The sequence below is a fragment of the Durio zibethinus genome, chromosome 16 (assembly GCF_047325235.1).
Source record: "Durio zibethinus cultivar Kanyao isolate XHJ-2024 chromosome 16, ASM4732523v1, whole genome shotgun sequence".
Classification (NCBI taxonomy): domain Eukaryota; kingdom Viridiplantae; phylum Streptophyta; class Magnoliopsida; order Malvales; family Malvaceae; genus Durio; species Durio zibethinus.
Window position 1 is genome coordinate 5134293 of NC_143177.1, and position 58098 is coordinate 5192390.

General features: G+C 31.8%; 1 protein-coding gene and 1 long non-coding RNA gene across 2 annotated transcripts; one reads left to right on the forward strand and one right to left on the reverse strand.

The window, feature by feature from the left end:
* Positions 1-14305: 14305 nt before the first annotated feature.
* LOC111291200 (ACT domain-containing protein ACR4-like) lies at positions 14306-17591 on the reverse strand. The gene is made up of 7 exons (XM_022882834.2): positions 17190-17591; positions 16947-16992; positions 16740-16854; positions 16581-16648; positions 15273-15872; positions 14966-15070; positions 14306-14873 (listed from the first exon to the last, which is right to left on the reverse strand). The coding sequence occupies exons 1-7, from the start codon at positions 17261-17263 to the stop codon at positions 14529-14531; spliced, it is 1353 nt and encodes a 450-aa protein (XP_022738569.2). The 5' UTR covers positions 17264-17591; the 3' UTR covers positions 14306-14528.
* A 13908-nt stretch (positions 17592-31499) lies between these two features.
* On the forward strand, positions 31500-35143 carry LOC149514237 (uncharacterized). The gene is made up of 2 exons (XR_016328594.1): positions 31500-32201; positions 34181-35143. It is a non-coding gene; the product is annotated as an uncharacterized LOC149514237 (long non-coding RNA).
* Positions 35144-58098: the final 22955 nt, after the last annotated feature.

Here is a 58098-nt window from a genome sequence, read left to right on the forward strand (position 1 = left end):
GATATTGATGGTCTCTACTTATTGATTTGCACCACCTTTCAGTGTTGAGCCTTTAATTGATTCTGACACTATCCCTAAAATGATTAAACCTTCAGTGTTAGATTCACCAGTTTATGAGAAATTTTAATTTGATCAAGTTTATCACAGTGCTTCAATGAATGAGGGTGCTGGTTTAATTATTAGTGCTAGGATATCCTTGTTGATTATTCATCGAATTTTTATAAATATCAATTTAATTATGCTTGCTTATCATAGTCCTTCTAGAAAAGAGGGTATGGATTTGATGCATGAAGGATATGATATCGTAAATGTTAATGATATGTCGATTGACTGGATGATGAAACCAAAACCCATTTATTTGAAGGTGTGAGGTTAAAGGTTTGGTTGAGAATTTCATTGTCACTCCTACTTGCCCACATGATCCACCATTAGACTCTATTTTGGATGAGATGGTTAAGAGAAGTCTTTAAATTGTTGGATTCGGGAATTAAGTGTGGAGTGATTAGTATGACCATATAGTTGTGAGCTTGTTTTGCATAGTTTAGCTTTTGATTTTAAACAAGTGTGTTTTGGGAGGCAACTCAAGCTTTACATTCATGTTTTGTTCATTTGCTTATTTTGTTGTTTTCATGTTTTGCTTTTTTTTTTTTCTTTGTTCATATTGATGTAGTTTGTTGGTGTAGTTGCTTTCTTTGTTTGTAGGTTGAATAAAAGCCTGAAGAAAAGTTGCACTAGTTTCAACCAAAGCTAGATAGGAGATTCGTTCATCATGCCTCCATGTTCATAAGGGATTTTTTTATTCCTCTCTTTTGTGCTTTATTTCTTTATGCTTGCACGTTAAAGATAATGTATTGTTTAAGTTTTTGGTATGGAAACTTGTTCAAAATTTTTGTAGAATTTTTCAAAATCTCTTCAAGTTTTACCTTAGAATTAAGCTAGACTTGTGGTAACTTGAACCATTAGCATGCTTTTTTTTATTAGTTCTTCATGAAGCCAATGATAGATAGAGATTGAGAATGAATATAGCTTTAAGAAAAGCTTGAATATATGTGAAATATGAGATGATGCTTAGGTTTGGTGACTTTTTGAGTATGAGTTATCATTTGTGAGTTAATAATTTGATCATTGAATTGTATTTTTTATCTAGTGCATGATTACGTGAGTATGAAATTTTTTTTCATTGGTCTTTGAAGTTGTGTTTCATATTCTAGAATTTGTTTTGATCATCTCTTGAGATGAAATATTAAAAGACACATGATTGGGGAAATGATATATGCTATATTTGGATCATTTGAGCCTTTCAAGCTAACTTTGATATAATGTTTCAATAGTCACTCCATTTGAGCCTAATGATACATTTTCTTTGTTAAGTAACCACATTACAAGCCCAAGCCTTTGTACTTATATTTTCTATCTTTTTGGTCCTTACCTTATGTACATTGGGATATTCATGCATCATTTTTTAGCTATGCATTATTAAGGAGGAAGGATGAAGCTTGGAAAAAATGAGAAAATAAAAATAAAATAAAATAAAAAAATAAACTAGCTTGTAAAAGAAAAAAAAGAAAAACTATGAAAAAGTAAAAGATAAAAAAACATTAAAGTGGTGAGCAAAGAAAGGAAGAAAAGAAAGAAAAAGTTGGCAAAAACAAAGTTTAACAAAGTTTTATGGGTGATTCTTTAAGAAAGCTAACCTTTCTTTACCTTGAAAGCTCAACTATGAATGATCCTAGAAAAAGTAATGCATTGTTAGGGTATTTGAGCCTAAAATGTCTTTGGTCATACCTTGACCCTAGCCTTACATTACGAGTGTATAAAATGCTAAATGATCTTTTAGTCATATGTTTATCTACATTAGTAGAGAAAGATGTGATAAGCAAACAAATAAAACTTGATCACACTTTATTGATCTTTGTTTTAGAATCTTCATGTCTTACACAACATTACTAGATTACATGCAAGGATGTGTGAGATGTATTGCTTGCATTTAGAACCAGAGTTAGGAATGAGCTTAACCTAGGTTGATTCTTGTATATTAGCATATGTTCATGATTTTATTTTGGTTATATTCATTAATCAATCCATGAGGCATTCATGTAGAATGAAGCATTGAAAGTATATCATGATTTTGGCTCAATATTATTTTACTTGAGGACAAGCAAAATTTTAAGTTTGGAGGTTTGATTGCACTAAAATGTTAGTCTCTTTTTACTCATTTTTAGTGCAATTTCCCTTGCATTTTGGTTTTTTCCTTAAGAATCTTGGCAAAAATACTCTTAGTTGCATAACTATCCCATATGTGTGTGAAAATATAGAAAATGAGGAATTTTGGACTATTTGGACTCAATTTGGAGGATTTATGGTTTTAAAAGCTAGCAAATGCCATAATTAGTGTAATTATGCTGCATTACCTTTTAAGGGAGTTCTTCGTACCCTTTTCTTTTATGATTTTTTTAGCTCAAAAGAACTTCATAAAACCTTATTTTAAGTCTCATAATTTTCATTTGGAATTTTTTTCCTTAGCTCAATTATGCATTAGTACCTTTTTAGTATCTTTATACATACTTGTAAGGTAATGAGTGCATCAGCAACTTGGAAGTTAAGTTTGAGTTAGTAAATTTCCAAAAATTTTCCAAGCATTACAATGCATAATTTATCCCTTTTATAGCTTGAATTTTGGCAAAAAAATTAAAGAATAAATTGTTGCATTTAATGCTAAAAAGAGGAGGAAAACATGCAAGTTTGTCGTTTAAACAAGTTTCACATGAGCAATGCATCTTGATGCCATTTTTTGAGGCTTAAAAAAGAGCACTAGAAGTTGCTGAGTTGGCTGTTTAAAAGACTCATATTAGTCATAATCTTGACTTCTTTGAGGGTAAAATGAATCATGAGAAGAGGGTTTGAAAGCAAATAGAGCTTAAAAAACCAAACAGTAAGCAAAGGCCATGAAGAAAGGGAGGAAAAAGGATATAAAAGATTGGCAATACTTAGATATTTTACTTATATATTTGCTAAAATTTTAAAGGTTGAGGCACCTCCTATTTGCCTATAAATAGAGGGGAGGGGTCGGCCAAATGGAGAGTTCTAACTAGAATTTTAGAATTTTTTCTTCAAGTTGCTGCATTTACTTTCCTTTGCACTTTTATTTTCTTATTGTCCATATAGCCTTCTTTGACACTTGTTTTGCTTGACTTTCAATGCAATTTTAACTTTCTCATTGAAATTTCATGATTTATTCGTTTATGCCTTTAAATTCCATTGATTCCATGTGATCTTCAAATTTGGTTTGTAATTCATAATTTTGACCTCTCTACAATTTTGTAATCAATTCTTGATGAAATTTAGCTTATTTTGAGCCAAATTTTTTTTCTTAGATTTGTAACTCATAGATCTTAAAACTTGAAAAAAAAGCTTTAAATTCAATCTGCACAATTCCAAAAATGTCTTCAAAATTTTGGCTAAACATTAATGACAAAGTTGAACTTTGCATAAGTGATAGCATAGCAAGGATCTTCTCTCTATCTTGGCATTTGGTTTGAATCTGTTGCATTTTACATTTTTAGATTGATGTGTTTACTTGTTATTTCTCTTTTGATTGCATTTAATTTCATGATTTTACTTGTTTTTTGGATGAATTTCTCTAAAGCTACTTTGTTTTCACAAATTTGTATGTAGTTTGAGTTTATAGTTCAATGAGTTAGAAATTTCATTATTTGATGCATTTTCATTGTTGAATCATGTAGTAAACTTTTGATTTAGCTTAACCATTTCATTTTTCCTTGAAATTTCTAGATTTGAATTTTTTTTCCTTCATTCAGTAAAATCTTACTTCAACTTAGTTTATATTTTAGATTTTTCTTGCTAGTTCTTGAATTTTCTTCTCACTTTTTATTCTTCAAGTTAGTTTCTATTTGAGTTCCACTGATGCTGTCTTAAAATTCCAACTCATGTTCAAGTGATTTTGCATAATTTACATCCAAATCATAGTTTGAAGTTTAGTTTTCACATTCTAGTTTCCATTTCTTTTCATTAAATCTTGTATATTCTTCTGAGTTTTTGCTCTCCAGTTTAAGTTCTCATATAGTTCTCTAATTGTTTTTGCAAATTCCAATTTATTTTCATTCAAGTTCATGCAAGTTAGATCTATATTTCTTGAGAGATAATTTAGTTTCTAGCTTACAACTCACAATCAGTTTTTAAAAGTTTTTCTTAGATTTTGCAATTTCAACTCATTAAGTGCATAGCAATGTTGTTTCTCCATTAGTTCACTCACTGTATTACATTTTAAATTTTAGTTTTGTATAAGTTAAAGCACTTTAGATCTTCCATTTTGGTTGAGTCTCGATTTTTTTTTGAATTTGCAAGTATCTTTGGTTTTTGCATGAACATGTGAATTTTGAGTTTTTGCTTCTTAATTTTCAATTTAGATGTTTTTACTTTAGTTAAGTGATTGTTGTTTTTCATATAGAGCCTGTAAGTGCACAGATCAAGTAATAAAGTGAAGTATTCCAGTAGCATTTCCTTAGGGATTATAGAGGAGGGGTTTGCCAAGTCCCTAAAATTTTAAGACTTGCATGAGACATTCTCTATGCAGCTGAATTTATTATTGTAAAGGCATTGGCCATTACTTTATTCCTCCATTTTGGTTAATGAACCAAACAAATTAAGTCCAACTTAATTTATCTCTATTTTAATCTTTCACAACATGTCGTAACGTGTGTAACCAATTAGGTTCCTTAACTTTTTGACAATAAATACAAGTGTTGTAATCTTTTGTTTGAATTAGATGAATTAAACCTTTTGATTTCACCACTAATTCTTTAATTAGCCAACCTTATATTTATAGATCATGATCATTGCCAACTACATTGCCATGACCTTCAATTGCTAATGAATTTCAATCTAGTTTGACAATCTATTACTGTATGGTCTTGTAGTATAATTAATATCTTTTTATCACTTAGCATCTCGATTTAACATTGAGTATGGGTTAGTATGTACTCAATCATGTTTAACCATATTAAGTCTTGTTCTTAACATTAAATCATAAATAAGCTTTAGAACCATTATAAACTCTTAGTTCACTATGGCTAAAGATTTTTTTAGTTAATTTAATCAAAACAAAGTAAGATACTCACTTGATCACATAAGGTGATGAATCCTATCTTGATTACTTTATGCATGTTTATACGCTTCATGTTATACCCAACAATACTCGACTAGAGCATTTATGATTAAAACTATAAATTAAGCAAAGTCAAAGTATAATATTTATATCATTAGAATCTCAAGTCAAAGTATAAGATCATAAGTAATCTTAAGTCAAAAGATCACTTATGCAACCATCACATGAAAATGTTGCTATATACACTATGTGAACTACCATATAGCATTCTCATCTCAAGTCATATTTAGTGAACTTACTCATATAACTAGCACTCATTTGTTAGCTAAAGTTTATTCAAACTTCAGCCTATGAGATTGGTTTCTTGCTTCATAGTAAGAGCATAACCATGTGCCGATCTCAATAGCTTTTATTAATGTCTTTTCGTATTGACAAAGCTTTGACTAGGAACATTTAGGAATTTAACTTTTATTCAATAATGATCTTATAATTACAATCTCATTGTAATTTTCTTACAAAGTTTTTTATATTCCAAGGACTTTTATAAGCTTAATGATAAAACATATAAGCTTAATGATAAACTATATAAGCTTAATGATAAAACAATACATTTTATAATATATCAAATATCACAATACAACAATGTATTTTTTCCAAAATCAAAATAGTTTGTAAGGCATATCCAAATAGTTCAGCACTTAGCCTAACCTTATTACTGAGCCCATATTGTTTTGATGGTACTAAAACTCTCTTATGTTATGAACTAATAACTATGCTAAGTGATGCTGAGTTTGAAGTTGAGTTCTTGGTTAAAATAGAATGTTCCAAATCAAAGAGAAGAAGTATTCAAGTTAGAAAAAGTCGAACAATGAAACTTTGACCTTGATAGGAGAAGCATTCAAGTTAGAAGAAGTTGGACAAGGAAAGTTTGACTTTAATAGGTCATCTGACTATCCTAGAATGGGCATCCAACTGTTGAAAGTATTTCTCAAAGTAGTGGATGAAAATGGTATGTTATTCAACTACTTGAAAATAACATCTGACTTTAAAAGCTTACTAAAATACAAATGAGTCGACTACCCATATTCAACATTTGATTGCCCAAGTGATTTTTCATTTCAAAAAGCTCATTTGGATCATGGTAGTTGACTGCCCGAGAAAGGCATCCAACTGCCCGGAAATCATTCTCCCAACAACTTGATTTTCCCTTTTGGTAAGAAATCTTCTATTTTCAATGCATCAAACAACTCTTCAACAACTAGAATGTCTTCCCCTCCTATCAATCCAACCAAGAAGTTTGAAGACAAGGAGAAAAGTAACTTGATATCATTTTGAGTAACCAAGAACAAAAGATCAATTCTTTTCTTCAAGTTATTTGAGCATTCATTCTTATTTTTTAGTAAAATTTTGTAGTGAGCTCTCTTGGTGTAATTTGATCATTAGAGTGATCTTCTACACTTCATTCTCTATTTTTTTCTATTATAGTGTATGAAACACCTTGGTGATTGGTTGTTTGAGCTTGGATAGCTCAATTTGTAGAGTGTTTGTAATGGTTGCAATTTCATTTAATAGAGGATTTACATATCATTGGTTGGGCTTTTCATGGTATTGCATGTGTCAAAAGGGGTCGAACCACTCTAAATCATGGTGCATCAAGCTTTTCATCTTTCAAACTCATTAGGTGATTTTCTATTCTCTGCTCTTAATTTAAATTCTTTGCATTTTCAATTTATTCATAATATTTTCTATAAAAAATGCTATTCACCCCCTTGACCACATTCTATTTATGACCAACAAGTGGTATTAAAACTAGGCTCTTGATTTTACAAGATTAACGTCCTCAGGAAAGATCTATGGCATCATCGAGTGCACATGTTACCTATGCTAAAGAACAATTCACAATCAGACCTTTTTTTGTTTAATGGAGCAAATTACCAATTTTTTAAGCACAAGGATGCCAATATATATCAAAACATGTCATTATATGATGCGGGATGTGATCTTGGATAGCTCATTCATTCCAACGAAGGTCTCAAAAGCCATTGATGAGAAAGAACCAAAATTGAGAAGTGAATGGACTTTGGTGATCAATACACTTCATTGTGCACTCAATCCAATTGAATTTAATTCAGTGTCCACCTGCCAATTGACAAAACAAATTTAGGTTAAATTGAAAATTACTTATGAAGGAACATCTCAGGCAAATGAATCTAAATTGCTCTTTTATCTAACCAAGATGAAGTGTTCAAAATGCAGCCAAATGAAACTATAACTTTATGGTTTGATGGATACACTACTATCACAAACCAATTGACACCATTGGGAAAGAGGATTTCTAAAGATGAATTAGGAAATTATAGTTTTTACTTAGTTCTTAGTTCTTAGTTGGTTTTTTCTTACATTTAATTTAATAATTAAGTCAAATTTTAAAAAAGACATATATGTATATATTATTGACATTCATGTGGGTTTTTTAACCCTATCTTTTGAAATTACATCAATAATATTTAATATTTTCATTGCTCAAGTAATTTTTCATAATTAATTTTTTGAATTTAAACATAATAGCAACTTTTTTTACCCAAATTTCCTAAATAGCATGATAATCTTAAATATTTGACAAAAATAGAAATTTGACTTTCCAACATCTTATAGACAATTAATGCTAATAATTCAAGTATTGATAGAACATTTTCGCCTATGATCATATTTGTCTAGAAAACTTAAAGTTTGGTATGTAATAAAGAATTAATTTCATGTAATTCATTATCATATTTAGACAAAATTTAATTTCTTTCATTTTTTTTCTTAAACAAGTTATTTGTTTTTGGCAAATCTCAAACAAGCTAATTACCATTATAATTTTTGCTATCAAATTAACGAAATAGAAACTAGGTTTTGTTTAACTAACTATTGTTATGGAGGAATATCCTTATTATGCGTTTCTTGATACAATTTTATTAAAGACTTTAATAATAATGTTTAATTTCAATAAATATTCTATTTTTCAATGTTTGACCATAAAAATATGATTTTTATTTAAGGTTTATAATAGGAAAAATGTTGCAATTGCATATGTTTTTACAACAATTCAGCATCAAATCTAAAAACTCTTCATTTGCCTACATTGCACTTAAACTAAAAACTCTTTATTTACCTTCAATACATTTAACTTATTACCATATATATATATATATATAATGTATGTATATGTGTATATGTATATGTACATATACATATACATCTATGGATATACATGTGTATATAGTCTTTCGGTATATCTTTTTCTTGTCAAAAGTTAGATAGTTTGCATCAACTAATATTAGCTCTTTCCTTTTTCTATAAATTATTGTTTTGTTATATTATTTAGTTTACATAATATACTTTAAACTCATTGATTTTTTAAAAAATTGTTTTACTTTATAAACTAATTGATGTTTATTAAAAGTTAATCTTAAACTTGAGTCACAAATAGGTTTAAATTAGTTTAGGTTAATATATGTTTTAAAAAATTTTATTAACTAAAGTTTAAATGAAACAATTTTAATTACAACCTATTTGTTCATTTAAAATAAACAAAATCAATATTTGGCTTTATTATTTATATTTGCCTTATTTATCATTCATTTGCACATTTGGAATTTATGAAATCATCAAGAAAAACAAAAACTTGCTTGAGAGAAATCATAAATACTCTAAGATCAATTACATCATTTTTCATCTCTCCAAGTTATAAATAATATCTGATGAAAAAATTTTGTATCCGAAATTGATTTTAAGTAGATTAAATTTTAATTGTTTGCAATCAAATATTATTAATTTTAATTAAATATCACATTTGGATGAAATATGAATATGATAAGAAAGTATCTTTCTTTAAACTTTATTGTAGCTCCATATTGATTTCAAATATTTATTTTTTTCTTACTTGTTTTACATCAAAAGTTGTATTCTTATATAAAGCTTATTAATTATATTACAATTAAATTGTTTTATATATAATTGCATATCGATCTCCTAAAACTAGTTACTATAATGGAAAAACCAACCATGCCTAGGACTTTCACCAATAACATATCCATCAATGGAATCTTTGGGATAAGTTTACCTTAAGAGACTATTTAGTATGGGATAATTTTGTTGGGAATAATGACTCAAATCCTATAAGAGATTTGTTTAAGATTAGCTAAATATTGCTTGATGAACAAGAATACTTGTAGAAGAAGAATTCTAAGAGGACATTGATTTTTAATAGGCAAGTTTGACTTGCAGAAGAAGAATTCTAAGAGAAAAAGAATTTTTAATAGGCAAGTTTGTATGCTTATAAATAGGTGAAGTCTTTACAAGGTTAGGTATGAGAAAAAGATGTAAGAGAGTTATAGGATTTTATTGGATAGACACCCCATAAGATTATTGAGGATTTACGACTTATGAATACATATGTTTGAATGTTTATGAGTAGACTAGAGAAGACTGAGATGGTCCACATAGGTATCAGTACATGAATATATATGGGTATGTGTTTATTTTGAGTTGAGAATACTCTATAGTACTAGAAAAAATTAAGAGGGTCTTATGAGTATTGATTATTAAGTGAGGCTAATGATTTAATTGTGTGTTTGTAATTCTTTATAACTAATAGATTTTTTTTCTCATCCGTAGATATAGGTTAGTTGGATTAAATCATGTTAAATTGTTGTCTCTTGTGTGATGGATTAATTCTTTGATTTACTTTCGCTGGTGTGATTAGATTGGGGCCATTTGCCCTAACAAGTGGTATCAGAGCTATGGTGATCCTTAACAAGTGGTATTAGAGCTAAAGGTTTAAGACGTGAAAAAACCTGTAGGTTTGAGATGTGGTTTTAGAGCATGGTTCGAGCCATGAAAAGAGGTAAGTTCAAAAGAGCTCGATTCAAGGAAGAAGTTCGAGTTTATATTTTGAAGATCAGTTTTAATAAAGCGTGAAAACACACAAAAAAAGATTAAAAGGGTATGAGTGAATGAGTGTATATGGGTATGTGTCTATTTGGGTTAAAAATACTCTATAAGACTAGAAAAGATTAAAAGGGTTTTATGAGTATTGATTGTTAAGTGAGGTTGATGATTTGATTATATGTTTGTAATTTTCTATAACTAGTGGATCTTTTTTCTCATCTGTAGACGTAAGTTAGTTAGATTGAATCACGTTAAATTATTATCTCTTATACGATATATTAATTGTTTGATTTTATTTTTGCTGGTGTAATTAGACTGGGGCCATTTGGCCTAACAAGTGATATCAAAGCTGTGATGATCCCTAATAAATGATATCAGAGTTGAAGGTTCAAAACATGAGAAGAGCTGAAGGTTCGAGACATGGTTTTAAAGTATGGTTCAAGCCATAAAAACATATAAGTCCAAAGAAGCTTAACTCAAGCAAAAAGTTTGAATTAGTATTTTGAAGATCAGTTTGCGTGAAACATGAAGACACACAAAAAAAGATGATTGTGAAACTTTCATTATAGGTAGAGCCAAGTACGTCTAGCATAAAGATAGATGATTTGATGGAATTTAAGTTAAGATAGAGATTATTGGGAATAATGACTAAAATTTTGTAAGAGATTTATTTGAAATTAGTTAAATATTGCTTGATAGATAAGAAGACTCGTAAAAGAAGAATTCTAAGAGGAAAGAGATTCTTAATAAGCAAGTTTGTATGCTTATAAATAGGTGAAGTCTCTATAAGGTTAGGTATGAGAAAAAGATATAAGAGAGTTATAGAGTTTTATGAGATAGACACCCCATAGGACTATTAAAAATTTACGTTTTATGGGTATGTATGTTTAAATATTTGAGTAGACTATAGGAGACTGAGATGGTCCACATAGGTATGAGTGCATAATGTATATGGGTATGTGTTTATTTGAGTTGAGAATACTTTATAAGAATAGAAGAGATTTAGAGGGTCTTATGAGTATTGATTATTAAGTGAGGCTGATGATTTAATTGTATGTTTGTAATCCTCTATAACTAGTAGATCTTTTTTCTTATCTATGGACGTAGGTTAGTTGGATCAAATCACGTTAAATTGTTATCTCTTGTGTAATAGATTAATTGTTTGATTTCATTTTCGTTGGTGTAATTAGATTGGGATCATTTGGCCTAACAAATGGAATCAAAGCTGTGGTGATCTCTAACAAGTGGTATCAGAGTTGAAGAATCAAGACATAAAAAAAGCTAAAGGTTCAAGACATGGTTTTAAAGTATGGTTTAAGCCATGAGAAGAGGTAAGTCTAGAGGAGCTCGACTTAAGGAAGAAGTTCAAGTTCGTATTTTGAAGATTAATTTGCATGAAGCATGAAAACACACAAGAAACTATTATTGTGAAACTTCCATTGCAGGTGGAGCCAAGTATGTCTAGTATGAAAATAGATGATTTGATGAAATTTGAGTCAAGGTGGAGATTGTTAGGAATAATAACTTAAATCATATAAGAAATTTGTTTAAGATTAGCTAATTATTGCTTAATGGACAAGAATACTTGTAGAAGAAGAATTCTAAGATGACATGCATTTTTAATAGACAAGTTTGACTTATAGAAGAAGAATTCTAAGAGGAAAATGATTCTTAATAGGCAAGTTTATATACTTATAAATTGGAAAAATCTTTATAAGGTTAGGTATGAAAAAAGATGTAAGAGAGTTATAGAGTTTTATGGGATAGACACCCTACAGGACTATTGGGGATTTACGTCTTATAAGTGTGTATGTTTGAATATTTATGAGTGGACTAGAGGAGACTAAGATGGTCCATATAGGTATGAGTACATGAGTGTATATGGGTATATGTTTATTTGGATTGAAAAACCTCCATAGGACTAAAGGAGATTAAGAGGGTCTTATGAATATTGATTTGTTAAGTGAGGTTGATGATTTGATTGTATGTTTGTAATTCTCTATAACTAGTGGATCTTTTTTCTCATCCATGGATGAAGGTTAGTTGGACCGAACCACATTAAATTTTTATCTCTTATGTGATGGATTAATTGTTTGATTTTATTTTCGCTAGTGTGATTAGATTAGGGCCATTTGACCTAACAAGTAGTATTAGAGCTATGGTAGTCCCTAACAAGTGGTATCAAAGCTGAAAGTTCAAGATATGAATAGAGCTAAAGGTTTGAGATGTGGTTTTAAAGCATGGTTTGAGCCATAAGAAAATGTAAGTCCAGAGGAGCTCGACTCAATGAAGAAATTCGAGTTCATATTTTAAAGATTAGTTTGCGTGAAGTATGAAAACACAAAAAAAAATAATTGTGAGACTTCCATTGTAGGTGGAGCCAAGTACGTCTAGCATGAAAATAGATGATTTGATGAAATTTGAGTCGAGGTGGGGATTGTTAAGAATAATGACTCAAATCCTATAAGAAATTTGTTTAGGATTAGTTAGATATTGCTTGATGGACAAGAAGACTTGTAAAAGAAAAATTCTAAGATGAATTTTTAAAAGGCAAGTTTAACTTACAGAAAAAGAATTCTAAAAGGAAATGGATTCTTAATAGGCAAGTTTGTATGCTTATAAATAGATGAAGTCTCTACAAGATTAGGTATGAGAAAAAAACATAAAAGAGCTGTAAGATTTTATGGGATAGACACCCTATAAGACTACTGGGGATTTACATCTTATGGGTGTGTATGTTTGAATGTTTATAAGTAGACTAGAGGAGATTAAGATGATCTACATAGGTATGGGTGTATGAGTGTATATAGGATATAGGTATGTATTTGTTTGGGTTGAGAATACTCCATAGGACTAGAGGAGATTAAGAGTTTTATGAGTATTGATTGTTAAGTTAGGTTGATGATTTAATTGTATGTTTGTAATTTTCTATAACTACTGAATTTTTTTTTTAGCTGTAAATGTAGGTTAGTTGGACCAAATTACGTTAAATTGTTGTCTCTTGTATGATGAATTAATTATTTGATTTTGTTTCTGCTAGTGTGATTAGATTAGGACCATTTGGCCTAACAAATTTATCTAAAAGTCATTGTAATTTGTGTTAAGTAATTATATCACCTTATTTGGTAGTAAATTAAAAATCTTATGTGATAATGATTTTAAATCACTAGGATAATTAATCACTATCTTGAAAAGTGATATAATTCTTAATTTAAAGGATGAAAAAGTTTTATCATCATGAGAAAGTAATTTTTAATATCATTTTTGACTAAGTTACTGGAATGAAAAATGTATTTAACTTTTTTTTAGAAAGCTAAGTAGTAAAAATTTTCAAAAATCTATTTTTTAATAATTTATTTAAAAAAAGTTTTTTATTACAATTGAATAAATATTTATTGATTATAAAAATAATAAAATTATTTCATAATTTTTTTAGAAATTATTTTTCATCAAAATTGAATTATATTTTATAGTTTTTCTTTTATAATATAACATTTAACTATTTTATAAATCATCAATTCAATAAGTATTAAAAATTTTCTTTATTTTTGTGAGACTATTTTGGATATTTTATATTTTATATTTTATAATTTATTTTTTATATAATATAAAATACAATAATTTAAAATCATTAATGATTTATAATATTATACCAACTATGATAATATGAAATCATCAATAATCAAATTATCTTAATAATTTTATTATCATAATAATTAAATCAATATGATAACCTTAAAAATAATATCAAACCCTACCAAAATTAATTAATCATGTCATGGCATGCAACATCCCGATGAAACAAGTCAGCCACTGAAAATGCTCCAGCTGACTCTACATACGCAGGAAAAGCCCAATAATGAGGGTAGCATATTTTGCCGTACGAAAATTTGCACACGGCACAACTTTTTGTAGAAATAAAAAAAAAAAAATTTGTCCATAACTCAATTTATAGTTGTGACAAAGGGCCATATGTGTACAAAATTTTGGTTGCAATTGAAGCCATGAAGCCGAAGTGCCTTGAGCAATCTCATTTCACATTCATCCATTCAATCATTGCCTTTGTGTCCCTTGGGAACCCATCACGCTACCTTATAAGTGCCCGAGGAGGACCTCCATCCCAGCCCAGCTTACCTCAAAAACATTCAAATGATAAGCTACTGTTATTTTGTAGAATTTTTTTGTCTGTCAAAGAAAATACTATATTATCGGAAAATGATAATCAATATTTTGAAGATTTTAAAGTAAAAAAAAGTGAGATATGTGTATTTACAGTACTCTTCAAGACCATGGTAGGGAAATATATTTACATGAGCTTTACAAGCTGAAATGGCTAGTCTAATACCTGAATCCAAGATCTACACAGGGTTGGACTAAAACTTTGAAATGTATTTCTGAGACATAGCCTACTGTTAAGACAAACTATATCAACATTTACATACACTAAGAAGAATAACCTGGTGAACGCTCAAGAACATGACTTTATCAAGCCCAGGTTGTAGAGAAACTTCTCCGATCTAGATTTGAACAGAGTACCCAAAGAGAATCTTCCACTCTCATGAGGTGGAGATTTTGAGTAAGCATCATCCTTGACGTGAAGTATAGTAAGGCCAATCTCTTTCCGAACTGCTTCAATTATTTCACTTTTCACTGGATTTCCTGATGTATCAGTCACATAAAAAGCATTGACAGCTTGGGAACCCCTGGTCGTAACCTCTGCTCGAGTGACTGAAAGACCATTTTCTCTAAATATACGAGTAACATCAGACAAAAGGCCTACCCTGTCTTCACTACAAAGTTCCAGTCTTATGCCCTACATCACAAACAACATACTAACATCAAAACAAAGTACTAGCAAAAAGAATCACAAACGAGAATGTAATCTAGATTTCCCCATCTCCATACCTCGGAAGCTCTCCTCTTAATAGCAGCCTCCAAACAATGAATTACCCTCTGTCTCTCTGCTTCTGAACTAATAGGGCAACCATCTATGTGCCTGATATAGTATTCCTATCAATCCAGAAAGTTAAACAAACAATAAATCAGATGCAAGATATCAATATCAATGAAATCAATTATAACCCTTGACAGCAAAGGAATTAATAAGCTATTGAAATTTAATAACATGGGGTTGACTTTGACTTGTAATTAACATAGAACATAATGAATCTGAAATAATTTGTAATTGTAACTTGAAGGAATTTGGGGCAACCTGATAAGCCTCTGGTCCTTCTGCTATGACAGTCGCATGGTATACCACATACTGCATATCTGTCAATGTGCAAACTGTATCAAAGAGTAACTTAGGCCGATCGGGGCACCTCAAGTTCACAACAGTGTACCCCTTATCTGCACAATTTTCCACAGTTACCAGAGGTTTGCACCTATCACTTGTTGATCTACTCTTAGCATCAATCATATCATAGTCACGATCAGCATACATCATCTGATGCAGCCTCCTTTCCTTATGTGTAGAGCCGACAGAAACAGCGGTATTAGCAGTCCTCTTATCTCTATCCCCTTTCAGAACATAGAGGAGAAGCTGCTTGATCTTTGTTAGTCTTTCAGGATTGTCAATTGATGATCCAGTAGCCTCATCAGTAATGTAAACAACAGATGCCATTCTTGAATTATGGGTCCACACTTCAGCAGCCACCACATTACATTTTAGGTCAGTCAAAACAGCAAAAACCTCTGAGAGCAAGCCTGGTCGGTCTCTCCCAGTCAATTCAATAGTTGTGTGTTCTAAGGCAGCTTGAACACCAACAGATCTTGTCAAGGACCGGAAGCTGTATTCTCTTGGTCCCAGTTGCTGCAATATGTCAATTTAATCATCAATACAATATGGAATTCAGATGACTACTCATAGCATGTAGCTAAACCATCATAGTACAGACATAAGGCAAACGCTACTGCTATTTTGTCTGACAATTTTGTATCTTTTTGTTGATGCAAATATATGGGATGGTGATTATGCTAGAAGGCTAGATATCAAGTGATTGAAGCATGCAACCAGATAAGTACATAGCATGCATATTAATTCTGTATATTACAATTTTCAATTTGACTGACACTATTCCTTCCCTGACATTTGAACATTGTTAAAAGACATAAAAATATTCTTCTTTCCTGCTTGAACCTCACCCTTTTGGTTTCTTGATGATTTAGGAGGATATATATACATATCCAATGTAAATGCAGACAAATTAAGGCTAATTCTGTGAGTAAAAATTAACGCAGGAGTGGAGCATAAAAAGGCTGAACTCAGACTGAACTCAGACTAGAATACATAAAGTGGTACCAGCATGGTGTTACAAGTCTAGCAACTAGCACAACACTTGATTCCCCGCTCTAGTAAGAATGGGTGGAATGAACTCTTAAGTTTCTGTTAAAGTTAAATCTACCTGACCCTCAGTCTCAAACACCAATTTAAATTGAATATTCAGCCAAATATCCATATTTTCATGAGTTTTTTAAGATAAATCAATTAAAAAGATCAATGCTAGTTTTGGAGAAGTACCTGCTGAATTCTTTCAGCCACATCAACTTCAGATAGCTTATCGCCACGCTGATCTGTCACATGAAACACTGCAAGAACCATTTGAAGAAAAACCCCAATCAGAATCCATACAATTAAAACAGTTCATAATAAAAAGCCCAACACAACCAAGGGGCTAACCATCCATGAACCACTCCCCATCTGAAGCAATGTAAGCTCGTCGAATTATAAGATCCAAATCCGTCAAAACCTGAACCACCTCTAGCAGACTTCCTCTCTTATTAGCACTATCAACCTGTAACGTTTCCAAGAAACCAAACTTTATCTGACAATCCTCAACAATTGCTCGTGAAAATAAATACAAATCTTTAAAATTCAATCTGTTACCGTAATTAAAGTTGCTTTTCTGCTTGTGGCATTATCAACTGTAACCCTGCAGAGCCAACAACAAAAACAACGAAAATTCTTGAAACACCTCCATTCCAAGTCAATTAAAAATGGTACTTTTTCAAGAAAATAAACAAAAAGAAACCACTTTAATTACAAAAATCTAAGACTAGAAAATACCATGAAGGAGAATCCAACCCCCCAACCCAAATAGTCATGAACAGAGAATGAAAAACGAAGTACCTTGGAGGGTTCATTCGAATCACAAGCTTCTCAAACTCTTCATCCACCGTTAAAGAAGGAGACCAACAATCCATTGCGACGAAAAACAAGACAAAGAGATGCAAAAGAAGAAAAAAAAAAAAGAAAGAAAAAAAACAGAGGAAAGAATTATAAATACGTGTCAAAGAGGCATAGAAATGGGGAGGGGGGGTTAGCCGTATTAATAATACTGTATTATCTTGTTCAAAATTCAAAATCAAAATCAAAATCGAGTGAGTTTGTTAAGAGGAGCCTTTGGATTCTGAATCTGGTTATGGTTTGTGTGTGTTGTGCGGCGTGTCGAGAGTTTGTTGGGTAGTGGTGGCTCTTGAGTTGGACGAAGAGTTTTGTTGGGACATAACGTAACATACAATAACATTAACTAATACCAAAACCATTCCACTCCGGTATATATAATCATAAATAAAGCCAATTTGACCACTGACCTCTCCTAGTATAATAATTACTTTATTATTATGAATAAATATATAAAAGAGAAAGACAAAAAGGCAGCGCATTCCTCTAATACGGGCAGTCGCCGGCGAAAATGGCCCCCCGTTGCTCTCATCCAAACATTCGGTCGCGGCCCTCGCCCGTTTTTAGGTTTTGAATACTGTAGCTCGATTCTTGTGATATTATCTCATTCTAACATGATGAAAGCCTAACATCACACCCGCCCGCATCATACGCAACTTCTCGTACTTAAATCTTAAAGGCACAACTCATATGTCGATCAACAGCCAGCTTAGAGCCACATTAAACTCATCTCATCCCACGAAACTCATGTTTCAAGGCTTCAACCCTTAGCTTCATTTTAAGCTACCCGCATGCATGATAGACATTTAACATCATATTTATCCTGCCTTAAGGAACTCAAGTGTGCTACCTGTTTATACCACACATCTACCGATTGACCACAAGGGTCTAGCAGTGTATTTGCCTACTAGCTCATTTATCATTTAGGCTCGATGGTGTCCTTTCTACGTAAATACCATCTTTTGATCATTCTGGCTCGAGGAAGGGAAATCGAGGGGCATAGCAAATGCTAGCGTCTAACCCCAAAGTTCAATGCAAAAGAGCGATACAAAGCCCATCGGCCTCAACCGTTCTTGGGTTTACCCTGACTCGGGGAGATATAGTGCCATACTCATGACCCAATGGTGCTCGCCTACTTAGACACTACATATGCCTGAAAATAACCACTTTAGACTAGCTAAGCCTTCACTACCTGTTAACCAAGAAGGTGGTGGAGAGTTGACTTCAATTGTCCCCCTATAAAAGGCGTAATAGCTTTTCTAGCTCTTTTACCAAGAACCGTAAGAATGTCTGAAATAGGACTATCTCAAGACTTTTCTTCGCCCAATTTAGGGCCCCGTGACCTTTCTCTTGGTCACTATAATTTTAGCATTTTATTCATTGTTCCATCAGCCCACTCAAGGGTGCCTGCACACAGCTTTGACCGATAGCACCCGTCTACTAGCTCGCACTAACTTGCATATCTTGGGGCCTAGGGCTTACATTGCCTACACATAATATTAGCAACATGTTCTCGTGCTTAAAATGCTGGCACACAGCTCCAAGACCATTGTCTTAATAATAAGGCCTCATCTACTACTCAACTTAGAGCCAATCATGACAGGATTAAGGCACACTAGGGCATGATCATGACACTCTCCCTATTTATTATGTCGATGTCCTCATCGATGCTAAGATTGCACCCAACTCTCTGGTTGCACACAGTTAGCATTTTCTCATATGTTTCTCACTTATGCCTCAAGGATTGGGTCGAGATCCTATAACATAAAGTATCACCCAAAGTAATAGTTCATTGCCGATGTAGATAGGTTTTATCCTAGCTCCAATGCACATCTGTGCTATCTCCACATATGACTACTAGACTCAAACTGTTTTGCTTGATAAGTGCCATTGCACTGTTTCACCCATGATCACATCATGTTGGGACCTCGAGACACCCTCGTTGATCATGACCCTCAATCGAATAAATGACCATTTACTTTGACACACATTGTTATGCCCTGCTGGATGTGACCCATCACACCAACTGCACGCTTGCAGCATTAAATTTTTGATGCACCATTCTGGACGTAGTGCTTAGGTCAATCGCACTCATACAGCACCATCTACAATAGACCTTAGTATAATGGCATTCAAGCACTTTGGTCACCTCACAACTTGGGTGCTTTCGACCCTTCCAAGGTAAATTTTCTAGGTGTGGCCCTTTGGCCAACCGCCCTTATGGAAGCACTTTAACGCATGCTACTTGGTCTCTATCTCAGACTCAAACACAATGCTCAATAAACTCAGGCTCTACTACCTTAGCTCAATTCCATAGGGAAATCACAAGTCTCACCCACTTTGACTCGAACTTAACTCAATTCTGTACTCAACCATATATACATGATGGTTCCACAACTCGTTTACCTTGTTTCTTACATATCTTAAAGGGCAACTCAAAACCCACACAAAGCTTAAGGATCTATCGATCCAAACAATCACATTGTCCATTGACTTGCTTGACTCAAGGGTTCATCAACCCACTCAATTCTCAAGGTCCATTGACCTACTCGAACTTAAGGCCATCCCATAGACCGGCATTTACTCAAACTATCCCTTGTATGGCTTAATCACCATCGACTTATCCTTTGTCTTGCTCAAACTCGTTTAATCCGTTGACTAGATGCAACTTGAATGCCAATATCATCAGTTTACTTAAGTCAATAGGTCCTTTGATCAACACCACTCATAATGCCTTCTCTCTTAACCAACACAAAAACATGGTCCACTAGCTGGCATACTCTCGTGATCCTTTGACTATGAGAATTCTTAGTCTATTAACCGTCACAACTCACGGCTTCAATCCTTAGCCAACTCAAACTCTTCTACCTCTACAGAATGGCTTCATGCTTAGACCTAAATATTCAGCTCGTATCTTTGTTAGGGCATTTACACCACATAAGAAGTGTATGCGTTAGTAATTAATCTCAATAAGCTCAACTTATGTCCTTTAAGACAAAACTTATTCAGCCTATATGGCTTCTTACAACACCATTCCATGGTGTATGCCCCTTTTGCATTACAGTTTCAATTACTGTCCACCACTTAAAGGGCATCACATGCCCGCATGAACCAACATCTTTTGCTAGGTGAGGCTATATTCTTATACCTTTTCGCTTGGCATCCAAAAGTCTACTTGAGTGCCCTTCACCTAGGTTAATTTTTCTTACAGCACATATTGATGGCTCCTTATCGAGCCTACATAGCATATTATCATAATTATGCCTTGAAAGCTTTTTTTGATCTTAGCATGTCTCTATTTTACGTTATCATGCCCACATATGGGGCTATGTTAATCCCACTACTGAGCTGAACTAGGCTCTATACCAACGTGTCACTGGCTGTATGTTTCTTAGACTAAAACCACACGTCTGTGTAGTACTAAGATTATTTATAGTCAAGGTCAGCTTTTTATGAGTCTATTTTTCCATGAACAACTCGATATGGATCCTTCAAGCCACTTATTCGTGAGCCATTCCTGGCTTGACCCTATAAGGTTGCACATTCCTAAACTCAATAAAGAGAAACCCAAACCTCTTTAACTCTTGAGCACATGATTCTCAAGGTGGCCTCAATCACTCATCTTTGTCGTAGGCATTAAGATCCCGAGCGTCGACTCACCTAACTCATAAGGGCACACAATCACGATTCTTGTGATATTATCTCATTCTGGCATAGTGAGAACCCAACATCACACCCACCTGTATCATATGTAAGCTATCATGCCTAGATCTCAATGGCATAACTCAGATGTTGGTCAGCAGGCCACCCAAAGCCATACTAAGCTTATCTCATCCCACGAAACTCATATCTCAAGGCCTCAATGCTTAGCTTTATTCCAAGCTACCCACACGCATGACAGACACTTAACATCATGCCTATCCTTTAGAAAACTCGAGTGTGCTACCCGCTCGCACCACACCATTACCAATTGGCCACAAAAGTCTAACAGTGTGTCTGACTGCTAGCCTGCTCATCCTTTAGGTTCGATGGTGTCTCTTTTACACAAACACCATCTCATGATCCTTCTGGCTCAAAGAGAGAAAATCGAGAGGAATAACAAATGCTAGCATCTAACCCTATGGTTCAACGTAAAGGCGCGATACAAAGTTTACTGACCCTAACCATCCCTGGGTTTACCCTAACCCAAAAAGACACCATGCCTCACTCGTGACCTAATGATGCTTGCCTACCTAGACACCATATGTGCCTAAAAGTAACTTACTTCAAACTAATCAGGCCTCAACTACCCACTAACCAACAGGGTGGTGGAGAGCTAACACCAATCGTCCCTTTATAAAAAGCATAAAAGCTTTTTTAGCCCTCATACCAAGAATCATAAAAATATATGAAATTGGGACATTTTTCTTTTTAGCCATCATAAGGCCTTTCTTCACCAAACTCAAGGCCTAATGACCTTCCTCTTGGTCACCATAATTCCAACATTCAATTCGTTGCTCCACTAACTCACTCGAGGGTGCTTACACATGATTTCAACCAATAACATTTGATTGGCTAACCAGCTCTAGGGCGCCCACCCTTTAGCTAGCACTTGTCCTCGTATTTTGGGGCCTAGGGCTCACACTGTCCACACATAATATTGGCAACATGTTTTCATGCTTAAAATACCCATAAATAGCTCTAAGACCATTTCCTGACAACGAGACCTTGTTCGTTGCTCAACTCAAGATCAATCATGATAGGATTGAGACACATCAAGGCCTGACCATGATATTGTGGCTATGTTATTTTGCAAGGACTTGGCAACTCAGTGTTGCTCTCTCAATCTCTCTTTTTCGTTTTAAGGCTATTTTTATTAATCTCATTTTTGTTTTAGGATTCTGGGGGTTTTTAAGTAGGGTTGCTGGGCTTGGGACAAGACCCTTGTTTACTTTCTTTTTGCTCAAATATCATCCAAAATTCTAGCAGGATTTTGCTGTGCTTTTAGGGTTATTAAAGTTAAAGTCAACAGAATTGATACGCCACTCATATGTCTCATGTATCACTAGTATAAAAGCAATCTGCTCCGATTTGAATTTTAAGGTAACCCACTTAAAAAAGATATTTGATATAGAAAAAAGTAAAAATTTTTTGTTAAAATTTTTTTTTTAATTTAAGTTTTTGAATTTGGTATACAAAATATAATTTTTGAGTTTTTTTAGAAATTTCGTATGATGTCAAAAAAGGGTAAGAGAACTAAAAACCCTTGTATATCTTAGGTTTTTTTAGATTTTGAAAGAAAAGTAAAATTTTTTTTTGTTTGACTTCACCTAATTATATTTTTGAATAATATAGATAAAGTTATTTATTTTAGAAATTTAATAAGTTTCATAAAATATTATGAAAATAATTTTTTTTTAATATATTTTAAACAGAGATTAAGTTTTTGAAATTAAAAACGTGTTTTTGGTTAAATTTTCAAAAAGATCATGTTTTTAAAATTAAAAATGTGATTTTGGTTGAAAATATATTATGAAAAAAATATATATTTTGCTTGTTGATATATTATGAGAAAATTTATTTTTCAAAATTTCATAATTTTAACAAAAAATTATTCTTTTAAATAAAAATGTAATTTTTGTTAACAAATACTATGTTTTTATGTAAATAATATAATTTTTGTTAGCAAACATTCCGTTTTTATATAAAAAAAATAGTATTTTAATATTTTAAACAAAGATGTAATGTTACTGAAATCTTTGACAAAAACTATGAATAAAAATGTGACTTTTGTTAAAAATATGAAAAGAAAATTATTTTTCATATTTACATAAATATAATGTTTCTATGATAAAAAAAAAAATAATTTTTGTTAAAAATATGAAAAGAATTCAAAATTTAATAAAAACTATACTTTTAAGATAAAAAATGCAGTATTTGTTAAAATTATTAAAATATATATATGTTTTAGAATTTGTTTAGTTTAAACGAAAATAACATGTTATTAATATATCATGTATTATGAATGTCATGTGTTTTGAATGTTACAAGTTATTCACATATTATTAGGAACAATATATTAATGTCATATTTGATACACAAGATATAATAAGATGATATTATAAATATAATTAGATTAAATAAAGTCATCCTATTTTGTATTTGATGTGTGTAAAGATTAAGATAGAATAGTTTATTTATCGGTCAAAATTATCTTTATTTAAAGTTATATATTTTAAATTATTACTATAATTTTTAAGAGTATAATATGATATGTAAGTTCAATCTCATTAATTAAAAATTATACTTTTTATGTTAAGAGAATTGAATTATCCTATACTAAGAGAATAATTATTTTTTTTATAATTCTATCATTTTTTCTTTAAATACAAATAAAATATAATATAAAATAATTATAATATTATCTTGTCAATTATTTTATACACTAAATATGATTTAAAAAATTTTATTAAATAATTTTACATTCCTCTATTCTAAATACAAAAATTTAATATTTTTTGTCAACAAAATGAAAGAATCACATATTCTCTTTCACATTAATTTATTTTAAAATTTGTTTTTAAATAAAAAAAAAATCTATGAATCAAATACCCTTTACAGAGTTAGGGATTGGGGTGGGTGAGGAAGCCTCGCGGCCTCACTTATTACCTTTAATGGAGTAGGAATCTAATAAGCTAGCAAGTGAATCCTTTTGCCTCTCTATTTCAACGCTTTACAAAACATCCGCTATCCTCGCATTGGATTTTGTTTGGCTACTTCCATAAACAGAATCGACAACCATTTATTACTCATCATCACATACCTTTTTTTTTTCACATCTTTTTGGGTGGGAGTGAATGGGGAATGACCAATGGAATGTCTTGCAAATCATGAAATTCACCACTACTTTCAATTAACTTTACCTACTCTAGTCGTTTCCTCCATTTAAAACTTGTTTTTGTGGCCAGGTTTTTAATTTTATTGCAGGAATGTGGATATCCCTATCATCCCCATTCTTTGGAGCAACAAACTTTTTCAACTTTTATAAGAAATTGTGGAGATCGTTGGTTTATAGTAATATGGAACGCAAGAGATAAGTCCAAGCAACCATTTGATTTGCTTGAGCCCTTATCCTCTTTCATTTTTTCCCTGATAAATTGATGAACATGATAATGGTTGCTTTTTATTGTTTTAAATCAGTTTAGACCTATACACTCCGTTACATTTTTTTTATTCTTTGCTTTTCTTTTTTTTTTTTTTTTTGAATGAATAAAAAATTTATTTACTACACCTACTAAGGCTCACCCTACCAAAAAGGAGACGAAGGGACCGATTAGACGTTAATGGCAATGGTAGGTCCTCAAGATTTTCCTTTTTATGGTTCTCAATAAACGAAATGGATACCCAACAATCTATAGAGTCAAAATTTGGCTTGATTGGATGATGCTAACAACCCACCAGATCTCTGCAGTGTCCATTAGGAAATTGCAAATGGCATTGTTTGGTCAAACAACTAATATTAGTACGGTAAGAGCAACAAACATGAACACAGAACACATGGGGGAATGAAGTGAGGACTGAAGAGCAGGATGGATCATTGACGGCAGGTAATGAATAAATGATGCGTTGCAATTAATATCACTTTCTTTAACCACTTCTCCGGCACATGATAGGCACATGGAGTGACGGAGGGGCCAAAACTTTGCTGTTAGTTTCATTGTCTGGGCATTTTGGACGATCACATGCAACTCTGCCACATAAATGCAGCAGGTTTCTGAGCTGTCCCCCCAATAAAAAATGAAAGAAACGAAAAATTTGCAGAAGAAATGAACGGTGATTGTGATTTTACACGTTGGGCTTAGAATATGATGGGTAATTTGAGCAAATCTTTGACCCTTTTGTAAGCCATGTGCAATCACAAGATAAGCACTGTGATTTTCATGTACTGATCTGTTTGTGGCTATACAAAATTTTTCTGTGTAATGGAGCATCAGAATCAGACCACATTTCAGAAAGGAAAGGGAGACAACATCTCTGTACCAAGAAGTAAAGTTTTGTAAGACCCACTTGTCTGAAAAAACTAGCGTAATGTGATGTGGATCTTTTCCACACATGATATAAATCGTAAAAGAATGAGATTAGCATTTTCTTTTTGGATTATGATTTTTCGATAAAATAAAATAGCACTTTTTTTAAGTTAATAATACATGTAGTTCTTAAATTTTAAATCAAAATTTATTTTGATTTCTAATTTTAAAGGAAATTTATATTAGATCTCCAATTACAAAAAATTATCTTATTTTTATCGTTTTGTTTATAAAACTACTTAAATTGACGTAAATTTCAATTAATACTATATTAATGATGTCAGTTGGCATCTTGCATGATGTAAAAACATCAAAATAGAATTTTACTCAAAATTTAAGGATTAAAATGCTTTTATCTTGAAACTTTTTATAATTTAGATACATTTTATAAAATATTAATTCTAAACTAATATTTTTATATTTTTATTGTAAAATAATTTATTAATTAAATATTTTTAATAACGCTTGGTGCTAAGTTATCCTCTATGCACTTATGCCACCTTGCATATGCTCAATTGCTTTTCCAATCATTTTTTGCCAAAAAGTGCCTTATATCCTTGTCATGCTTTGCATTATCCAGTAGCCTCTCCAAGCCATGTAAATCAGTTGCATAAAATGGACCAAAAAATATCATTTTCATAATGGTCCTAATTTTGGCTTGTAGTGCAAATGGTCACTCATCGATTGTGATCTTCTTTGGCGATTCCTTTGCTCCAAAATTTGGCTTTTTCCCTGGCTTGGTGGCTGGTTTTTCTCTTCATTAGGCTCCCCAAAGTTAGCTTGAAGCTTCCCAACTTAGTTTCTCAACTTGCAAGCTAGCCTATGTAAGAAAGGAAGCTCACACATGCAATAGTGGCTAGCTCACAGCTTGGGCACTTCTTGTACATGGCTTGGCAACTTTTCCTCATGGAATGCAACTCATTTTCCTCATAAAAATTAGCTTATTTTAGCTCATAAGCAGTACTTGACATGCCTTGGCAAAATTACCACTAGGTTCGGTCATTACTTCAATTTACATACACATGAAACAATTAAAAATTTTTGGTGAGTAATCAAGAAAAAATGATCAAGTGAGTCATAAAATTAATCAATTAAGTACATGATAATTCTATAAAAAAAATTATCATACCCTTAGTCTTGACTTTTTACTTGTCCTAAAAAGATTTAACTTACGCTAAGGGTCAATTTTATTATCAATTAGAAATTGTTTCCTCAAAAATTGCATGATAATTATAACTTAAGGTAAATCCTAAACAAGGGCTAGACATGAGGGTTATCCTAAAATGTGCATCTACTTAATTCAACTTCCACTATGTGCCACATTCATCACATATCATTACATGCAATTTAGCCAAAATGTAAAACCATAGAATTAACACAATACAATCAAAGTGAAAATACACTCCATATGTTTGCCTTTCACACCTCTTTCCACTAATTTTAGACTAAACATTAAACTAAAGATCCTTAAGTCTTTGTTAGTTTGTAATGTTAGACTAGGGTAAAGGTAGGATAGAAAGAATTTTTAGGATTAAGTACCCTAATGATGCACTACAAGCTTAGGATCAATTAGAGAGCTTTCAAAACTTTATCATCCCCTAAACATGAAATTTGCCCTTTTTATTATTATGATTTATTTATTTATCTTTTTGTTATTTTTTCTTTTTTTTATTTCCCCTATTTTCCAAATGTGACATAGTTCTTTAATCATATCATGAATGATCCTTATGCACATAGGGTACAGACAAGAAAAATGAAAATGCAAAATAAGGTCTAAGTTTATTAAAGTAGGTGCTTAACAAAGAAAGGCTAATATAAAGCTTAAAAGGGTTGACTATGGATATATGCATTAAGTATGGTTTGAAAGGCTCAATCAATCTAAGGATGGCCTAAGTCATTTCTCTAATTCAGTGTAGCTTAGAATTTCACCTCAAAAAATGATCAAATAAATTCTAGAACATAGGCACAACTTCATAAATGAAATGCAATTCCTATGATCACATACATAATCACTAAATGACATGTAATTTAATGATCAAAACATGTACATACAAGTGAGCTTGCAATCAAATATCAACAAATTCCAAGATTCATCTCATGCTTCACACATGTTTGTTCTTTTCCTATTTCACTCAAGTTTATTCTTTTTTTAAATGTATAATCAAAGTTAATCATGGTTTCTATCATTATTGACAATCAACCAGGGGAAACATACTAATAGCTTATAGAAAAAATCTATTAAGCCTAAGTCTTGAAAATATTTTAAAATTTGGCTCAAATTTTATCACCCCTAAACTTAAAATGCACATTGTCCTCAATGTGTAGGCAAATATGAATTTAAGCACAAGAGGTGAAGAATACTCCTTTGACTAGCTAAAGCTTTTCTTCAAGTGCTTTATGATTGGCTTTAATTTTTCTTACAAACAAAACAAAATAAAAGAAATAAACATGCATGAGAAAAATATAATTTAGAAAAAACAAATAAAAAAGAAAACTTTGGTTGTATCCCAAAAAACACTGAATTATGGTCTATAGCTTAAGCATTTCATTAAACTCAAATGTAATTAGAATTGGCCATAGTGATTACACCAAACTTGATTCTAGCATCCAACCATTTGATCGTTTCTCTCTTCATAACCTCATTCATGAGAGGCTTAGTAGTAGGCTAGAGCATGTCAGTGGGTAGGGTAGTGGTAGTGGAAAGCAGGCAATAAAAAATCTTAAGTCTCTTATTTGAGGGACTATGATATATGGGTCGAGGTTTTAGCACTAGGGTCTATGGTGTCTCCATGACCATCTTGAGATTGGAAAGTATCAAGAAAGGAATGAAAACCTTATGGTGGGACTTGAAACAAATAGAGGTATCTAGAAAAAGCTAGGTGACCTCTAATCTCCCCATGTTACCACTGTCCTTATTTAGCACTTTTTTTATGCCTACATCAAGCAAAAATGCATTAATTTCTCCTCTTGTCACTTGAGTTACTGGTATCTTTTGTAAATCATCCTTATTATCTAACTACCATCATAGAAACTCATCAATCAAATTGTCACCAAGTGTGAGCAATTGCATTTAAATTTTAGTGATTTGTCCTATCTTTTTAAGGCATTTTCTAGTGAATATTTGCTTAATCCTTGAGAAAATATGGTAAAAATACTCCTAATTGCTTAAATATTCAATGTGTATGTAAAAATATGGAAAAAAATGAAAATATGCAATTTTTGAGTCATTTTGGATGCATTTTGGTGCAAAAACTCACCATTTGGCCAAACTTGTGTGAGACATGCTTAATTGCTAATTTTGAGAGAAACTTCCTAACTTTTATTCATTACTTCCTTATGCATGATTGAGCTTATGGAACTTCATTTCAAGTTTAAATTCTTATATTGGTCATGATTTTTAATCCCTTTTAGTTTATGAAAGTAATGGTCACATTTATAGTAAGCTTACATAAGCTAAAAGAGGAAAAAAAGCTATTAGTGTTTGTAATGGATTTATAGCTAATTTTAGGAGCTAAATTTTTTTGGAATTTTCCATTGCTTATTTTGATTTAAGTGGCCATTTATTGCCTAGAATTTGAAGAATAAATGGAGCAACAAGTGGCATTGTTTGTAATTTGATCATTTGGAACACATTATCCTTAGCCTATAAATAAGAGTAGTGGCTTACGAAGAGGGGAAAGTTAGATTAGAGTTAGTTTTAGACTTTTCATTTCTTGCAATTTACATTTTTTGTTCATTTTCTCTCAAGCAATTTCTTCCTCATTCTTTTAGAGGGCTATTTGGGAGAAAATCCTTTAAGTTTTCTTGCACAATTTACTTTTCTAGCATTTAAATTTCATGCACTTTAAGTGGCTTGCAATGCAGTTTAATTTTTTTTAAGTTTTCTTGCATATTTACATGTTTTTCTTTTACTTTCTCAAAGCTATTTGGGAGTTTTTTTAACTGAGTACTGTTTGATTTTCATAACTTTTCTCCTTCAATTCTTGCTTGTTTACTCAATTTTTTTTTCAAACTCTCAATTCATAGAACTTTAGATTTGAAAAACTTTGTTGTCAAAATCTCAATTTCGGCCATGCATTCATGGGAGATTCAGTCACCATGCCTCCATAATGATAAGGGAGTTTTCGTTTTCCTTTATTTTGTGCTTGATTTCTTGATGCTTACACATTAAGGATAATGTGTTATTTAAGTTTGGGGATATAGGAAAATTGCTCAAAACTTTTGTAAAATTTTTTGAAATTTCCTTAAGTTTTGCCTTGAAATTGAACTTGACTTATGGTAGCTTGAATCATTGGTATTCTTTCTTTGATTAGTTCTTCAAGTATCTAGTGATACGTAGAGATTAAGAATGAATATAGCTTTAGGAAAAGATTGAATATTGTGTGAATACAAGATGATACTTAGGTTTAGTAAATTCTTGAGTATGTGTTTTCATTTGTTAGTTAATACTTTGATTATTGAATTGCATTTTTTATCTAGTGATTGATTATGTGAGCATGAGATTTTTTTTCATTGGTCTTTGAAGTTGTGTTTCATGATTCTAGAATTTGTTTTGATCATCTCTCGAGGCAAATCCTAGAGGACACATGATTATGGAGATGATATAGGCCATCTTCGGATCGTTTGAGCCTTTCAAGCCAACCTTGATACAATTTCTCCATAATCACCCCATTTGAGCCTTATAATACCTTTTCTTTGTTTTGAAAGCACATTATAAGCCAATAGCCTTGATTTGCTTATTTTCTATCTTTTTAGTCCCTTACCCTATATGCATTAGGACATTCATGCACCATTTGTAAGCTATGCATTATTAGAGAAAAAGGGTAGAGCTTGGAAAAAAATGAAAAAAGAAAACCCAAAAAAGAAAGAATAAAAGAACAAGAAAAATTCAAGTTAGCTTGCAAAAGAAAAAAAAAGGGAAAACCAAAAGGAAAAGAAAAGAAAAAGAAAGAAAAACAATAAAGTGGTGAAAAAGCAAAGAAATGAAAGAAAGAAAAATAGGCGAAAACAAAGTTTGTAGGGTGATTATTTAATCAAGCTTTACCTTTCTTTACCTTGAGAGCTCAACTACGAATGATCCTATATATATTAATGCATTGCTAGGGTGCTTGAGCCTAAATTGACTTTTATCATACCTTGACTCTAGCCTTACATTACAAGCTTGTTAAAGTCCTAAATGATCCTTAGTCATGTGTTTATCTACATTAGTGAAGAGAGATGTGATATGTAGGCTTATGGAACTTGAGCACACTTTATTGATCTTTGTTCTTGAATCTTCATGTTTTGCATAACATTACTAGATTTCATGCAAGGATGTGTCAAAGGTATTGTTTGGTTGTGGAACCATAGTTAGGAATAATCTTAGCCTAGGTTGATACTTGTATCTTAGCATATGTTCATGATTTTACTTTAGTTATATCCATTGATCAATCCATTAGGCATTCATCTTGAATGAAGCTTTGAAAGTATATGATGATTCTTGCTCAAACTTGTTTTGTTTAAGGACAAGCAAAAGCTTAAGTTTGGGGTTTAATTGCAATATAATTTTGGTCTTTTCATATTCATTTTTAGTGCAATTTCTCTTGATTTTAGCTTGTTCCTTGAGATTCTTGGCAAAAATACTCCTAAATGAACATTTATCTCATTTGTAGGTGAAATAGAGAAAATGAGGAATTTTGGACAGTTTTTATTTAATTTAGAGGATTTATGGTTGTAAAAGTTAGCAAAGGCCATAACTAGCGTAATTGTGCTTCATTGCCTTTTTAAGGGAGTTCTTCTTACCTTTTTCTTCTATGATTTGTTAAGCTCAAATGAATTTCATGGAACCTTATTTTTCCCAATTCTCATAATTTTTAGTTAGAATTAGCTCCCTTAGTTCAATTATGCGTTAGTACCTTTCTAGTATCTTTATAAATGCTTGAGAGGTAATGTATGCATATTGGAGTTGGAAGTGGATTTTTAGGTGATTAATTCCAGATTTTTCTAAGAATTATCATGTCAAATTTGTTTATTTAATGGACTGATTTTTGGTAGCAAAATGAAGAGAAAACAGTTGCATTTAGCACCAAAAGGAGGAGCAAAGGAGCAAGCTTGCACATTGGTTGCATGGCATTGTGATCTTGTGCATTTATGATCCATTGCTTGGAGATTCAAAGAAGGTTAAATGGAGTTGCTGCGTTTGCATTTTGGAGGACTCCCATTGGCCATAATTTTGACTTTTTGGAGTGCAATGAATCATGAGAAGAGGGCTTGAAAATAAGAAGAAGCTTAAGAAGCCAAACAAACATGAACAAGCCATGAAGAAAGGAAGGAAGAAGGATCCAGAAGGCTATAATTTAGATATTTTTGGAAGATACTTTCAGGCTTGAGGCATCTCCCATTTGCCCATAAATAAGGGGAGAAGGCCAGCCATTTGTAGAACTGTAGGCTAGGATTTTCGTTTTTTGTTCCTCTAAATTTCGGCATTTTTACTTTCTTGCTATCCGAACAGTGTTTTATTGCACTTTCATTGATTGATTTTCTCTGCAAATTTACTTTTCTTGAATCAAATTTCAATGTGCTTTCTGAATTTTGCAATGAAATTTCCAGATTTACACGTTTCCCTCTTCAATTTCTAGTGATTTCACGTTGATATCAAATCTGATTTCAAATTCACTGTTCTGACCTACATGCAGTCATTTGATTGAAACTTGATGAAATCAAGCTTGTTTTGAGCCAAAAGTTTTTTCCTAGAATCCTAACTCATAGCCTTATAATCCTGTAAAAAATTAGCTTCAAATTCAGCCACAAAAGTACAGTTAATTCTTCAAAATCATGCCTAAATCCAGTTGGCAGAATTGAACTTTGCTTGAGTGACAAAATATCAAGGATCTCCTCTCCATCTTGGCATTTGGTTTGACTCTCTTGCACTTTACACTCTTAGATTCATGTGTTGTTAATTTTCATTTTTTTTGTTTTGCATTTAATTTCATGTTGTTACCTGCTGTTTGGCTAATTTTCTTTGAACTTGCTCTGTTTTTTATGTTTCTGCACAGTTTTGAATCTTATTTCATCGAGCTTGAAATTCTTGTTTTTGATGTGATTTCTTTATTGAATCATGTAGTAAACTTGTTGATTTAGCTTGTCTTTGCTCAGTTTCAGTTCATTCTTTCTAGAAAATTCCAGATATAATTTTCTTTCCAATGACTCGGTAGTTTACATCTTCAAATTAGTTTTGGTTCTTCAATTTTCTGTGTTAAATCTTGCACTGTTTTTTTTTTTTTTTTTTTTTTTCAATTTCTGTCCTTCTATTCAGTTCTTCTCTTAATTCCTTTAATGTCCTTGCAAATTTCAGTTGATGATCATTCACGTTTATGCAAGTTAGATCTAGATTTCTTAAGTGCTCATTTAATGTCCATTTTTGCAACTTACATGCAGAGTTCTTGTCTTTAGCTTGAATTTTGTAATTTTCCTTTCATTAATTGCACCAAATTTTTGTTTTTCTTTTAGATAATTCATTGTTAATGCAACTTACAATTTGGTTTTATATAAAAAGAAGCACGACAGATTTGCAATTTTTGCTAAACTTTCAATTTCAGCTTTAGTCCTTAGTTAGAGTTTGTTTGGATTTTTAAGTTTGCAGTTTTGTTGTTTAAATTTCATTTTAATTCTGTTTGAATTTTTCATTCATATTTTGTTGTTGCAATTTTCAGTTTGTTTAGATCAATTTTAAAGAATTTTTTAGATGTTTCATTAGTTGGAATTTAGAAGTTAGTTAAAGTTAGTTAATTTGTTTCATTTTCTACTTGTAATTTTCAATTTAGCCTAAATTTTCATTTTAAATCATGTTTAGTTCATTGCATTTTTTTTGTACCTACTATTTTTGGATACTCCTTTATTTTACTTAGTTTACATGTTGGAATTTTCACCTTACTATACTTGTTCTTAATGCTTTTTTTGATTTTATTTTTCTAGTTAGTTTAATTTTCATATCTAGTTTGTGATTGAACCAACTTTAGAAGGGTGTGAGGATAAAAGGTATTTAGTCTAGGAATTACTTTACCTAATCCTCGTAGGAATGATATCTTGATCAAAATGTCACTATTATTACTTGTATGGCCTGTGTGCTTGTAGAATATCCTAATCAATCTTTTTTTTTTAAATCATCAAAGTTTCAGCTAGAAATCTAGCAACAGAGGAGGCAACAGGTGTTGACAGCCCTTATGGTGGCTTTTCTCCATGCTAGGTTGCTGGTTGATTCTTGATCTCTTCTACACTTGTTGTTTTACTTGTTTACTTTTAGTTTTATGATTCCTTGCCTTTAATTTGATGTGTTTACATGCTGTTTGGCTGATTTACTTTCAATTGCTCTATTTTTACATTTTGTGGAAGTTGATTTGGATCGTTATCGCATTGTTTTACTTGATCTCTTTGTACTTGAATTTGTTGTTTACTTGTTGATATAAGTTTCCTTAGCTTAATTTAAGTTTAATTGCTTTCTAGGATTATAGATCTAGATTTTAATTGCAGCACTTCTACATTTTCAGCAATAGATCTAGGTTGCAGTTTACATGTTCTTTACATTTTTAATGCATTTCTTTCGAGTTCCTTTAATTTCTTAACATTGTAATCTTGTTACATTACTGTTTGTACATTTAAAGTTCTGTTTAAGATTGAATTCATTTAGAATTCAGTTGCATTTACATTTTGAGTTTACTTGCTCGTATGTTTTGGTTTTTGCATTTTAAATTTTTGTTCATGCTTTTTTTTCAAGTTAGATTAGTGATAATTCTATTTTTTTTTAGAATTATCATGCATTCAATTGGTTAAATTTTATCTTAATTGATAATTTTCCTTGATTATCCACCTAAATTCTCCAAATTTCATATGTAGGAAAAACTGAAACACCATGCCCACACCTAGTGTCATCATGCGAGCAATGGCCGAATCTATTGTAAAATTGGCCAAAGTAATTCAAGGGCCCTTAGGAGATGAGGAGAGCTGATTTCCATGAGAAAATGGAGCCATGAAGAAGAAAAAAAACTGCCAAGCCATGAGAATGAAGCCCTAATCTGTGAGCCACCAACATGGCATGTGGAGCTTTCCTTTCTTGCATAAGATGGCTTGCTTGAGAGGAGCCACTGTACAAGTTGATTTGCAGGAGTTTAGAGATGAAAAGAGGATAAAAAGTGGATTTTAGAGGGACGAAAGGGAGAATCAAACCTATGATTACTTGTAGGAATTTTCTTCTTGCATTTTTCTGTTTCACGTCACTGGTAAGGCAGCAGACTTACTGACCTTCACCTTGACTTTTATGGTTCTATTTTACCTATTTTCTTTCACATTTTGAGAGAGACCAAGTTGCCAACATGCGGCCTAGGTGGAGGCATCAAGAACCCTCGTGCACCAACTAAGCAAGCATTACATGGGATGAAGCTGAGCTGGATATTTCAGTTCATGTAGTCATGCTTGGCAGCCTTCAAAACAACCCGAAAATTACCTTGGCTGTGATTATTGAATGGAGGGCTAGGATGACTTATTTTTGGATGGTGGATATGTTGTCAAATGTTCTAGCTTTTGGCTATAAAAAGGGAGCGAGGGCTAGCCTTAGAAGTTGTTTCCTTTTCATTTTTTCTCCCTTTGCTTAGTTTAGGACGTCTTTGGGGTCTGATGGCAGCAACATTGCTGACCGACCAGCCCCTCCTTTAAGACTTCATTTTCTTTCCTTTTTAGTTCACTTTCAAACTCCTTTAATTGTTGTTTTTAGTTAACTTTTAGATTGTTTAATTTTCCTTCAAGTTGCAAACACATTCCAAGCTCACTTTTATTTTGCTTAAGCAAGTTCTCATTTTTAGTTTCTGCCAGTTTCCAGATTTAATTTCCTTCATGTTTGCAGCAAGTTTGGCATGATATTTGGGCTCTTTGGAGCTTGGAAAGGATGGCTTTGGATGCTAATTTGATGGAAACATCATAGGGCTCCACAAGCTTGATCTTTGTGTGTTTATTTACTTGTATTTTATATTTCTCGCTCTTTAATTTTTCTGCCCAGCTTTTATGTTCTGCCTTTTAATTTTTGTTGTTGTTTACATATTATTTTTATGCTCATATTATGTTATTAAATCATGTTTAAATGGTTATTGCATGGTTGATTAAATGCCTTAGACATGGACTTTTATTTCATGTATTTTTCCTTCCATTCTTCATGCATTTTTTCAAATAGCTTTTCTTCACTTTGTGTTTGGTTTTTGGTTGGAGTGTGCTGCATATTTTTTGTTCATTTTTAAGTCTATTTTGATTTTGTGTCATTGATTTCTTTTTATCATGTAGTTATTTTTAGATTTGATTGCATTTTGCTCATTAGATCTATAGTTTAGGCTTTGTTTTATGTTCCAACTTGTGTAATTTTTTTTGAAACATTTCTAGTCAGTTTTAGGCAAAGCTTTCCCATAACTTTTTGGCTTGTTTTCATGTCTATTTTAAGCTAGTAAAACAGTTTTTACAAATTCCTTAGGTAGGGTTGCATTTTCCTAGCATCTTAGTTCATAGGTCTTATTTTTCATGCATTCTAGTATTTCGGTTTGCATAAATTTTATATTCATTTGTGTTCAGTTTTTGCATATAGTGTCATATAGGTTTTTGGTTCCATTTTAGGTCTATATTGACCATGTAAAACAGTTTTTATGTTTATTTACATTTCATACATGTTTAGGTGGTAATTAATAACATAGGTCATGTAGGAATTTCATCTAGTTTACTTGCAAGTTTAATTTTCTGTTTTATTTTAATTTTTTGCATTTAAATTATTATGCTTTCATATTTAATTTCCTATTTAAGTGAATTTAAATTATTTTTCATGCCTTAGTTAATTTTTTTTAATTGTTTAATTTTCTATTTTTAGCAACTTTCTATTTTTAGTAATTTCTATATTTAGTAAGCTTTAATGCTTAAGTAGTTACGTTTTTCCTAATTTGTAGTAATTAGATTTTAAATATTTAGTAAGGTTTAATTTTCATGTAATTTAATTAATAAAAAAAAAGATTTTTAGTTTGACCAGATATACCCGAAGTGTCAAAATTGGTACTTACCTTTAGGTTTAGAATTCCCAATCACCATCCCACTTTTAACCTCATAAATGAATATGCAATCACTAGTGCTCTTGGGATAGTTACTAGGCTTTTAAACTTTAAATTTTCCTCCTTATCATCTACCCTTATAGTCAACTAGTAGTATTTGCCCTTCAAGTCGAATCATTTTTTGGCTAAGACATTGTCATATTTGTAGTACTTTGATATTTTATATCTTATAAAGGTCTTGTTTATTTATCATTGAGGTTTTTACATGTATTTCATTATTGATGCTTACATAATCAAGTCCTCTAAATATAAATAAAGCTTTGCAAGGGAATTATAATAAGATTGTAATTATGAGATTATTATTGCACAAAAGCTGCATGTTCCAAAATAGTTCCTACTTGATGCATTATTAATAAGAGCACATTGACAAAAGTTATTGAGAGTAACACATGGTTATGCTCTTACTTATAAAACAAACAACTAATCTCATAGGTTGAAGTTTGAGCTAACATATGGGTGCTTGTTACAAGAACAAGTTCATTGAACATGACCTAAGATTAGAATGCTATATGGTAGTTCACATAGTGTCAATAGCTATATTCTCATGTGATGGTTGTATAAGTGATCCTTTGACTTGAGACTATTTATGATCTTATATGATAATGTTATACTTCGACTTTATTTTAATTATAGTTCTAACCAAAAATGTTCAAATTGAGTATTGTTGGGTATAACATAAGGCATAAAAAGATGCATGAAGTAATTAATATAAGATTTATCACCTTGTGTGATCAAGAGAGTATCTTAACTTGTCTTGATTGAATTAGCTTGAGAAATCTTTGGCCAAAATGAAATAAGAGTTTAGAATTATTTTAAAGTTTATTTGTGAGTTAATGTCAAGGATAAGACTTAACATGATTGAACATGATTGAGTAAACACTAAACCATACTCAATGTTCAAACCGAGATGCTTTGTGATAAAAGGATATTAATTATGCATTAAGATCATTCACAGATAAGTTGTCAAGCCATATTGACTTTTCTTGAGCAATTAGGGGTTATGGCAATAAAGTTAGCATGGATCATGATCTATAAACATAAGATTGGTCAATTGAAGAATTAGTGATGAAGTCAAAAAGTTTGTTTCATCTATAACCAAATATTGAGACTCATAATACTTGTGTTTATTGCTAACATGCTAAAGAACCTAATAGGTCACACAAAATAGGATAATTGTGAAAGATTAAAATTAGGACAAACTAAGTTGGACTTAATTTGTTTTTTGTAAGACCAAAAGATAGAAGAAATAAAACAAGAGAAAGGGACTTTCCTTGTTTAGTGCATTTGGCCAAGCATGGGATATTTATGAAAATATGCAGGTCTTGCATTAAATATATTGTGGCTTATTGTCCCTTTATAAAAAGAACATTAAGCCATTGCCCTTTTTGTAAGTAGGTATACTTAAGAAAAAAAAAAAGATACTTGATACAAAAATAAGTTAAGAGAAAGTCTAAGCAAAAACTTGAGAGAAAACAAAAGGCTTTGTAAGCACTCCTCCCTTTACTTTTGTTTTCTTTCTATATACTAATGCATCTAATATCTTATGGTAGTGTTTCAAGCTCTAGTTAGAGAATGAATTTGGATGATCTTTTTGAACAAAAGGGTGAGGTTGCTAAAGTAGGTCTTGAGGAACTTGAGAAGTTAATACAATCCATTAGTTTTCTCCTATTTGCTTTAATTATCTATGTCAAGACATATAAGAGACAAATTTAGGTTTAGAAATTGGTTGAGCTGGTAAACCAAAGAAGATACATTGATTTGTCTGTCTTGTACTTATTTTTTTCAATTTGATGTGTAAAAAAATAGATAGTTAATGAAATACTGTACTTACTTTGCTTTATAATAGGAATGATGGATTTAGTTTGTTTTGTGGTCTTATTCTTTGACCTGTATTTTCCTAAAACATGAATGCATAAAGAGGGGGAGCAAAATATGAGATTTTGAATGTTGCATGATAAATTATGACTATTTTATATCTAATTGCACTAGAGTGGTTATGTTTCCATCTGAATTAGTTTTTTTTTTTAACCTTTTGCCCCTTTATCTACTTCCTCTGTCTCTTGTATGAGACTTTTTCATTTTATATAGAATCTGGAATCATTTATTAGGAGATGGGAAAGTTTGGATATAGCATTGAGTACATACTAGTGGTTGACATTATACTTGATATTGTTGTGCACAAGGCAATGAATGAGATAAATGCAGATAATTACATTCTATTGATCCAAAATTTTCTTACTTAATCAAGTCATCTTTTATGGTTTTTTTTGTCAATATAGTCATATATCAAATTTTGTTAAAGATGGAAAATTACTACCTCAAGTTCAATTTTTATGATAATCATGTCCATCTTTTTACCTCTACATGCATAAATTAAGCCATGTATGTAAATGGTGCAAACTAGAGCATGATGCCAAGTATTTCAATAATCACGTAAACTTGAGTCAGCATACTCTTGAGAACCATTCATTGGAAGTTGAAGAAAGACTAAACTTTGCAATTATTTGTGTTATAACTCAAAGACTTCAGCTTGCCAATGTGTACAAAAGGGAAGACAGGTTATTTAAGTTCAAATTTTGAGTTATTTAAATTTGATGACCTTAATCACCATTGAGTTATTTAAATTCAAAATTTGAGTTATTTATGCAATATGATTCAGATTTGTGAAGATAGCAAACACAAAGGGAAACTAACTCGATTACAATTTACAACAAGTCTGAAACATGAGCATACATTAATTGAACTGCAAAAATAATGTCTCAATTTTACCATTTTATAGTAATTGTTCTTTCATTAAAATCACAACCTTTAAGACTGTTTGCAGTGTAGCATTTTAAATTTGAATGAGTTTTTATACTGCTCGCTATTGATGTTGCTAGTCATGGTTTAGACATTCCTACTATTGATCTTGTCATAAATTATGATCTTTTAAGGTCTTATTCATTAAGGATTTTGATTATTAGTTTCTCGAAAGTTTGTTGTGCACTAAAATTTAGCTACCACCTTTCAGGTATCCTAGAAATCATGTTCACCACGTGGGGAGAATTGCTAGAGCTGGCAAACGAGGATTGGTTGTGAGCTTTATTACTATGTTTAGTATAAAGTGGTGCTTGATATTGAAATTGGCTTTTCTCATGCTTTTAGAGTGCAATTAGACCTTGAAGACTAATTTAGAAAGGTTCTTTTGTAAATCTTAAAGAATACAAAATTTAAAAATGAGATTCCTCTAGTGACAACTAATCCACTCCTTGCTTGCTAGGAATTCACCTATTTGCCTTTAAAATTGTAAAGACCTTAAATTAGTGATTTTTTTTACATATACAATGCATTGAAGGAATATTATACTTTTTTGTATATGTTTATGCCGTATAGAGGATTGTCACATCTATACCCTAATCAATAGTTAATATCCATACATGTATTCCAACATCTACTCTATATGTGGTCATTGCAAAATTTCTATTTAAGATAGGTTTTGTGGTTTAGAACGAAAGTTGATTCAAAATTAGAACCTTGCCTATAAATAAAGCTTTTTTTTTTCTCCCTCTCTCTTTCTCTCTCAGTCTCAAGTTGAAAACTTACTAAAAAAAAGGTGTATATCCCCTATTTTCCTCTCTATCACCCTCTTCCACACCATTTCAGTTCTATGTGTATAAAGTTTGTAACATGGTTTATGGATTGTCTTCTATTTTTTTGATCTAATAGAGAGGCATATACAAATATGAGGTTTCTAGTTCTACATTTGCTTGATTTGCTTACTAGAGTTGTAATTTGCAGAATGATGTGGATTTTTTCATGAAATAGAAGCCGAAATGGGGAAACATTTGAAAATTTTTGAATACAAAGAGAATGAAGTCCTGTTTGACTTCATAAAAGTATGATATGTTAGATTTTATGCTTAAATTTTATAGCTATTCATTTAAACAACTATCACAACTTCACCTTAGTAGAATTGGCAATGTGAAGTGCACATGCATTTGCACCTAATGCTCTTAGGTTGAAAATTATGGTAAATCTTGTTAGAACTGTGCAGTAATATGCCATAGGGTGTTATGATTTTTGTTTTAGGAACTAGATCTTATCCCACTGAATTATCTTAAGAAAAGAACAAAATAATTTTACTGTTGTGGAATAATGCCTCTACTCCATCTATCGATGCTATTAGGTCTGCCTTGTTAACTCTACTACCTTTTATATCAAATATGTGCTTAGGAAAATGATGCAAATGTAGCACATATAATCTGCATTTATAGGACTAATAACTTGTGCTATTTTTTTGGCTTTGATTAGAGTTTTTATTTGATATAGTAGTATCTAGTGTTTATGTGAATCAGCTTTAACAACATAATTATTCAATAGCTTATGCAAGTTAGTATCAAATTGCCAAATATGTAAGGTTGAATGTGTGGTAACAATGAATATGATGGATGATAGCTTTGAGGAGAAAGTCCATGTTTGTAGACACTTAGTGATGTTTGTTTTTATCTAGACCTGGTACAATGACTTTAGTTCTTGACTTAAAACAAAGTTTGTGGATTATAAGACAATTTGCTTGTAGTTGTATTTCAAATGTTATTAAATATCTTTTACTTTATTATGTACTTTTATTTTATATAAAACCATATCATATTATGATTATAAATAAATTAATATTAATAATTGAAAATATAATTTAAAAGGAAAAGTTTTTACCAATGGCTTAACATTTATACTCACATGCTTTACTATTAGAATATTTCAGGCTATATGACCATCACCAATCATTAGTAAAATGTAGTGTTGAATAGACCATTAGTAAAAATAAAAACATGAGGTTATACTAACGGACATTGACCATTGGTAAATGATATAATGTCTACCAATCTGTTGGTATAGGTTGGAAAAATTACAACATATTAATTTATACTAACTTAAAGTTAATTGTTGATGTGGAACACATAATATCTGCTATACCAATGGCTATACATATATTGGCAGACAAATACCATTGGTATATCTCAATAACATATTCTGACAATTTAAAAACCATAAGTATAAGTCAATATTGACAAGGGGTATACTGACAGTTAAAAATTTATTGGAATAGATATTTTGACTGTCGGTATAAGGTTTACTACGCTATATCAATAGATTTTTAAGTTTTAATGATGGTTTTTTTAGCATCAAAATATGGTAGTTTTCTTATAGTGCTTGATGAGTTGGTTCCATCGAAACTAGATGCTAGTGCTGATGATGCAATGTGGCAGGTTTATGAAACCCATAAAGACCATGCTGATCAAGTCACATGTTTTATGGTGGCTAGCATGATCCTTGAGTTGCAAAGGCAACATGAGAATATGGATGTTTCGACAATCATTCTGCACTTAAGAAATTGTTTGATAAACAAGGGCAAATTGAAAGGTCTGAGACCTCTAGGAAATTATTTCAAACAGTGATGTCTAAGAGCACTTCGATTAAATTGCATTATTTAAAGATGATCAATTGGATTGAGAAACTTGGACAATTGGGATTTATGATGGATTAAGAGTTAAGTGTTGACTTGATCTTGTCATCTTTTCTTAATGGCTTTTTATAATTTGTAATGAACTTCAATATGCATTAGATGGAAGTAACATTACCATAATTGATGAATATGCCAGAAATTGTTGAAAAATCCATTAAGAATCAAAAGCCTAAGGCTCTTTTAGTTTCTCCATCTAAGGCCAAGAAACAGTTAACCAAGAAGAAGAAAAGTAAGAAGGTTGATAAGAAAGCAGATGCAAACAAGGCTATGAAGTCTACTAGTAACATCAAGAAAGATAAGGATAAATGTTACCATTGTGGTAAAGAAGGCCATTGGAATAGGAATCGCAAGGTTAACTTGGCAAGTTTGAAGGAGAAAAAGTCTAAAAAAACTTCTACTTCAGGTATGTTTATGATTGAGATCAATCTATCTCTTCTTGACACATCTTATTGGGTATTGGATACCGGATATGGTTTTCACTTATGTAATGATATATAGAGACTAAAGAAGAGAAATGTCTAAAGAAAGGAGATGTGTCTTTGTGTGTTGGAAATGGTACAAGTGTTATTGCCTTTACCATAAGGACTTATTGTTTACCTTTACCTTCTAGTTTCATTTTAGAATTAAAGGATTGTTATTACGGTCCTGTCATAACTCGAAACATCTTTTCAATTTCTTACTTAAGTATGAATGATTGGTTTTTCATTTAATATTAAAGAGAATTACTGTTCCATTTATTTAAATGATGTGTTTTATAGCATGGGAATGTATGATAATGGTTTATACATTCTTAGATTAAACAATGATGTTTTCAATATAAATGTCAAAAAGGCTAAACTAGATAAACTAAATCCATCTTACTTATGGCATTATAGGCTCGGTCACATCAATGAAACAAGAATCACAAAGTTACATAAACAATGATACTTTGATCTTTTTTATTATGAATCTCATAGAATTTGTGAATCATGTCTGCTTGGAAAGATGACCAAGACACCTTTTAGTGCAAAAAGATAAAAGCGCAATGTGGTTCTTGGACTAGTATGTTTAGGTGTGTGTGGTCCAATGAACAAAAATGCTAGAGAAGGATTATATTCACTAATGATCATAAAAGATATGGTTATGTGTATTTAATGAAACATAATAATGAATCCTTTGAAAAGTTTAAAGAATTCAGAATGAAGGTTAAAAACAAAGCTAGTAATGTATTATTTAGATCTAGTCAAGATGGTGAATACTTAAGCCATGAGTTTTAAGGTTATCCAAAAGAGAACAAAATTCTTTCATAATGGACTTCACCCGAAACACTACAACATAATAGAGTTTTCGAGAGCAGAAATAAAACCTTGTTTGACTTGGTTTGATCCATGATGTGCAATTAAAATCTTCCTATATCTTTCTAGGGTTGTACACTTGACAACACTTATTTTCTTAATATAGTTCCATCTAAATCTGTTGACAAGACACCATATGAGATGTGAAATGGTAAAAGACCTAACTTGTCACACATAATGATTTGGGGATGTGATGCTTGGGTGAAGCATGCACAAATCAACAAGCTTGGAACTTGAACTATCAAGTGTAATTTGTGAAATATCCAAATGAAACTATTGGATATTATTTCTACAACTCTAAGGAACAAAAAGTGTTTGTTTATAGACATGTTGTCTTCTTAGAAAAATAGTTTATTCTTGAAGAGAACAGTGGGAGTAAAGTAGAACTTGGAGAAGTTCAAGAAATACAAATTGACACAAGGATGAAACTTAAGCCAATGACTAAGGCATACAAGAACTCCATAGGTTAAGTAGGACTCACCAAACTCTTAAGATATATGGATTTCTTATGGATAAGGATGAGTTAATCATAGATGATGATCTTACTACCTATCAAGAAGCAATGTTGGACATTGATTCTAAAAAATGGCATGAGGTTATGAAATCCAAAATGGAATATATGTATACAAACCAAGTATGGGCTTTAGTGGAACCACCTCAAAGGATAAAACCCATTGGGTGCAATTAAGTTTTCAAGAAGGAAACTAACATAGATGGCAATTTACAAATGTACAAAGCAATGCTAGTTGTAGAATGTTATAATAAAAAATAAGGAGTTGATTTTGATGAAACCTTTTCACTATTAGCCATGTTAAAATCCATTAGGATTTTGCTTACTATTGTCACATACCATGACTATGAGATACAGCAAATGGATGTCAAAATAACATTCCTTAATGGAAATTTGTAAGAGGATGTGTACATGACACAACCCGAGGATTTTGAATCCAAGAAAAATGATGACATGATGTGTAAGCTTCAAAAGTTTATTTATGGACTTAAGCAAGCATCATGGAATTGGAATATACATTTTGATGAAGCAATTAAAGAATTCAGATTTATCAAAAATGTAGATGAACCTTGTTTATATAAGAAGACAAGTGGGAATGTAATCATTTTCATAGTGTTATATGTAGATGACATATTACTTATAGGAAATGATATACCCATGCTACAATCTATCAAGATTTGGTTATCAAATAAATTTTTCATGAAAAATCTAGGAGAAAAACACTATGTGCTAGGCATAGGGATTATAGAGATAGATAAAAAAGGATGCTTGGTTTCTCAAAATCCATATACATAGACAAAGTGCTAAAAAGGTTTAGCATGAAAAAATCCAAAAAGGCATTCTTACCAATGTCACATGGCATAAAGCTTTCCAAAGGCATGTGTCCAAAGACACAAATCAAGAAAGATGACATGTATAAGGTTCCATATGCTTCAACAATTAAATCCATTATGTATGCAATGCGATGCATAAGGTCTGATATCTTATATGCTCTAAGCATAACAAGTAGATATCAAGCAAATCCAGGTGAATGTCATTGGAAAGCCATGAAAATAACCCTTAAGTACTTGAAAAGGACTAAAGATGTGCTTCTTGTTTATGGTGGAGCCAAACTCCTAGTTGAGGGCTATTATGATGTAAGCTTTCAATTCAACAAGGATGATAGCAAGTCTCAAAGTGGCTATGTCTTTACTCTAAATGATGGAGCAGTGAGTTTGAAAAGTTTTAAACAAAGTACAACTACACCATCCACAATTGAAGCTAAATACATTTCTGCATCTAAGACTAGAAAAGAGGCCGTTTAGATAAAAAAAGGTTCATAACTGAACTAAGTATTTTTCCTAGCATTGTTGATCTGCTAATTGTCTATTGTGAAAACAATTGAGTAATTGCTTAACTCAAGGAACCAAGGTCTTATCAAAGATTCAAACATGTATTAAAGCAATACCATCTCATTAGAGATTTTGTTTCTAGAGGGGATGTTAAATTAGAACGAGTACTTATTAAAGATAATATTGATGATCCTTTCATCAGAGCTATATCCTAGTAGGAACATGATAGGTAGTTAATCAAATATGGTCTCAGATACATGGATGATTGGCTTAGTGCAAGTGGGAGATTGCTAGTATTTGCCTTTCAAGTCGAATCATTTTTGGGTAAGACATTATCATATTTGTAGTACTTTGACATTTGATATTTGATATCTTATAAAGGTTTTGTTTATTTATCATTGAGCTTATTTAAATGTATTTCATTGTTGATGCTTACATGATAAAGTCCTTAGAATATAAATAAAGCTTTGTAAGGGAATTATAATGAAATTGTAATCATGAGATCATCATTGCATGAAAGCTAAATGTTTAAAAATAGGTCCTAGTCAATACTTTATCAATAATAGGACATTGACAAAAGTTGTTAAGAGTAGCACAAGGTTATGCTCTTGCTTATGAAGTAAGCAACCGACCTCATAGGTTGAAGTTTGGGTAAACTTAAGCTAACATGTGGGTTTTTGTGACAAGAGCAAGTTCATTGAACATGATTCAATATGAGAATGCTAAATGGTAATTTGCGTAGTCTCTATAGCTACATTCTCGTATGATGGTTGTATATGTGATCTTTTGATTTGAGATTACCTATTATCTTATATGATTAATGTTATACTTTTACTTTACTTTACTTTTGGTTCTAACCAAGAATGCTCCATTCGAGTATTATTGAGTATAACATGAGGCATATGAAGATGCATGAAATGATCTAGATGGGATTCATCACCTTGTGTGATTAAGAGAGTATCTCAACTAGTCTTGATTGAATTAACTTGAGAAATCTTTGGCTAAAGTGAAGTAAGAGTTAAGAGTTATTCTAAAGCTTATTTATGAGCTAATGTCAAGGATAAGACTTAATAGGGTTGAACATGATAGAGTAGATACTAAACCATACTCAATATCCAAGCTAAGATACTACGTGATGGAAGGATATTCATTATATGTTAAGATCATTCATGGATAGGTTGTTAAGCTATTTTAACTTTTCTTTAGCAATTGAGGGTTATGGTAATGAAGTTAGCACTGATTAAGGCATATTTCTTGCAAGACACTAAACTGAATGGAGAGCTTTTAAAATGAAGAGGCTACATATGTACAACTAATGAAAATGGACAACAAAGCAAAGTAGACTATATACACCCTAAGCACATAAAACTGAAACAACATAGAAACTAGCCTAGTATATGTACACTAATGGGGAAACAATCCATAGAAGAGCATAGTGAAGCATGATATTAACCTAAGACTCTTGACTTTTAGTCCCCAACAACGATGCCAAAAACTTAATTGTGATATTTCGTTAAGCACACAGATTGTTCAAGTAATAATAATGAACAAAGGTCAAGATATCAGCCCACATAGATTAGCTATAGAAGACTTAGTCTAAGTACCTATTGTCCCCACACTTCATCTAAAGTTGATTCAATTGAAAGATGTATACAAGGCTAAGCTAACAAGAACAAGTGAATAAAACCATAAGTAGTACTTGTTTCTAACAAAAAGTAAATTTATAACATGTCAACTAGAAAAATTAACTAAAACAGTAGTTAAAGTAACCGAAGTTGAATTTAACATGCTTTGAATATGATTTTAATCTAGAAAATTGAAAATAAGAAGTTCATTTAATAACCAAATAGTAACTTGAAAGTAGTTATCGAATAACTACCTTAACTACCTTTTAACTACTTTATAACTTCCAACATGAAAAATATCTAGAAACTTCCTAGAAATGAATCCAAATAAGTTGTAAATTGCAAGAACAATAATTAAACTAAGATTAAAATAGAATTAAAAAGCAATTAATGAAGAGAAATCACAAGATCTATCAAGAAAATTGAAAACTACAAATTGAAATTGAAATGTGGACATTACCAAATCTAGAAAGGAAACATAAATCTACACATCTACAAGTTGAATGAGCTTAAACTGGGCTAAGTAATCTAGATATATAAGTTTACTATCTACATTAGCAAAGAAATTGCAAGAAATAATCAAATTCCCATCTTAATGAACTAAATCTATAATCGCATATCATGAAGAGCAAATATAGAGGAATTGTGTACAAATCATCCAAATATAATTGAAATGCTAGAAATTAAAGGTAATCACACAATCATGTCCAAAATATGATAAACAACATGTTTGATTCAAGTTCATGATCTTACAAATCTATCATTTGAATTAATATCAATATCATATATCCAAATATTAACTCAACTATTATGATGTAAGGCTTTACTTGGTTCAAATAATTCATTATTTAGAACCTAGACAAAGTAGGATAACATGGTTGAATATATCTAATATATGTTTTAGGATAAGTAGTTTGTAATTATTTGTCCTAAACCATTTAGGATTAACATGAACTTTTATTGATAGATTCTTAAAGTGAACGAAAAATAAATACAATAAAAGTAAATTTTGTTGGAAAATAAAAGCAATTTTCTCCGAAACAGCCCTCTAAAAAAATGAGGAAACTATTTGGATAGAAAAGAAATTAAATGAAAAAAAGTAAAAATAAAAAAAATTTGGAAAAGTTTCCCAAATGATCAGCCAATGAAAATGTAGAAAAATTCTAGCGAAGCTGCCACATCTGCTAGAGTCTTCCAACTCATCTAACTAGCTCCCTTAGCTTTTTTGTTTGCTACTCTTCACTTTGAGCCTTTTTCCTTTGATCTTGTGAGCTCTAAAAAGTCAAAATTATATCTAATGAGAAGTCTCCAAATTACCAACTAACCAATTACAATTGCTCCCTCTCTGAATCCAAGAAGTGGTGCCACAAGCCTTGATCATCCATTAAGTGCATCGCACAGCTTGCATTGAATCTTTGTTTCCGATTGTTGGCACCAACTTGTAACTACTTCCTCCTTAAATTTCCAACCAAATACAAACCATTTAGTTACCAATTTGTGCATGGAACAAAGCACTAGTGAGCTAAAAATAAAATTTTCTTATTAAAAATATAAGGATTAAAGCTTGAAATAAAGTTCAATTAAGCTCAAGTAAGCTAAGGAAATCATAAAGGAAAAAGGTAAGAAAATCTCCCATGAATGGCACTATAATCACATGTACACTAGTTTCGACCTTTCATAGCTTTTTGCATCAAAATACATCCAAAATGAGTCCAGAAGCCCCAAATTTCCTCTTTTCTCATATCTTTACCTACGTATTAAATATTTATGCATTTAGGAGTATTTTTGCCTAGATTCTCAATAAACAAGCAAATATTCAAGAGAAATTGCACTAAAAAGGTGTGATGGTGCAATCATGAATCAAATCTTTTGACTTCATCTTTAACTCTTTAATTAGCCTATCTCATGTTCATAGATCATGATCGATCTAGCAATATTGTCATGACCCCCAATTGCTAAAGAAAGTCAATGTGGCTTGACATATTATTGTGTATGGTCTTGATATATAATTAATATTCTTTCATTACTAAGCATCCTGACTTGAACATTGAGCATGGTTTAGTGTCTACTTAATCTTGTGTAAACATGTTAAGTCTTGTTAGTGACATTACCTTAGAAATAAGCTTTAAACTAAACTCTTATTTTACTTTGGCTAATCATTTCTAGAGTTAATTCAATCAAGACTAATTTAGATACTCTTTTGATCACATAAGGTGATGAATTCCATCTTGATTACTCATGCATCTTCACATGCTTCATGCTATACCTAACTATACTTGACTGGAGCATTCTTTTATTAGAATCATAAGTAAAGTCAAAGGATCATAAGATTATATTATATAAGATCATAAGTAATCTTAAGTCAAAAGATCACTTATACAACCATCACATGAGAATGTAACTATAAACAATATATGAACTACCATATAGCATTTTCATCTGCGGTCATGTTCAGGGAACTTGTTCTTGGAACAAGCACCCACATGTTAGCTAAAGTTTATCCAAACTTTAACCTATTAAAATAATTGGTTACTTCATGAGTAAGAGCATAACCATTTGCTGGTCTTAACAACTTTTTGTCAATGTCATTTTATTGATAAAGCATTGATTAGGAATTTTTAGGAATATATAGCTTTTATGCAATGAGAATCTCATAATTACAATCTCATTATGATTCCCTTACAAAACTTTATTTATAATTTGAAGACTTTACCATATAAGCACCAACAACAAATTATATGTATACAAGCTTGATAAAATGATCAAGACCTTTATTAGATATCTAATATCAAAGTATCATAATATGACAATTTTTTCACCAAAACTAATTCAGCTTGAAAGGCATATACCAACACTTCAAACCCTTCATCTCAGCTTATGATCTTTTCTATTCGAAATATTTTTCTTAGACTTTTATGTCAAATGGTGTAAAGTAATCCTCCCCACTTACCAAATGGTAACCTTATAATTAACATGCACTACAAGAAAGCATCCTTTTAGCGATTGAGTTATTAGCAACGAAAAATTTTTATTGCTAATAATACCTTTAATGATAAAAAAACTAATGGACTTAGTTTTAGGTTCATAAAAGTTTTAGCAATGGAAGATAAAGGAAACAGTGATAAAACTCCTTTATTAATATGAAAATATTAGTAATGGAAAGGAATTCCATCGATCAATTTACATGTCAAAGAAATATAAATGCTTCATATTACTGACAATTTTAGCGATGGAATTCCATATTTAAAATTCCATGCTAAATCCAAGTGTTCAAAATTTTCAGTTAGTCTTTCTCTCCTCTCCCTTTTCCTTTTTCCTTATTTTTTCATCTCTCACTCCTTTCCCACAACCCCCTTGCCCCATTGTTGAAATTTGCTTAACTCACCTCCCACCATTTGTCACCTAATCCAACCCACTGCTAGCCACGCCTAATCCGCTCCTAAATCTATCATTTCAAGCCCCCAAATCCCCAAAATCGAACCACGTTAAGTGCCTATTTTTGACTAATTTCTGAGTACCCACTACCAGTCTTCCAGTTCATCCATCCTTAAAATTCTTCCCTTATCTTCTCTCTACCTTTTGACCTCAAAATTTTGTTAGTAAATCATCTTTCTTTTCTTAACAATTTAAGGGTTATTTTTTCTATTTTTGATTTTTTCCTAATTTTGTTCTTTTAAGTGCTATTATAATTTAGAAAAATATTATTGTGTTATTACATAATTTAAGTATTTTTCTAGATTTTATTTTTTCATATATTTTTAGATTTATTTATTGTTTATATTTTGTAATTAATATTTTAATTCATTTTTTTACAGGATTTAGGAGCTTGTTTCTTGTTGAACAACATTTTGATAATTTCTTGTAGTACTAACTTTTAATTTATTTAAATTATTGAATAATTATGATTTAGGGTTAGTAATTTGTGATTTTTTGTTATATTTGTGAAATTTAGGTATTTTGTAAAATTTATATGATTATTGTGGAATTTTGAAAAATTTTAATTTATTGTTGAATTTGTGGAATTGTGGAATTGTACAATTATGTTTATTGTTAATTTATGAAATTATTATGAAAATTAGGACATTGTACTTTTATGGAAATTGTGGAACATGTGAATTTATGAATTTATTGTGAAATTTAGGTATTTTGTGGAAATTGTGTTTTTGTGAAATTTATATAATTATAGTGGAAATTTGAAAATTTTTAATTTATTATTGAATTTGTGAAATTTGTGGAATTTATATGAATATGTACTTAACTGTATTAATTTTGTGACATTCTTTAACATACAACACAATATTCTACTATAAATCATTCTGTCATATGTTCATATATGTTATTGATAATGTTCTTAAATATATTGTAAAATACATTTACATTATTATTGATATATGTGATAATTTGTTTAATCTAATTTAATTATTAACTATATAGGTTATATTTTGCAATTATAATGCCTAAAGGAAAAGCTTCTAAGAAAATAAAAAATTAGTGGATTTGGATTTACATATGGAAGGTGGGCATTATTTAGAGGTGCTACTCACCTAAATACTCCACCAATACACTCAATTCAATCAGGCCCAGGTAGTCCAGCCTCTACCCATAGATCCTTCAACATTAGTGTCATAACGTCTAGATCCGGGGATCTATCGCTAGACATTGACTTTTAGGGAGTCGCCACCAATCTTTTTTATCTAGGTGCGATTGGCCACCTATGGAATCTGTCCTTTCAGGGAACACCTAAGTTTAAGGGTCCCTAAAAGAATAGGTTCAGGTCTATTAACCAGAACAGGATTCGGGAGTTCAGTTACGTGTGAGGAAGGTTATAGCACTCTCACAACGCCCATCAAAAGATGGTACCAGCTTAAATTTGTGTTATCCAAAAGCCTTAAAATTTTACCAAGTAATTAATTATTAGAAATTATTCTCAATTGACTCTAATACTTTTAGCAGAAAATTGAGAAAATTTCCTCACCTCAAGAGTATGCAAGAAAAACTACTGTTTCACTTGCAGAGGCTCCGTCGTCGGATTATTTAACAGAAAAAAAACAAAATCAAAATTAAGATAGAAAGGAAGGAAAGAATGATTTTTTTTTTAGGGAAAATTGATACTTTCAACTTTTCCCCAAAAATATTTTTTTGGAAATTTCGATTTTCAAGGAAAATTGATACTTTCAACTTTTCCTCAAAAACCCTTTTTTTGAAAATTTATTTATAAGGAAAACTGATACTTTCAACTTTTCCCTAAAAATATTTTTTTTAAAATTTTGATTTTCAAGGAAAATTGATACTTTCAACTTTTCCCCAAAAATATTTTTTTTTTTTGGAAATTTATTTTTCTTTTAAGGAAAATTGATACTTTCAACTTTTCCCTAAAAATATTTTTATTTTGGAAATTTATTTTTCTTTTAAGGAAAATTGATACTTTCAACTTTTCCCCAAAAATATATTTTTTTAGAATTTTTTTATTTTTATTTAAAAAAAATAAAATAATAAAAAATAAATAAAAGGAATATTACATAAACCTAATCTAATAAATAAACAAATAAAAAATAAAATAAACAAATAAACAAATAAACAAAGAAATAATAAAAAAAATTCAAAAAAAAAAAAAAACCTGGAGGGAACGGCGGCTCGGCTCGGCTCGGCTCAAGGAAGAGAAAACGGCTCGAGGGAACGGCTTGGCGGCTTGGCTCGGCTCCGCTCGGCTCGGAGGGAGCTGGCACGCGCGGGTCAGAAAGCGGGTCGACGCCCGGGTCGGGTCGGGTTCGGCAAAACGCGCGGATCCTCTAGGTTACTTAAGGCCAAAACGACGTCGTTTTGGGAGAGTATAAAAGGCACCTTCCTCCGTTTTTCGGCAGAACGCTCCTCCCCCTCTCTCTCTCTTCTTCCTTTTTCTCTTCCTTCTCTCTAGAAACTGAAGAACACCGGTGCCGGATTCTGGAAATTTTCGCCGGAATCTGGAAATTTCGCCGGAAGTTGGTCGGAATATCGCCGGTTTCTGGGATTCTTCGTCGAAAACTGGACTGGTCGCCGAAAACTTCAATGTTCGTCGGAATTGTTGCCGGAAAATTCAAATTTCGCCGGAATTTCGGCCGGATTCTGGAAATTTCCAGAAAATTTCCAGAAAAAAATTTTCGCCAAAAATTTCTAAAAATTTTTCCTCACTCCCAGAACACTCCTAAACTTTTCTTAGCTTCCTATACGCCTCCTTTTCTCTCAAATCAGTAGCTTTGCTTACTGTTTTCTGTCTTTTCATTCTGTTTCAGGGGTGCCTTTTATAGGGGTTGATCAGGAGTTCCTGATCAATCCCAATTCCTCCTTGGACGGGGATTCAGTCTTTTAATCTAATTGGACTCTTCTGATTGAGTTCCCCTCCACAGTGGGATTCTTCAGCCTTGAATCTTAGCCCTCCAAAATTAAAATCAAAATAAATAAAAAATACTAGATAATTAGAAAAGATAAATCAAAAGATATTATAGTAAAAAAAAATATCTGATAATCAGAAAAAATCAGAACAGATAAAAAAAATAATAATAAATATATAACTATATACATATAAATCTAATCTAAATAAAAATAAATAAATAAATATATACATATATTAATACATAATAATAATAATAAATAATACAATACATAAAATACAAAAGAAGAAGAAAAAAAAAATATAAGATAAAATTGAATTGGGCTTACCCATTTGGGCCAGGCCCAATTGATCTGGGCCGGACCCAATTGGGTGTCTACAGCTGCCCCTCTTTGCACATTTTCTGTGAAACAGAAATTGTGCAAAGACGTAGACACCCAATCAAGACTAACTCAACATTTTTTGGTTTTTTTGTTTTTTTTTTGTTTTTTTTTTTGTTTTTTTTTGTTTTTACCAAAGCTCCTCTAAACAGAGGCACCACGACTTTTGGAAAGTAAATTGCTCCTCTAAACAGAGGCAACGAACTTTGAAAAGTAAATTGCTCCTCTAAACAGAGGCAACGAACTTGGAAAAGTAAATTGCTCCTCTAAACAGAGGTACCACGATTTTGAAAAAGTAAATTGCTCCTCTAAACAGAGGCAACGAACTTTGAAAAGTAAATTGCTCCTCTAAACAGAGGTACAACGACTTTGAAAAGTAAATTGCTCCTCTAAACAGAGGCAACGAACTTTGAAAAGTAAATTGCTCCTCTAAACAGAGGCACCACGACTTTGGAAAAGTAAATTGCTCCTCTAAACAGAGGCAACGAACTTGAAAAGTAAATTGCTCCTCTAAACAGAGGCAACCACGACTTTGAAAAGTAAATTGCTCCTCTAAACAGAGGTACCACGACTTTAAAAAAGTAAATTGCTCCTCTAAACAGAGGTACCACGACTTTGGAAAGTAAATTGCTCCTCTAAACAGAGGCAATGAACTTTGAAAGTAAATACTCCTAGACAATCATGTACGAAGGAGTTGAAAGTTGTGTTTGAGGGAACTTCAGGAGATTATGCCCAAAGGTCTTATAAATCAACCCTGATACCAAGAGACATTCTATTTCAAGGATTAGGAACTTACCTGACAAGTTTCTTCTCAAACTTGCAAAGTCTTTTCATATCTGTCTTTTCCATGTGGGATGTTGGAACACCCCTGCTTCTTGAATTTGTACACTATACTTTCCTGAAAGTAGTGTATGCTATGCAAATGCATATGAATTTCAATGCATGCTATGCAAATGTTGGCCAATTAATTCCTGTTCAATGTATGGTACTCAAGTTTCTCAAGCTCTTTTTTTTCTTTCTTGGGTGTCAAGCCCTTTGATTCCTCAAGGATCCAATTGCACTGCTCTTCTAAGATCGAACCAGTGTAGCTCTCAATTGTCCTTTCCACTCACATTCTTTCCTTGTTCTGTTTTTCAATACTTTGGAATAAACTTCATCAATCGATCATCCCTTGACCATCATTCAATGAATTTCTCAGCACTAGCAAATTTTAAAACAAATTTCATCCACCATCACTGGGTTCTTGTCTCAGCATCAACCATTCCAAAACAGACTTTGTCTACTGATTGTCTTCATCATTCAATCATATCTTGCAAGTCATATCGATCAATTCATCACTTTTCAAGATTTGCCCCATCATCTTAGATTTCTTTTCAAATGAATGTAAGATTCTTTTAAGCACATATTCATTCATTCATTATCATTTCAAATTTTGACAAATACAATGCAATCAAGCATTTTCTCAATTCATTCTGAGGGTGTAACAATAAGAGGACAGAAAGTGAATTATGGTAAAGATAATTAATGGAGATCTATTTTGGTAGAAAATAAATGGGAAAAAAAAATAAATTGGATGTCATTGAGGTAAATGGTATGTCCAAATGATGAATATTCAGACAATTTTCAACATTAATTTAGGATTCTTTTTCAAAAACTCATTCATTTACTGTTGAAGTCATCTTGAGCTTGGCGAACTCTGCCCCAGTCTTTGAGGGATCTTTAGATGTCTTTGATCTTTCATACATGTGAGCCATTTGACCTGGATCTTTTTTTTTTTTTTTGGGTACCAAAATCACCCTTTCAGGTTTTCAATTTGGATCTCTTTTTTCATTTTTTCATTTTCTCATTTTTTCTTCTTTTTTTCTTTTTTTTTTTTTTTTTTTTCATCATCTTTTTTTTTCTCATTCTTCACCTATTATTGACATCCTTCATACATCAAACTTTTAAGGTAATGTAGCATGATTCCATCGCTTCATCATGAGCATGCCTTCGCTCAACATATGATCATTCAAGTTGAGTATTCACACTTGATCCAAATGGACTTTTCAAGGTTGTAATGTAGGTCAAGGTGAAGGGTCATAAAAAAAATGGATATAATAGGCTCAAAATATGTATTAAAAAGGTTCAAGACCAAAGGATCATTCGATACAACTTGGCATTTTGCCCCACATCGTTTCACTATTTTTTCTTTCCTCACACAAAGGATTCTCATTACTTTGCCCCAAGTCATGTGTGGCATTTATTTTTTTCTTTTACTTTTCTTTCTCTTTTCATCTTTGAGACCTTTTGTGGTTTTTTTTTTTTTTTTCAAAAATTACCCTCCAGTGTAGAGGGTGATCCTTGGTTGGGGTTCTTCTGAAAAAAAAATCATAATAGGCTCAAAGGGGTAGCAATAAATGGTTTTTCAAATGGTAAAAGAAAAATGGCCATTTTTCATCTCAATTGTGAATACCTTTCTTGAACATCATCTATTGAACAAAGCTCATGAACTTGTATAAAAGATTGCACACCTTCAAGATATATCTCTTTCATCTCTGGTAATGGCTTACCCTCTTTATTTTCGCTCAGATCATCTCCTCTGTGAATGAGTTCTCAAAATTAAATCCTAGAATCATTATTATCATTGTCTAAATATTCATCATCTGAAATTTAAGAATGGGAATGTGAAGTTATGGAAGGTAACAAGGCATGGAATAAATGGTCAAGTGAAAGAGAAAAATGTAATGAAATGCATTGACTTGCCTTTATTAAAATGATAACAAGTGAAGTCATATTGCAAAAAAAATCTAACATTGTTTGAAAAGAAATCCCAAAATGACAGAAGAAACCTTCAACCAGCCTTATCTCCATTGGCATCTTGCCCCTCAATTCATTGTGAATCTCCGGATCCTTTCTGTTCTTGACTTTCGCTCAGTACACTAACATTAGGTGCTGTTGCTTTTCCTTGATCAAAACTTACCATTCCATCATTGATCAACCGTTGCACCTTATACTTTAAAGCAGTGCAATTTTCAGTAGAATGGCCAGTAATTCCATAATGGTAGTCACAACGGGCTATAGGATCATACCACTTTGGATAGGGTGGTTTAAGTGGTTCCACATGGCTGGGGGCAATCAAGTGGTTATTATAGAGTTTTCGATATAACTCTGTATAAGTCATAGGGATTGGATCAAATACAGGTTTTTCTCGAGTAGTCTGTTGTTCTCGTGAGCCACTTGTTGGATGAGTAGGACGAATTTGGGTTCTTACAGGAGCTTGAATGTTAAGGCGGTAAGTGGATGAATAAGATGGTTGTGGAGCTAGCTGGTATGGGTAGGATGAGGCATTATTCACAGCAGGATAGCATGGAGAGTAACCTTGGGATGGATAGGGTTGATAACCCCCGAATTGTTGTCTATCAAAGCTCACAGCTTGAGCTTGAGCTTCTTTCTTTTCTGATGTCTTCTTGGTTTCTCCTCCTCTCAACTTGCCATTTTTTATGGCACTTTCAATAATTTCTCCAGAGATTACCATGTCAGCAAAATTCTTTGTTGCATTCCCTATCATCTTTTCATAATAGGGAGGCTTTAAAGTGCTAACAAACAGCACTGTGGTCTCTTTCTCTGTCAGTGGAGGTTGTACCTGTGAAGCAATATCCCTCCATCTCTGGGCGTATTCTTTAAAAGACTCATTTGACTTTTTCTCCAGGTTTTGCAAAGATAAACGATCAGGGGCCAAATCGATGATGTGTCGATATTGGCTGATGAAGTCATGAGCCATATCGCTCCAGGAGCGAATGTGGGTTCTATCCAACTGAACATACCACCTGGCAGCAGAACCAGTAAGACTATCTTGAAAGACATGCATCAAGAGTTTTTCATCATGTGCATGAGCTGCCATCTTCCTGCAATACATGGTGATGTGAGTTTTAAGGCACTTTGTACCGTCATATTTTTCAAATTTCGGTACTTTGAATTTATAGGGGATAACCACATCAGGAACTAGGCAGAGCCCAGCAGCATCAACTGACCCATAAAAGCTAAATCCTTCCACAGCCCGTAGCCTCTGCTCTAACATGCTAATCTTGGAACTTTCCTCAGCCTCTACTCTCATCTTTTCCTTCTCCTTCTCTTTTAAATCATCTAGATCAAGAATTGGTTCTGCTGCCTTTTCAGTAAAGACAGGATTTATATAGCTATTATACTGCCCTGGGTTGAAAGCTGATGGCATTCCAGGACATGTTGGATATGCAAAATGTTGTGGTGGAACCTCTTGGGCAGACTGGGCTTGAGGTGGGCCAAAACCTGGAGGGTACAATGGGTCAGCCACTTCTTGCTGGCTTGTACTTCCTTCAACTCCTTTTCCTTTATTCATATTATTGAGAGCCTCTAGAATTTTGCTAAGTTCATTTTCAATCTTCTCCTGAGCTTTTTCTAGCTTTTCAAATCTATGAGAACTTTCCTCCTCCATTTGCCTTGCTCTGGATCTTGTGTTGTATGGATGAGCAATGTTTTCGCTAGATGGAGCTATCCTCGGACCTTGAGTACCATACTTATGATTAGAAATGTTATGCTGTACCTTATGTATGATGCTTTGATACACAAATGAAATGTACATTTTTCTGAATGAAATCTAGTATGAAATGAA

Coding starts and splice junctions, on each gene's coding strand:
- LOC111291200 (XM_022882834.2), bottom strand. CDS start 17,263: ATGGATTGTTGGTCTCCTTCTTTAACGGTGGATGAAGAGTTTGAGAAG. Junction 16,649..16,739: donor TGGGGAGTGGTTCATGGATG/GTTAGCCCCTTG, acceptor TGGTTCTTGCAG/TGTTTCATGTGACAGATCAG. Junction 15,071..15,272: donor AAGGACCAGAGGCTTATCAG/GTTGCCCCAAAT, acceptor CTGGATTGATAG/GAATACTATATCAGGCACAT.